Here is a 72,089-nt window from a genome sequence, read left to right on the forward strand (position 1 = left end):
TAAACCTCTTGGATGATTAAATACAAAGAAAAAAGAAGAATCATGTCTGGCCTAAGAACTCTTTCTTAACAAAACGGAAGGACAGAATCAGATTCAGAGCAAAAATTAAAATCCATTTATACCATCAACCCACCCAATCTTTTGTACACTGTCCTCATGTAATCTGCCAGATGGCGCCCTGGAGAAGGTCTTTACTCGTGCTCATTTTCAGAGCTCGGCCAAGAGGGAGGTTGGTCCCCAGGGCCTGAGAGGGGCTATTTGTGAAATCTTCTCTGCTGAGACCCACCGGACTAAAGAGAACTGTGTGCTCTGAGGGAGAGAGAGCACACCGAGCCTCTGTGGAGGCGTCTCTGAGATGATCCCAAAGGCACACATCTCTAACTCTGGACACGGGAATTTTTGATTGGCATCTGAGTTGGAAATCTCCTCCTGGATAGAAAGAAGCAGATTCAAGATGTTGCAATTGGATGGGCAGGTCGGCCTCTCGAATTTATTGATGAGGAGGACACGCAATTCTCTGCAGAAGTAGGAACACCCATCCCTGCTCTGCTGACTTCATCTACAGAGAAAGAGAGACGCGGCTGTATGGGGAATTCAACACCCGCCAACCGTTCTTACCGACGTCAACGTCCCCACTTTATTCTCCTGTCAGGTCTCTGCACAAAAACTGTGGCTCAGCACAAAATATCACACACCGATCACCCTGAACCACTCTGTGTCTGTGTCCAACTCGAGCATTAAGGCCTGTGACCGTTACTGTCAAATTGTGTCCCCCTTTCAGCCCGTCTCCCGCCATCATCCCAGCCCAACCTCGGTGTCTCTCTCCAGGTCAGCAGCACTCTTCCCACTGGCTTCCCATCAGCTTACCTTGCCCTGCTTCCATTGCTTATTCCCCATACGTTACCCACAACGGTCTTATTAAAGTATGAATCGGATCAATTTGTTCCGCTTTGCAAAATACTCTCGTGATTTTCCATTGTATTCAGAAGGATATCCAGAGCCCCTACCAAGGTCCTGTGTGATCCGGACCCTCACCCGTCTCTGCAGCCTCAGTTCTCACCGTTCTGCTCCAGCCCACCTTCACCGCCCCGATGGTCCCCACCAGGACAGCTGTGTTTGTAACTCCAAGTCTCATACTTACACTTCTCCCGGTCTGGGAGGCTTTTTTTGTCTGTTACCTACGTGGCTTATTCTTTTGCTTCATTCAGGACTTTATTCAAATTATTTTACCCTCAGAGAGGACTTATCTGACCACATTATTTAAAATGACACGCACATATTTCCTATTCAATAATTTTCTCTCCTAATATGTTTTATGTTTCTTTGTGGCAACTATTATTACCTGGCAGTACGTCATATATTTATTTGCTTATTGGTTTATTGTCTGTCTTTCTTACTAATCCTATATTAATGGAACCACAAATAACTGTTTTAACCAGTAACATTCAAACCGCCTTTAAATGAATTCTTTTATAAGATGAGAATTTCAGAGGCTTCCACGGGTTGCTTAGGGGAAAAAAGAGAAAGGATTCAGGTTGAACAAGTTATTGAGGACCTGGGAGTTGGTTATTTATTTTATATATAGTAGTGTGTACCTGTTAATCCCAAACTCCTAATCTAGCAAAAGACCAAGCTGACTACTATTTTTAAAAGACTTTATTTTCTTTTTAAACTTGGGTTGTTTGAGATCTCTTTTCTTCTTTGTTCTTTTCCTTGTTTATTTTAAAGAAATTTTATTATTTTTCTTTTACATTGAGTTACAGCGAATTGAACCCAGCACGTACTCTACCCCTTGAACTATACCATCCCCTCCAAAGGCAATTATTTTTATACTTAGCAATACCGTATTGAATTAAGATTTTTTGTTCCATTTTCCCTTCATAGAGTTTATAACTGAGGGAGAGAGAGAGAGGAAGCCCTGGGCCATCCCTTCCTTCTCAGCGGGTTACTGCACAGCAGAGGAGCTTGGTTGTCACCAGGCCCAGCTCACCTTTCTGCTCTGAGGGCCGACTCAGGCCACTTCTCTTAAAAGCGGCGTGTTAGAAGCAGCAGAAAGCCAACTAGCGAGCAACAATGACAAAACTGACCCCCCTGCAGTTGGACATCATCTGCTCTGAAACGAACCTCTTAAAGCTCTTCTTCGTATTAGTGGATGGTTTTCAAAAATATTTCCAAGGAGATGAATCTCATTCCATTTTTCTGGATTTCTTGGGCCTTCTATGACTTTAACTGAGGCTTGATTTTCTGCAGAACGTCTGCAGGGAAGCCAGGCAGAACACGTGAACAGACACTGCAGGCCACGGCTGAGGCCTCCGGTCAAAGCATCGTTGTTTTTCAGAGCCTACGTTCATGGGGCCATTTTCATGACTGTTGTAATTAGTTCTCATCCAAGTGTTCCACCGAAAATGTTTCTAGATGGAAGGTGTCCTGACGCAGACGAGCAGTGGGGATGTGGGATACAATGGCGGACATACTGGAAGGAGAGACGGGAAATGTTTCTTCAGGCTTCAGTTTGGAAGATTTCTGATTTTTATATGGACATTAAACTTGGTCAGGCTGAAGCGCCGTTTGCTCTAAGACGGGGTGATGAACACGTATCCCTACAACTTCTAAAAAATTTTTTGAAGCTGGACGTGAAAGACTAGGGGACAGACAGCTTAGAGTGACACCTCCGTTCCAGGATGCCTATGATCTTGGACTCACAAAGAGGAAAAGAATACACATACTTTGCCTGTGTAGCTCTATGTGAAATTATTTTGACCCTTGCCGGATGGTGTAAGATGAGAGATCATGTATTCTTTCTTACATCGCTAAGATGACAATTCTTGATGAGTCAGCAGAATGTTTCCGATGGCCTGGGGTCTGTGCCAGACATTAGCTGTCTAGACAAATACCGCACAGCCCCCATCCCTCAAGGAGATCACAGTGTGTCGTGAAAGAGACAAATTTAAATAGGTTTTCAAAACAATGAGTTGAGTCACATGGCATCATATATACTATATGTTCAGAGGGCCTCTTGCACTGCCTGGGGCTGGGTTCTAGAAGGTAGGGAAGGTGTCAGAGAGGAAATGCTTTCTACCCTGACATCTGAAGGATTCCATCAAATCTGTAGACCAGGAGAGTGCGTGGTGGGGACGGGATTCTCAGCAGCTTGCGTGACTCGTGCAGATGCCTGGTCGTGTCTAACAGCACTTTGCAACTAGGGAAGGAAGGTCAGTGAGGCTAGAGTTTGTGAGGAACTAACGGAAGCTGAGGCTGAAAAAAAGCAGCAACTAGGTGATGAGAAGCTGTGACGTTAAGTCAGGGAGCGTGGACTTCCTCACATAGGCAACAGGGATTTCTTTGGGGTTTTAAGGAGGAGAGTAACACAGATTAGTCATTAAAAGTGAGAAAAGTGGATTGTTCACTCTAAAGAACAGCACTGGGGAGACTAGCAAGGGGTGGGAATTAATGCAGTGGGGAGCGAGGAGCAGGGACTTAGTTGGGGGACATTAAGGAATAGAATTGTAGTACTGATGGGGGTGAGGGAGTGGAAAAGTAAAGGAAATCTCCCAGATGTATGTCACGGAATACAGATGGGATAGTGATGCCATTGTTTGAAAAAGAAAACCTAGTTCTGAGTGAGAGTAAATCCAAACATGCAGAGCTTGAGATTTTTATGGGCTAATCAAGTGGGAATGTCTACTTGTCAATTAGAAGTATATATCTGGGACTGAACTGAGATGTCCATGCTGAAAAAGATTTGACAGTTAATCAGTGCACAGAGAGCAGTTGAAGCCACGGGAATAAATACCACCCACTGACATTTTAACAAAGAAAAGGGAAGCAGAGCACTTCTGGTTCAGAAAATATGGCAGACCAGAAACTTGAAGACCCCCTCACTGAAGACACATAAAAACGTAGGACACAATGCCGCTAATCTATTCTTGTTTTTTTACAGGCACTTTTATTGTGGTATGATTCCTGTAGAGTAAAATACACATATTTCACATGTAATATTTGATTAATTTGATTAATGTCTACACCCAGAAAACCATCACCATGATCAAGATAGCCAGCATTTCCATCACTCCCCAAGAGGGGCACTTTTCAAATCCCCATATTTATCCCTTCCCATCCCCTTCCCTCCCTGTGAACCGTAGGTTTGTTTCTCTATGTCTGTGGGTCTATTTCTCTTTTGTAGTTAAATTCATTTGTGTCTTTTTTTGATTTCACATATAAGTGATATCATATGGCATTTTTCTTTTTTTCTGGCTTACTTCACTTAGAATGAATATCTCTACGTCCATCTATGTTGCTGCAAATGACATTGTTTTGTTTTTTCATGGCTGAGTAGTATTCCATTGTATAAATATACTACTACTTCTTATCTAGTCAGCCATCGATGGACATTTGGTTTGTTGCCATGTCCTGGCTATTATAAATAGTGCTGCTGTGAGCATTGAGGTGCATGTGACTTTTTGAATTAGAGTTTTCTTCTGATATATGTCCAGGAGTGGGAAGGCTGGATCATGAGTTAAGCCCATTTTCAGTTTTTAAAGGAATCTCCACACTGTCTTCTGTAGTGACAATGCAGCCCATTTTGTGAAAGCAGAGCCATGATCAGAAAGTAACGGGTATTTCTAGGGGCCAGACATGAAGGGCAGTGAGTGTGGCCTGTTCAAGAATCAGAGGGCAGTCTGCCAGGGCTGGAGGAGAGTGAAAAGGGAAGTGTGGTACAGGTAGGATTCAGACCACGTGGGGACCTGACAGGCTGGGATAAGGAGCCTGGACTTCCAGTCATCCCTTGGTAACCATGGGGCACTGGTTCCAGGACTCACCCTGAAGTCAACATCCATGGATGCTGACGCCTCTTGTATAAAATGAGATAGGACTTGCATGGGACTCATGTACATCCTCCCATCTACTTTTTTATATATATACAAACTTTTTTTATTGAGTTATAGTCATTTTGCAAAGTTGTATCAAATTCCAGCATACAGCACAAGTTTTCAGTTATACATGAATATACACATATTTGTTGTCACTTTCTCTTTCACTGTGTGCTCCTGTGTACTTTAAATTATCTCTAGATTACTCATGGTATCTAATACAACGTGAATGCTATGTAAGTAGTTGCCAGTGTATGGCAAATTCAAGTGTTGCTTTTTGAAACTTTCTGTATTTTCCCGAATATTTTCAATCCACTGTTAGTTGAATCTGCTGGATATGGAGCCCCTAGATACGGAGAATCCCCAAGCTCCTCCTTCCCACATCCTATATTTTCACTGCAAGCACTGAAGGGGTCCAAACTTAGAAGAGACCTATCTACCTGCTGGAAACCCTGAGGAATTCCGTCAGCGTATGTAGCGCAGGAGAGAAGGCTTAAGGCCAACTAGTGGGAAAGGAGGGCCTGCCTGGAGAGGATGGAGGAAGGACAGTAGTGGAAGCCATCACGTACTCTTACTGGAACTAGCTGATAGCAGTGAGGGACGCCAAGGAACTGGGTACACGTCACGTGTGGGGCGATCCTGGCCACCAGGTGCAGGGTTCACATAGCTGGGACCCAGTTTGCAAGATCAAAATAACAAGGAGGGAAAGGGGCTGCCTCAGTCCCAGGATCCTGACAACGGCCACAGCGCCGTGACCCCAGCTAATGCGGTTCCCCTAGTAAGCCAGAAAAAGGAAACTCTGAGCCAAGATATTGCAGATTCCACCGCAGCCACACGGATAACTAGATCTCTAACCTGACAAAATGTAACCACCAGAAACAGGAATCTTTCCTTTTCTCTTCCTTTGGACCTTTGGGCGGGGAGTCACACATCTTTGACGGGAACCACCTTTAAACTGAAAGAGAGCTCACTTTTTCAGGAATAAGCATGGAGAAAAAGAGTGGAGTGATGGTTTAAAGCGGAAGTCAAAGTGGAAGCCCATCTGAGAAATGGTAAAAACATGCTTCTCAATGAATTCGAGTTATGGCAAAAAGAAGGAGGAAGGTTAAGGAAATCTCTATTAATATCCACTCAGCATACAAGACTAGCCAGCCATAAAAAGACAGCACCTTAAATTAAGAATTTTTTTTTTTTTTTGGTGATGAAAAACAATGTCTTAATTTAAAAAAAGGTTTGGGCTATCAACAACACACTGAGAGCTGTTGATGAGGAGAACATAAATCTGCATATAGATATGTAAGTGTTCCAAGTCCACCGCTCGAAAAAAATTAGTCAATCACGTGTCCAGTTGATTGGGAAATCACGATAAGTAAATAACTCAAAAGTGGGAAAGACATGGGATTAAATAGTGGTAGTGAGCAATGAAATCCAAGGTGTTTATACCTATATTTTCTTTGTTAATGTAACAAACTTTAAGCAACTGTCTAAAAAGTAGTAACTGGAGCACACAAACACACACGCACACACACACACAATTTGGAATAGCAGAGAGCTAAAATATGCTAAATTTTTCATTATTGAGGAACAGGATCTAATAGATTATTTCATTTCTGAGATTCTTATAGGTATACTGGTCCAATTGCATATAAAGTTATGAACTTAGAGATAATTTATAAAAATTTAGAGAGACTTTTCATTAAGAGGCAATATAGCTTCCAAATCACTGAAGAGAAAATTAACAATAAAAAATTATTTAATCCAGGTAATATGGAGTAACACTGACCATATTTACCACCCTACAATAAACCACAAAATGGATACAATATACGAATCAATGATTTTTAAGACACATGAAAACGATCATATCCACTAGGACCTTGTCCTGCCACCTCTATACCAAGGCTGCTAGCCCTCCTACTGCCATCACCAAGGATGTCCAACAGGAGGCGACATTCCCTTCCTCTGCTCCTACTGCAGAGCCAGTCCTGAGCAGTCCTTTTCCAGGTGTTGACAGGCAGCTCCCAGAAGTGCTTTCGTGGGTCTTGGTCCCTTTTAGCCACCAGCAAGGATCAAGGATGAGCAGTGAGACTCCTTCCTCATCCAAGACCTAGGAACCTATCTGACTTCTGAGCAGCCCTTCACTCTTGTCTGCTGTCTGGTACTCTTCGCCCGGCTTCCCGAGTCTCCGTCTTGGGCAGCCTGCACGCTGGCCACAGCCCATCAGAATCTGTTCCCCCGCTAAGAGGCCACGCGTGATCTTGAGCAGGGCTCTAGGCCTCTGGAGCAGCGCGGCTTGGACTGCGTCCTGGTCCTGGGCTCGCAAGCTCCATGCCCTTGGTTGAGTCAGTTAACATCTCTAAGCTACAGTTTCCTCATCAGTAAAATGAAGACATAATCAATTTGGAAAAAAAATCAGAATCTGAGGGGGACTAAATTTCTTGTGATTGAAGATTATTTTAATTTTGAATTATACAGCAAAGGACATCATACAATATTTAATACTTCATAATTCTAATGGACAGCTTCTACTATTAAAACTAATGCATGCACGTACACACAAACACACATGCAGACACACTGGCTCTGCTCCACATACATCCCCACGGGCACACACACACACACGGAGTCATGTAACACACACACACCCATAACATACACAGAACCACACACGTCCTCAGGCACACACACACACATAACATACAGAACCACATACATCCCAAGGCGTGTGCATGCGCACACACACACACGCACACAGAATCATGTACCACACACGTCCTCAGGTGCGTGCATGCGCACACACACGTCTAACACGCTTTGGCGTTATTCTAAATCAATTTACAATTGAGGGTCACAGTGTCCATTGTTTTATCCACTCACAAGATCCTGACTTTGGAGCGTGAAACAGGAACCCCTCCTCTCTGGAGATGGTCTTTGCCACTTACAGTCTCAGTAGAGACAACATAACTGCTCTGGACTTTTGGAAGTGCAGGGCCAGAGCATACCTGGGAGCTCACATCCTATACATGTAAACATGTTAAGTGCAGTAGGTTCTAAAGTCCTGCCTTTACAAATATACATTCATTATAAGGGGGAAGACCAGGTTCAAATTTAGAATTCCCAGACACAGGGGAGTTCGGCAAAGAAAGTGAGTGTGTGGTGAGAGCTGATTCCCAGGCTCTGATCACTAGCCTGACCCTTTTCTTCCCAATGCTGGGTCCATCCCCTGCCACAAGGGGCCTTGGATGTGCACAGGGGGAAACTCAGTCCTCACGACCGGGCTCTGCTCATACCCTCCATGCAAACAGCTGCCCTTTGGCCTCTCTGTGAGTCCTGGGAATCTGAACTCTGGGGATAGCCAGTGCAGGCACTAGAAATGGGACAGGGGCTGTTGAGGCAGGGCATTTGTGGTCCTGGGTTTCTAGAGCATGGGATGGAGCCAATGACCATGTCCCCTTGGCCCTGCTGACTCCACCTTGTGGAGGGTGTGGCCAGAGGAAGTGTCAGGGCCAGAGGGACCCTCTGTAGTGCAGGACTCAGGGCAGCGAGCCCCCTTGCCGAGGTCTAAGGGCAGAAGGCCTAAGAAAAGGCCTGAGAAGGCTGTACGGTGTCTTCATCCCCATTAATTAAAAAAAAAGTAAAAGCTTACCACAGGCTTGGGTAGAAAGGGTTTTGTTAGAACAAGGGAAGGCACTTGCCAAGGTCTGGCCATAGAGGGCTGGTGGGTTTGCCAGGTTGATGAGGAACCAACAGGCCATTAGTCTCCACTGGGTCTAAACACCTCCTGAATTCCTCCGGGTGACACTGAAATGCAGTGAGACATGGAAACCTCTTAAGTTATTAAAATCTTCATGGTGAGCCGTTCAACTCTCTCCTCATTCTTGATACGAAAGCACGATAAACACAGGCCAGAAAGTCATCAGCTTGTTGGTTGGTTCACTATCCGTCTGACGCCCCCTCTTGTAGGAGTCTTCATCACATCACCCAGGGCTGACCCGGCTCAGGATCATAGCTGATTTTCCGCAGGTGGCATCACTTGCTGGTGACAAGAAGCAGGCATGTTAGCCACCTCCCAAACACTGAGGTTCCTCCTGGGAGGAACCTGCAGGCCCCCAGTCCATCCTCTGCACCACGATGCTCCTTAATGCCACTCCCGGCTTGCTGCCCTGGCCTCTAGCTCTGACCAGAACCTCACTGGATTGTCGATAAATGTCACCCATATACCACGTGTAAGCTTGGGGTCCAGATGTGACCATGTTTCTTATTTTCTTCCCATCGATAGATTGTTTGATTTTTGTGTAATCATGTCGGCAGGAAGGCCAGTACCGCCGTCTTGAGGCCTCCCCGAGCCGCCTCTGTCTATAACTGTCCTAGCACCCCAGGGGATCGGGTCTGAAGCCTGGCACTCTGACACGGTGGCACCTGGAGAGACAGGAATCCACTCCTGCTGTGGCTTATGCTGAGGCTCGATGTGGCCATACAAACAAATCCCACAGGCCCTGACGTCACTTGACTCGCCGCAGGGATGCTCCCTCACTGCCCCGTTCCCCCCAGAGACCGAGGGCTTTCAGCTTGTTCCCGAAGGCCCCACCCCCGAAGGGGCACTGGATCCAGTGGAGCGTCCAGCCTGCTTCCCCGCCAACCCTTAGGGCTTTCGTGGGGCCTGGAAAATCAACTACCCTCCCCTTAGGGGCCCGTTTGTCCTTTCCAGCCAACAGACCTAGGTCATAAGCACTTTAACTCACCTGAGGGTGTTTTCCTCACTTGAGGGGCAGTGAGGACTGGGCTTCTTCACACTCCAAGTGCCCCCGGTCTGGACGCAGACAGCCTGGCTCATCCCTCAGTCCTGCAGGTCCCGGCCACACCTGCTGCTGCTCACTGAGTCTGGGCTGTGTCCTCTTCCAGGACAAGAGGTGCACTCTGCCCCCCGCCCCGCCCCCACCAGCGGTGGCAGAGGCGGCGAACAGGCAGGTGAGCTGGGGCCTGAGACACTGCCCTGAAATCAGTGCCCCAGAGGCCGCTGGTGACTAGCGGGACCCAGAGACAGAAGCCAGCATGGGATGGGAAGAGGAGGAAGGTTCAGGATAAGGAGATGAAAGGGGGAACAGATAGCACCGTGAGGACCTCGAAAATGAAAGGGAAGAAAAAAGACAGTGACAGCTGGAGCGGTGTTGGCGTTAAAGCTGCGGACTTTTTCATTTAATTTCATTAATTACCATTACATATAGTGGCATGTTTTTATCTGATTAAAGATTAGGTGCCATGTCATATAACAGGATATATTATGTTATTATTTATTAAATAATACATAATAGTAGATATACAAACATATTATTTTCTGTTTATTTATTATCAGATAGTATATAATACATATGTATGTATTTATATACAGAATATATAATTCATGCATCTATATAATATATAACATAACAATGTAGGATTATTATTAATATATTTTATAACAAGATTACATAAAAATAATGATGTAATATTATCCATTGTATGTCTTGGTTCATGACACATTCACACCTTAGGTGCCTGTCAGAGGTATTTATGTATTAAAATTAATATTATAAGAAACTGTTGTGAACCTATCACCCAGCATCAGAACAGGACTATTGACAGTGACATACTGTGTCCTCTTTCTCTATCCTGCTCCTGGACTCTTCTCACAGGAAGTAACCAGCATCCTGAATCCTGGCTTACCCTTGCCTTGTGTTACTTTCACACACACAACATTTAAGATCAGTTAAAACAAATGAACTGCAGGTACATGCAACGAAGTGGATGAATCATACACTCTATGTTAAATTGAAAAAGTAAGCCCTAGAAGGTAGCCTATAGTGTGCTATGCTTTTAACTGTGTATATATATGTCAATTACACTCACTAAATTAGAACAACTACAGCTAGAGTCCAGGTGGGAGAGGGACAGATAAAAGGTGAGGTGAGCAGATTTGCTGCAGGTGAGCGAGTTCCTTTCCAGTAACATGTCATTCTCTCTGAAGCAGGAGGCAAGGCCATCTGCTGGGAGTCAGGGAAGAGACACAGGGAAGCTTAGAGGTGTGCAGAGAGCAGAGAATGTTGACACGACTGAGTGATAAGTGGGGAAATGTGCTCACAAGAGAAATCCTGGAGTATTGCCTGGCAGTGGCAGCATGGTAGGCTTTGATTTGTAGTCTTAGAAATCTGTGCTGGGAGAGCCTGCTGCCTGCAGCCTCAGAACAAATAGAGCTGGGTGAACCGAGATGGAAGTCGTCCTGGTGAGGAACTGAAAAGATCAAGGGTCAAGGGGGTTTTGTTTGTCATAAAGAGATGGCTGACTATGGATGCAGAGCTGGAAGGTGGGGAAGTGGAAGTAAGAGGAATGTGGACAGGCAGGAAAGCAGAGGATTCAGCACTTGATGCCCCAGTGAGGATGAAGGAGGGCCAGGGAGGCTGGTGGACATGCACCTGGACGGCTAGAGGTGGTCACTTAAAGGCGAGAGGCTGGAACTGGGGTGGAGACATGCCCGGGTATGTGACCGGGGGTAGGGTGAATGGGCGGTGGCTGGCTCAGGCTGAAGGAGAAGAAGACCCTAAAATGACCATACTGGGTGGTGGATGGAGAGTCAACTTTGACGTCTTGATGGTAGGAGGTGAGGCAATGCAGAGCTGGTGGTCCAGGTGCTCCTGAATGAGGCAGATGAGCAGGGAGGCCAGGGTGGAAGGCACTGCTAGGAAAGGATTTGGGTTTTCCAGGTGCTCCCAAGAGAGGAGGAGCAATGATCTGAATGTGGAAAGTGAGCACAAGGAGGTCAACCCAGGCTCCTTATCAAACGGAGGGTTGTGAGGGGGCAAAGTGTCAACTCCAGAGATGGTTACCCAGGAAGCAGGGGCCACGGGTGAAGTGAGGGGACACTCAGAGAAGAGAGGGAGAAAAGTCTTCTGGGTGTAGGGGGAAGAGAAGACCCAGGACAAAGGTGCACAGAGGAACAGTGATGAGGATGGACTGGCTCTATGGTGACACTGCAGGGATGGCTGGATCTTTGTCCTGAGGTCTTAGGTTGGGGGGACTACTGGCCTCATCAGGACCCCCCTCTCAGCAGCCTGGACAGAGGCTCTCGCTCCTGAGAGCTGTGTGGCCACCACTGTTCCCGGATGGGCTCTGCCTCCATCTTCTCTTATCAGACTTTCCTGCCCAGCCCCCGACAGCCAGCGAGGGAGCCTGGGCCTCGAAGCTGCTTCCCATGGAGGGACACAGGCTCCTCGGAGCAGCAGGCTGATCTTACTTTTCTCCGTAGCCAAGGGCCTAGCAAAGCGCCAGCCTATGGGTGGGCCATTCAGAGGCTCAGATACTTACCAAACTAACTCAAAGCAGTAGAATAGCAGAGCTGGAGTGACTGACCACTGAGTTCACAGAGTTCACTGCCCACACCCCCATTCTACAGATGAGGAAACAGAGACCAAGCGGTGAAGCAGCCTTGGCCAAGGTCAAACTGCTCTTAAATGCTGGCCCGTGTCGAGCATGCCAAATGATGAGCTGCAGTGAAGGGCATGAGAGGGGGCTCTGGGGCCAGACAGCTTGGGTTCAAGTCCCAGCTCTGCCATTTTTTAGCTGTGTGATTAATGAATGTCCTTACCTTTAAAGTGCAACTCATAGTGGTACCTATTCATTGGATGGTCGTGAACACAGCGTTCCTGGAACAGCAGGACAGAGCTCTGTAAGGGTTTGCTGTTGCTTTGGTTACTATTATTATCACCAAGTGAACCCTGAAATGAAGAACAAAGACAGCAAGAATTTTTATTTTAAAGGATTTTAAAATCCTCTGATGAATGTTTCATTTTATCTAATCAAGTTTGCATCTGACCCTTATTAACAACTACACAATGGATGACTTTTGAGGCAATCTTGCTTCATGACTTTTATTCTCACTTTCGACACAGGCTACTTAACAGGCAGCAGTTCATTTTCCAGGAAGAGGGACAAAAAGTTAAAAATGACTCAGTGCCTCTCGGTCCCCAGTGAGTTGGTTGTGACCTGTCAACCCAGCTTTAGGGAAGTGCCCACTTCCCCTGGGCTCGCTGTGCTGCCCTGCAGCCTCCAAGGGGCGCCATACCCCCACACGAATCCAGTCTCTTGGTTCCTATCTTTGCTTCAGATCCCTAAAGTGCTGCCCATGCCCCAGGACCCCATCTGCCCCACCAGCCTTGGCTGCTGGACTCCAGGACACTATCCTGGGTCTCAACCATCCTCTGTTCCTATGACCTCCCCACTACTCTACATTTTGTCCTTCAAGTGTGGGCTCCTGTGGCTCACCACACAGCAGGGGTCTCCCCGTCCTCCGTCCTCCACCTCGGTTAACTGCATTGTCCTGCACGGTGCCTAGCGAACCCATGTGGAGGCAAGAAGAATACACAACAACAGGTGCTCAGAGGGGCTGCCTTTCCCACTGCAGAGGCCCTAGAAAGCTTTCTTCCGGTTGGTTATTCACAGGCGCTGAAGCTGTGGAATCTCGATCTCACCAATTTAAAGGGCATCATCACTAATTACAAAAGCAATCATTTCTTCAGTAGCAAAAGGAGAAAAGGCTTTGTGTTCTCCACTACCACCTTTTTTCCTCCATCTTCAGATGTTTCTCATCTCTGGGCAAAGTTAGAAAGCAACTCACAGAATATTATTTTTCAATGTCTTTTCCCACTCTGAGGATTGATTTCCCAGAACCGATGAAGGCTAGAATGGATTAGCTTTCCTGGACTGAGTATTAAGAGGCCTGGGGGGAGGGGGAAGGGGAGGTGAGATAATTCAGCAATATTGAACCTAACAGAGACATTAAAAGGTTCTATTTTAAACAGGAAGGAAGCAGGATGCTATAGAAACAGGAAAACCATAGTTGGAAATGCAAAAACGAGTTACAAGAGAATAAACATAAAGATGTAAAAATGAAAAAGGACATCAAAGTAAAACAAGGAGGGAATGGGAGAGGTGAGCAAGAAAATACAGATTTTTTTCTTTCTTTTATTTCTTCGTTATTCTTAGGATGTGTTGGAGCCTACGTGATTATCAGTCTAAAGGAAATAGATATAGTAATATGTTGATATATTTGAAGAATAAAATAACCACACAGCAAAAGCATACATAGTCACAAAAAAACCAAAAAGAAACAAACTCAAAATGGCTTAAAGACTTAAATATTAGACAAGACACTATAAACTTCTCACAAGGAAATATAGTCAAAACATTATTTGACACACATCTCAGCAATGTTTTCCTAGGGCAATCTAAGCAACCCAAGCAACAGATATAAAAGCCAATATAAATAAATGAGACCTAATTAAACTTATAAACTTTTGCAAAGCAATAGAAACCATAAGTAAAACAAAAAGACAACCTATTGAATGAGAGAAAATATTTGCAAAAGATGAGACTGACCATTGCTTAATTTCTAGACTATATAAATAGTTCATCCAACTTAATAAGAAAACAATAAACAACCAAATACAAAAATGGACAGAACAACTAAACATGGAATTCTCCATTGAAGATACACAAATGGCCAATAGGCATATAAAAAATGCTCAATATCGCTCAATTATCAGAGAAATGCAGCTCAAAACTACACTACATTTTTATCATCTCACACCAGTCAGAATGGCCATCATTCAAAAGTCCACAAACCATAAATGCTGGAGAGGCTGTGGAGAAAAGGAAACCCTCCTACACGGTTGGTGGGAATGTAGTTTGGTGCAGCCTCTGTGGAAAACAGTATGGAGATTCCTCAAAAGACAAGAAAAAAAAGAAAAAATACTTATCACCTAATCCAACAATCCCACTCCTGGTCATATATCCAGAGGGAACCTTCATTCCAAAAGATACCTGCACTCCAATTTTCACAGGAGCACTGTTTACAATGGCCAAGACATAGAAGCAACCTAAACGTCCACTGACAGATGACTCGATAAAGATGTGGTATTTAGATATAACAGAATATTACTCAGTCATAACAAGAAGGAAATAAGGCCATTTACAGCAACATGGATGGAACTGGAGATGATCTCACTAAGTGAAATAAATCAGACAAAGACAAGTATCATATGATATCATTTATATGTGGAATTTAAAAAAAATTGATACAAATGAACTTATTTATAAAACAAAAACAGACTCACAGACTTATAAAACAAACTTAGGTGTTTGGGATTAACAGATACAAGTTACTATATGTAAAATAGACAAACGACAAGGATTCACTGTAGAACACAGGGAACAATATTCAGTATCTTGCAACCTATAATGGAAAAGAACCTGAAAAAGAATAGACTACATCTATGTACAACTGAATCACTATGCTGTATACCTGAAACTAACAAAACAGCTGTATAACTGAAACTAACAAAACATTGTAAATCAACCACATTTCAATTAAAAAAAAATGATAAGCTCTAAATACCTTTATTCAAGAAAAATCTTGAACTATTCCCTGTTACAAAACTTAAAATGGAAAGCTTGAGCAGGACCAAATTATACTGGATTGGCAGTTACATACCTTCTCCAGCACGTGGCCCATTCTACACACACATCGTGTTTTCCTACAGGTAAGAACAGCCCTGAGTGCAAAGGGAGCGAGTCCTTCTGGGACAAGGCCTCTGTGGCAGTGGCCTCCTTGTCACCGCTCCATCTCACCAGGAGGCCAGGGTTTTTAGAGGTGAGGGGACATAGAGCTCATACACTTCAAATTGATTTCCCGAAAAAACTATGGAGAAGCCAAATTCACCTGCAGTGTGGGAAACATGAGCATGGTCCCGAAGCAGACCGACAAGCCCAAAGTAAGACAGCCCAATGTTCAGATCGGAACCAGAACAACGACCACCTGGCCCCAGTTAAATGACCACCACCTCACATGCAATGAACTGCTCATACTCAATGTCAGGGATGTTTCTGTTGAGACTTGGGAGGTCAAAGGAGTCGGACCAGGGAATCCAGATCTGGTTGATGTCGGGGCTCTGCCATTGGTAGAGGTGGTCCCAAGGGGATAGCACCAGTACCGGCTCCTCCATCTTCAGCAGGGTCTTCAGGAGGAAGGCAATGTGGATGCAGATGTTCCTACGGAGTCTGAAGCCCTCTGGAGTGTTGACGTAACACAGAAAGTATCTGGCAGGGAGCAAAGGAGAGCGGGTCTTCAGGGCCAGGGCTCTGCACAGGAATCCCGGCTTAGATAGAACAGATAGATAGATAGATAGAACGGGAACCCCTGCACAGCCCATGGCCTAGACCCCAGACACATTCAGCAGCTTCTGGTTTGTAAAGTGAAGGCACTGCCCACCCATCTCCATGTGGCCAATTACTTTAAGTAGGGGAGCAGTTGTGGAAGACATCTTGGCATCCGTCTAACACCACTAAGCACCTGACTAGCACCTGAGCACCCGTTCTACAGGGGCTCTTAAACTTCTTGTTCTACAGAACCCTATACACTCTTAACAATTACTGAGAACTCCAAAACTCTGCTATTTATGTGAGTTAAATCTATCAACATTTCCTGTGTTAGAAGTTAAATAACAAGTTAGAAAAAGTGTATGAATTCACTTAAAAATATTAACAATCTACTGTATGTTACCATTAATACACTTAAACAAAATATAATTTTATTTTTCAAAACAAAAATCATTAGTGAGAAGAATAGCAGTGATTTTAATTTCTGCAAATCTCTTTTGGACTGGTGAGAGCTGAATTCTATCTGCCTCTGCATTCCCTCTTTTGTGATATCACAGACCAGGTTTTCCCTGGAAATCCCCACAGGAATCTCGGGAGTGCAAGAGTGTGCAAAAGGCAGGTGACTTCCCGGCGTTTCTGCGAAAATAGTCTTGCATCCCAGGGGCCTCGGACACACTTTGATAGCTTCTGCCCTACCCTAGGCGAGACTCTCCTACACAAGAGCCAGGCAAGTGTCCTGACTTCTTTAATGAGTTACCGCAGGAACACCCCTCCCTTCTCTGTGTTAATGTTTCCCACAACCTCCATTACTGCAGATGAGGATGTAATCCTCAAGTGGGGCCTTTAATCCCAGAAGTCTGCCAACCTTGAGAGGGAGGGCCCATCTACCATCCCTACAGCCCGCAGTCCATTTTGAGTCAAGCCCTAGATAACTACTAATCGGCACTGACCCTTGTCTTATTCCTGAGGTTTACCGAAGGAGCCAACATCTGGATAGAACTGAAATTTCCCTGCAGAAAAGCAATGCTGATAAACCACCCCATTTCAACATCTGATTCTCGGACTCTTCAAAACCCGGATAAGGCCCCGCTTCATAAAAGATGGGTCCTCCGCCTGCCCTTCCCGGGGGTTCTGGGAGGCCGCAGCCACCCAGGGCTACCCGGACTCGCGGCCCCAGCCCCAGCGCTCGAGGGGGAGGAAAGCCCGAGGCTATGCCCCAGCACTTTCCCCCCCGCCCCAACCCGCTCCCCGGCACCACAGCAACTCCTCGGCCGCCACACCAACCCGGATCCCACCCCGGACCATGTCCACTGGCCCCGCCAACAGCGCGGCCGTACTTTTACCATCTGTGGGACGACGCCCCAGACAGGATGTCGGCCGCCGACTGACCAAGCCAGAACTAGTCGCCAGACCGAGAAAGCCGCCATCCCCAGCAGGAAGCACAGCCATTGTCCCTAGTAGCTACACATTTCCGGAGCCCGCTCCCCGCCCCAGAAGTGCACGCTGGCCTTGCGGGGCGCGGCGCCTGTAGCCATGGCAACGCCGCGGGGCCCTCCCCTAGCGCTTGCGTCGTGCCTCCTTCCGAGGCTAGACGTGCGAGGGCAGAACTTGCGGAGCCAATGGGAGCCAGGGCGCGGCCAGGACGGGGGTGGGGGGAGGCTTATGGGGCAGCTGGGCGGGGCCGGGGAGGGCGGGGCCTCGCGGACGTCCTGACCTGCAGGTGGCGCCGGCCGGAGGCTGGGGCGGTGCTGCCACCAGTGGGCGGGGCAGCGGGGCAGCGGGGCAGCGGGGCAGCGGGGCAGCGGGGCAGCGGGGCAGCGGGGCAGCGGGGCAGCGGGGCAGCGGGGCGGGGGCACCCTCACCTGTCTGTGTGTGGGGCTCAGCCTGGGCTCCGCGGCCTCCGCTTGCACCGGACGTGGACCCAGGCTAACGGTGGGCAAGATAGAGGACTGAGCCCAGGCACGCACGGCTGGCCAGGTAGGGCACCTGAAGAGCAGAACCGCCAGGCCCGCTGCCGGCCTTGAATACGCGCTGCTAGGCAGTTTCCAAGAAGTCGGGATCTGTCATAAGAGGGGAGGTAGGGCTGTGGTACCAGATGCCGGGTTGGGTGCAGTCTCACAGGAGAGCCATGGTGAGAGGGCGCAGAGTGGCCCCTGTGTTGGCGGGGCTAAGAGTTTGGGGTACAGGGTGGGGGTGGTTTGTGCCTTGCTCTGTGGTCTCCCCAAGAATCCTCACTCCAGAGCAAGGGGCTCTGCTCCTCCCACCCCTAACTGCACTCCCTGCCTTCCCCAGCACCACCTGGTGTGTGGTCATGTCGGGGCAGGGAAGGCCCAGGGAAGGGGCACATTCAGGGACAGGGGCCACTCTGCAGCGATGCTGGACCTGATAGCGATGCGGTGTTTCAGAACTCCCCTGGGCTGGGTTTCTAACCAGTGGGATGGAAGGGCCTCTCCTTCCAGGGGTGCAGTTGGGGGAACTAGATTCTTCATGAATGTCAGCCCTGAAAATGGAGGCTGCGCTACATCCTTTCTTGGAAAGAAATATCAGGCCCCTCCAGCGCAGGTGACTCAGAAAGTCATTCAGCAATTTTCGGGGTCCCCAGTTTAGGCTTTCAATTAAAGCTGAGCGGCTCAGGAGGCCAAATCCCTGTCCGTGGCTCCAGGAGTAGGCTTTCTGCTGGGGGAAAGGATCCTCACAAACACCTGTGTCTTTGTGGGTCACTCCCCTCTGACAAGCTGGGAGGCAGGGTGCAGTTTTGGGAAATCGTGTTTCCATAAGCAGAGGGCCACCAAGTGATGGGGGCACAGGAGACAGTGAGAAAGAGTCCCGCAGCCTTTCTGGAATCAAAAAACTGGCAAATGTGAAAAAGTGCATAATTTATTTTATTGAACAGGCTGCTTATGTACGTTTGGAGGGCCAGGTTTAAGGACTCTGCATCCCTCTAGGACAATAGCCTCAAGAGAAGAAAAGACAGAGCAGGAGGAGATCTGGGGTTTCTCCCAGGAATGAGGCGGGACAGGGATTTCTGCAGATTTGCAAGGAGACCCCGACCACTGAGCATGGAGTTACAACCCCACGTGACCCCTGTCGTGTTTGGCTTGGGCTCTGGGTCTGGCCTGATCATGTATTCTTCCAGCTGAGTTCCAGAAACTCAGAGGGTAGAATTAGAGAGGCTGCGTTTGGAACCCGGTGTGGAAACGGAGGGTCCTTTATCCTGAGTCCCCTCAGCCTAATCACTGTAGCTGAGTTCCAACACTACCCAGGATTCCAGGGTGGACTTGGAGGGAGAGAAAGCCTGGCAGGTGACCCAGGGGACCCACAGCTGTGCCCCTCCCTTATCTTTGTTCCCTTTCACCCCGGAAGGTGTGATTGTCTCATGTCATGGTGACAAGCCAACTCTCTTCTTTGTCAGGTGGGGTCCCCACCCCCACTCAGCCTTCTCTCTGCATGGATGCTGAAGGACAAGGCTCACTTGAAGTTCTGAGCTTGAGCAGTAAGGTGGAAACAAAGAAACCAATGGAAACAAAGAAACAAGTCATTGTGGCAAAGCTCTCCACCGCAGAGAATCTGCCCTGAGTGGAAGGGAGGGTGTAGGCATGCCCATTTATTTCCTGTCACCCAGTGCTCTTAGCTTTCTTATTGCAGACCTGCATGGTTATAACAAAATTATCTGCAAAACTGAAAATATTTACTCTCTGGCTTTTACAGAAAAGGCTGACCAGCCTCTGGTTCCCGTACCGGTCAAGTGATTGGAGTACCTCTCCAGTTTGGAAACATCTGGGTAGGCCCAGGTTTGCAAAATTCTTTAAGAGTAGTTACGGAGTTTTGCTTCTAAACATTTTTACGGCTGTATACTTCTGAGCTGAGGTTGTGCTGTGTAATTCTGATCTGGGATTTTCTCAAACTGTTTCTCATTTTTTATACCTGACTCCCCTATATTCCAAGGGGAATGGGATGTAAGGAAGCCATGGAGTTTAGGAAAAAGATACAGATTTCATTTCCATTTAAGCATCGATGTATCTCCTTCCTAGGCAGTATCGGTTCTGTGGTATTGATAGAGGAACTAAATAGCAACCAAATTTATAGAAAATAGTGGGTCATTGGGTACACAAGTTCTTCTTTTCAACATTTCTGTAGTGTTTGCAGTTTAAGATGACCAATCCTGAGAAACAGGCAGCCTCTTAGAATGAAATAGCATTTTTCTTGAACCATATTCAATTTTTATTTCGTAGACAGCAGGAAGGACAATCACACATCCAACACTTGGGGACCTCAAAGATAAAATGTAACTTTCTGAGAGCACACTCCCCGCGTCTCCCTCTGTTCTTTTCACTATCCAATTGTCCCTGAAGGCTCTTTCGTATCTTCTGCTTATGACTCCAGTAACTCTTCCTCCTCGTTCCTCAGCTGGTAAGTTTACTTTTCTACTTTGACAAAGCAAACGGAAGCCAACAGAAGAGAACTTTCACCAGCAACTTCCAGCACATCTGCTCGCCTTCTGATGTCTGTGACCTCACTCTCGCTGCCCCACCTCTTATTACAGGTGACATAGAAAGCCAGTTCATCCAAAAGTCGCCAGGGGGCCCATCCATCCAATCTTCTCCGGGCTGTCACCCCCACATCCATACTCTCTGTCACTACCTCATCTACTTTCTTCTCCTGCTAGTTGGCTCCTATCAGTATATAAAAGTCCATCCTCTTAAAAGAAACGAACAACACTCCTTGACCCAAATTCGCCCCCACCAATTGCCACCCCATGTCTTTGCAGCAAACCTGTAATGGGTATTTTAAACTCACTGTCTGCATATTCTCTTGAGCCATCCCCTTTTGCACCCACTCTGGCTTTCCCCCTGATCCCTTGCTCTATGGAAACTGCTCTGTCAAGGCCATCAGTGACCCCATGTTGCTAAATATAGTGGTCAGTTTTCAGTCTTCATCATGGGTGGCCCTTTGGCAGCATTTGACCCAGCTCTTCCATCCCTCCTCCCCCGTGTTCCTGCTTTACTTGGCCTCCAGCCCATCGCTGTGCTTTCGATCCACTGGCTGGTCTTTTGCCAACGTCTCCTCTTTTTTCCAAACATTTACTGCGAATGTGCCCCAGAGTTGGGTCCTGGGTCTCTCCTATATCTCTCTGCTATACTTTTGGTGGAAGCAACCAGACTTGGAAATTGACATGCTATCAATTTCTCGATTTGTCCAAAACTCCCTGATTTGCCCTTTCCATTTGGAACTCTCTCCCTGATATTCATATTCTTTTTCTTTCATTCATCTTGCTTTCACATTCATGCATATGTTCTACTGTGTAAATTACTTTTCCAAATTTTGAATCAGTCCATACATGTCATGTAAAATGCTCAGATCTCTATTATTTCCACTAAGATGCTTATTCTCCCTTAGAACCTTTCTGTATTTCTGTATTTATGTCAGTAAAGGGAATAGTATTTCTACAAGCCTCATAGTTAAACAGTGTGTTTGTTTGGGGCTATTATGTAACATGAAATAATGATACATCAACATACTCCTTTTTCATTTAATTTTATGTAACACAAAGATGAGTTTTTTGCACTGAAGACCGGTTTTATTGAAATTTTACCTACTTTATGGACAGTCAGTTTATGTGAAAGCCCTCATTTCTCCCCTTTTCTGATATATTTTCCATTTGGCTATTATAACATATACCTTGGCATGAAATAAAATTCAAAATTCATTCACATAATAAATTTAATACATTTAAATTATATTTTTAATGTTAAAAAGAAAGAAAAAAACCCAGACTCCTCTACCTGTTAGGCATTTCTGTGGCAATATCTAATAGACTCCTTAACCATGACATTTAAGAACTGAGCTGATTCCAGCCCCTTTCCACCTGCTCAGCCCCATCTTGTCCCATCCCCTGTGGATGGAGAGGACATCCATCACATTTTCCGGGTCCAGATGTTGGAACCATGTTGTTTCTCTCTCTTTCTCTTACACACACACACACAGCAAATCCAGCTTGTTAGAAAATTCTGACTACACTGAATTCATTAACCACCTACTCCCTGTTCCCCACCCTCCTAGGAGCCACCTTCAGCCCCTTCTAGGACACAAATAGCCTCCTTCTTCCATCTTTGCTTTTCTACAATCTCATCCACACAGAGTCAGAGGGAGTGTATAAAAGCATACATTGAGGGGGTGAGTGTAGCTCAGTGATTGAGCATATGCTTAGCATGCATGAGATCCTGGGTTCAAACCACAGCACCTTCACTAAAATAAATAAATTACCCTCCCCCCCAAAACAAAACAAAAGCATAAATTGGACATCACCCACCCCATCAAAACTCACTAAAAGGGTCAAAATTTCATTAGGAGCCAAAGTCGTCCCAAAGTCTTCCAGGACCCGGCGTGCTCTGCCTCTCCGCACATACTCTCCCCATCACTCCGGGGGCTTCTGGCCCTGGCTCTTCCTTCTTCCTCCGGATCTATGCTGCTTCAAGTTCATTACTCCGTGAGATCTGCCAGGATTGCCTTATTCCCTCCTGCCTGCCTCCCACCCCACCGCCATCACCTGAGTTTGCTCATATCACTCTTATTTTTCCCCAAGCTCTTGCTACCCCCAACATGCAGCCTGTTTCCTCTGCTAAAACTCTGAGCCCCCAGTGATGGGGAGTCGTGTCTATTTTGTTGACTAATAAAGCCCAAGAGCCTTGGGAACGGGTCTACTTACTAGATTCCCATATGTAGTAGGAGCTTATACAGATTTACTGAATGAATGCAGAGGCCCTGGTCCAATCCGATGGAGCACTTCTGTGTCCTGCTCAAAGAAAAACTCTCCTTTCCTCCTGAGAGGGGGTGATCACTTCCTTGGTGATCAAAGGCAAGATCTATTTTCTTTATGCTGTTAACCTCAGGCGGGGAGACTGGGGGATCTTCATTTATATTTTAAAATTTGATTCACTCTGCAGTTTGTCTTCTGTCTATGTATCCTTTTGAGAAGCCGTTTATGAGTGATCATTCTTCCATCAGATTCAACAGGATCCAGGGGGAAGGACCAAGCTGTCCCTTCGGCCATCCTGTGTGTCATGTCCTGTGACCCAGTGCATGCTCAGCATGTAAGTGAACCGACAGGAGTGAGTGAACAGATGGGAGAATCTCATTATTGTGGTGGCTGCACTCTGTCCAATGTCTTGAGATTTGGGGAACGGTTAACAAGTGTGGAGGTGTGAGGGCAGGGCCTCTGTGTTCTTCCTGAGTGCCCTGGCCTTACCCATTCCCCCAGCCTCCTCTGGGCAGCCAAGCCCAGGAGCTGGGCCACCGGAGATTGTGCTGATCAATAATCCACCTCACCCAAAGTCTGGGGGTAGGATCGGCCAGCAAAACTGGTTGTAGACTCTGGAGTCAGGTCCTTGGAAGAATTCCTCACTGAACGATGTTTTGGACCTTTTATTTTTCTCTATAGCCTCCAGCTAAAGAAGAAGATTGCCTTAGATACATGAAAGATGAGGACATCTACTATCCCCATGGAGCCCAGTTGGGGCTGGGAGTGTGCTGTTTGTACAGCCGGTGGGCTCGTGTTCCTTTGGGCATCCCTGTGCCTGAACTCCAGCAGTACACTCGGTGGTAAGGATGGGGGCGCCTGGCAGGGAGGGAAGAGTGTCGGGAGACTGTGCAGCTGGGGAGACGTTAATCTGGGGTGAGCGGGAGACAACTGAAGCATGGAATCTCGGTGCAGGGAACTCTCCACACTCAGAGAGGTCCCCACTCCCACAGGGTCCCTTTAATCAGGATGCTGGGCTGTCAGCACAGCAGGGTCCCCGTGAGGATCATGGTGCCTTCAGGCAGTGGGAAGTGAGGGGTCCAGTGGCACTTAAATTAACAGTGCACCTGAAGCCAACCCCCGTCTCTTTCAGCCTGTTTCCTAATCTGCAAAACTGGAATGATATTAACCATCCCACAGGTTCGTTGATGGGCTGGGACAAACTAGACAGCCAGGAACTGGAATTCCTCTGTCCCCTTATTGTTTTCCTTCCTTCCCACTATTTGCTCTCACAAGCTCAGTCTCTTTGTCTCTCTCTCTTTCACTTGTAACTTTCTCTCCTGCTCTGGTTTCATTTGATTCCCACCCTCCTCCCAATCCCCAGATGAGTGAAATTAATTTCTGTGTGTCAGTTCCAAATTCCCGGGAAAGATGCTCTGTCCCCTCTGGATTGGTTGTCCAACCTATCAGTTGCAGACAGAGGAGTGAGTCCCTCTGGATCCAGTGGAGGGGCTCTGCCCAGGCCCCCAGCCACCACTGTGGGAGCACATAGCTCTCCGAGGAGGAGGTACTGGCTGTGACTTGGTGTCACTAAGTGTGAATTTACGTCTCTTCTTGACCCACCTTCATCCTCCTAAACAAAGATGAAAATTAAACATTCCCGAGATTTGTGTAATGGAACCCTCAAGGTGGGAGCTAAGAGGGATGGATTCCCTGCTGAGTGTAAGGGGCTACAGTGACTCCCTTATGAGGGCCTGTAAAGGGAACAGCACCAGCCCCACCGGACACTTAGGGCGCTGAGTCTGCGTGACATTGAGCCAGGCTTCTTACCACAGCACAGGGGTCTGGTCCGACCGGTTAGTCTTTGAAACCAACCAGCTTTGGATTCCTCAATCCCTCCCTGAGGTTTTACCTGAACCACCAGCTTCTGTATCTCTGAAGACATATGATGAGGACCCTTCACGTAAGACATTTGCACAGCCCTGTGCGGGAATTTGTGCTGAACGGTCTGCCCGGCGATCTGACCGAAGTTGGTATTTTACTGATGTTAGAAATAGTCTGGTTTCCTGATGCACTGTTTCACTGAACAAGCAACAGAAGCCACCTCTGGCTGATAAAAGCAAAAAAGGGACTTAATGAAAAGATACTGGGAGGATGCCTGGAGTGGCCCGGACCAGAGCCGACCCGGGGGCCATAGGAGATGTTGGGGAGCCCCAGGCACCAGGCTGGGCAGGGTGTCACCGGGCCCCCTGCTGCCCCAGCAGGGACCCCCCTCCTCCTGACCCTCCACCTCACTGCAGGTTCATGGCCCGCCAGGGCCAGATCACACTGAAGCCACCGGCACACACCTCAATGGGGGATTTGGCCCCGTCTCAGCTGAGGGCGTGCCTGGTGTGGGGAGAGGCCCAGTTAGAGGAAGGCGGTTCCCCTACTCTTCCGAGTTAAAGTGCAAGTCAGTGCCCGTCACTCAGGAGAGCCAGGCTGTTCTGACCTCATTGTGGTGACTAGGCCGTCTGTTACTTTATAGGTTGGAAGGCCCAAGAGGGAGAAAAAGTGGAGGTTCTAGTATTATTTTATATTTCCCATGTACCAGATACAGTAAGCAAGTCACTTCAGACAAGGCCCAGAACAACCACATAAATAGGCCACAAAGCAAGTCGTGCAGTCAGGCCTCTGCAGCCCCGAAACCCATGTCCCCATCGGCTCAGTAGTTACCAGTGGAGGTTGTAGGGATTTATGGGACTGTGTGCTCCTTTGGGGGCTGGGATGTGTGTGTTTAAATCCACATCGTCAGAAACTCGCCTAGAACCACAGCCACTGATTGCATGAAGGCAGAGGAGGGGAGGATTCCAGCCTCTGGTCCAGCTTGTGAGGAGCTCAGAAGTTGCCCCTTCTGTCCTGAAAACAACACCAGAGCCAAGGGAGCTGAAAACCCACTGCTCTTCTTAGATCCACAAGAAAACTGAGGGGGAAAGCTGCTCCCAACCCTGAGAGGCAGTCGGGCAGGGTTCGAGAGTCACAGCTCCCAGGGAAGGACCCGCTTTTGTAAGAACCCCGGGGGCAAGCAGATTTAACAGGTCCCTGAGGCCAGCGGGAGGCTCAGCGTAAGGAAATCTGAGTGTGACAACTCCAGGGGGACAGTCAGAGGGGCCCCCTGCTCTTTTTCATGCATTTTACCTCCAGGACCGTACCCTGTTCTCAGAATGAAGATCATAGGAAAACTCCTCATGTTTCCTGCCAGGAAAGGAAAAAATACCTCTATTGAAATACACCCAGAATATTCTCTTCCATTGTGGGGGGTTGTGTTTTGTTTTGGTTTTTTTTTTTAATGAGAAATTATTTTACCAGAGCTTAACCTACCTGGGGGAAGGGAAATACCTTCTGTCTCACCCAAATTGGGGTGGGGGGAAAGAGGAACATTTGTGGAGGTCACAGTTCAGGGCACAGTCTCAATGATAACTAATCACAGGACTACAGATGCCCTGCTCTGTCCCGCTCCCCCAACACCTTATCTCCATGTCAGTAGGGTCCCTGTGTAATAACAGGAATAAAATTAGAAGAAGTAAATCTCTCAGGAGTGTCTAGGGAAAACACAAAGACAGCGGGGAGATGAAAACAAGGACACACAGGTGGCTTTAGCCTCTCGCACGAATAGCTGTAGCAAACTACACACAGCCCAGCCCCAGTAGATAAACAGAAAACCTCACAGAAGAAACTGTTTATTTTGGTTCTCTTACCCAGTGCATTCCATGGTGCATCCTCGCCTAGAATTGAGAGGAAACAAGTCCATCTCAGAAGGGACATTACTGAAGGGGAATGGCTTTCCAGACTCTGAAGGGCAGAGAGAGCACCAGCCTGGGTGAGAGCACGGTGAGGGGTGGGGTAGGGGGTAGGCTGCCTTCTTCCCCAAATAAGGAAACTTCCTGAGGCCAGCACAGTGGAAGGGAGGGCCATGGGGTGGAAGCAGACAGACTTCTTCCTGAGAAGTGATAGGATGCCTCCAAGGGACCATTCAGGTGCCCAAACTGGGCCCTGAGGGTGGGAGCCAGTCGGTCTGCCTCAGAGCCCAGGACTGAGGTGGGAGCACAGCAGGCCGGTCTTACTTGGCCGGATGCATTTCATTTCCCCGAAGCCCTGTGTAAAACATGAAGCCTGGACGGCCTGGTGAGCCCAGCTCTGCCCTCAAGATCGGTTTCAACTCCTCCCTTCCCAGAGAACAGCATCTCTGAGCCCGTCCTGGGTGACCTCACAGAGATCACCCTAGTGGCCCAGGCTAGTGAACAGGAACATGTACCTTCCTGCAGCCAACCCCAGACGTTCACTGATGCATCATATACTGGCAAAGATTTGAGTCCCTGTGCATTGGTCTAACAGCAGAGACTCTGCCACAGGCCCAAGATGTGGAGTGTGGGACATGCAGCGGTGCAGGAGTTTAGGCAGTGCAAAAGTGTAAGTAGTGGCAGGGATGCAGGGGCTGTGGAAGGTGCAGGCAGTTCAGGGGATGCGGGGGTGCAGACAGTGCATAAGTGCAGATAGTGGCAGGGGTGCAGAGGTGCAGGGAATGTAGGGTTGCAGGGAGGTGCTCAGGCACGTAGCCAGGGTTAGAAGGCAAGTGCACATCCTCGCAGTCAGCCTGACCCTGGGAGGCTGGTGTAATGGTTTGGGGCGGCGGAGGCGGCGGCGACGGGTGGGAGGCTGCCCGGGCAAGCCGGTCGATTTCTTCTTTCCCCTGCAGCCTGGCCTCGGGGGGCCTTGGCCGCCGGAGATTCGCCAGATGTTGGACTCCAGGTAAGATTGCTCCTGGGAGGTGGGGCCGTTAGGTCCGGAAGCGGCGGCAGCGGCAGGGGGGCGGAGCGGGGCTGCCCCTGGCGAACTGGTGGAATAGCTGCCTTGTCCCGGCTGCCGGGCCTGGGAGCGGCGTCTGCTGCCCCAGGTCGCCGGACACAGCTGTCCCACTCAGCTTGCTGAGTGGGGAGTGGAGGCGGTGTCGTTAAGGTGCGGCTCCCACGGCGGGAGGGGGGCTGCCGCTGGGGAGCCGGTCAATTCGCCCCGCTCTCCCCCGCGGCGGAGCCTGGGAGTGGCCTCCTCTGCCCTAGAGGCGGGACGCCGGTCTCCAGGTGAGCTTGCTCCTGGGAGGAGGCGGCGGCGGCGGCAGGGGGAGGGGGTCCGTTCCAGGGAGCTGCTCCATTTCTTCTCTCCCTCGCGGCCTGGCCTGGGGGCGACCTCTGCCGCCAGAGATTTGCCTGAGGTCCGACTCCAGGTGAGCTTGCTCCTGGGAGATGGGTGCGGTGCGGTCAGGGATCTGGTAAATTGGTGGCTGCGGGGATAGGGAGGCTGCCCCGGGGTAGCTTGTGGATTAGCTCCATGTCTGCACCACGTGGCCTGCAGGCGGCTTCTGCTGCCCCAGGTCCCGGGACACCCCTGTCCCACTTTGCCTGCTGGGGGCGGGAGGCAGGGTAGTCAGGGTGCAAGGGTGGCGGGGGTCGGGGGCCTGCAGCGGGGGAGCGGGCCCATTTACTCCCATCTTCCCCGCGGCTCGTCCTGGGGGCGGTCTCTGTTGCCCTGGGTTACGGGACACGTGTATCCTAGTCAGCCTGACCCCGGGAGGCGGGCGTGATACGTTTGGGGTGGTGGAAGCAGAGGCGCGTTTTCCCATGAAGCCAGTCCATTTGCTCCCATTTCTCCTCATGGTTTGCCCTGGGGGCGGTCCCTGTTGCTCCAAGTTCGCCGGACGTCCATCTCCAGGTCAGCCTGCTCCCTAGAGGAGGCCACTGTGAGGTCAGGGGGCAGGAGCGGAGGCTGATGCGGGCGGATGGGGATGTATTGGGGAGCTGGTAGATTGGCTCCCGTCTCCGCGATGGCCTGGTGTGGGAGTGGCCTCTCCTGACCCAGATCAGCAGACACACCTGTCCCATTCAGCCTGCTGGGGAGGGGCGCCCTGGGCGGTGCCTTTAAGGTGCGAGGGTGGCGACGTCGAGGGTAGAGGGCCTGCAGGGCGGAGCTTGTCAATTTGCTCTTCTCTTCCCCACGGCCAATCCTGGGGGCGTCCTCTGCTGCCCAAGAAGCCGGATGCCCATCTCCAGGTCAGCTTTCTCCTGGGAGGCGGGCACGATGAAGTCGAGGGGAAGGGGCAGCCAGCCGTCGCAGCTGCCTAATGGGGCCACTTCTCCTTTCCCCTGACCTGGCCTGGGGACGGCCTCTCCTGCCCAAGATTCGCCTGACACACCACACCAGGTCAGGTTGCTCCTGGGAGGTGGGTGCGGTGAGATCAGGGGGTGGAGAGGAGAGGGGTGCTGCCTATTGCGAGCTGGAGGATAACCTCCCATCTCTCTGGAGGCTTGACGTGGGGGCGGCCTCTGCTGCCCCTCATTTCCAGGTCACAAATCTCAGGGTCATATTGTCACGGGGGTGCGTTAAGGTGCGGGGGCGGCGGGGTGATGGTGAGAGTATGGGGCCTGCCACTTGGGAGCTAGTGGTTTAGCTCCCATCTCCCCAGCAGCTTGGCCTGGGGGCAGCCTCTGTTGCCCCAGGTTGCAAAGCACAGTTTCTCTGACAGCTTAGCCACCGGAGGTGGGCAGGATGTGCTGAGGGGACTGAGGCAGCCACCAATGCAGCAACGGAGGGGCCTGTCCCTGGCAAGCTGTTCAATTTGTTCCCATCTCTACCTTTGCTGCCCTAGTTTCACAGGATGTCCTTCTCCAGTTTATCCTTCTCCTGGGAGATGGGCTCAGTTCATGCAGCCCAAGGTCTGGGCTCTCCCCTTGGGAGGGGAAGAACTCTCTTGTTCTCCTTTGTCTTTATTCTTCAGTGAAGGGATTACTTGGCCCAATTCTTAATCCTGAGAAAGTGTAGCCTGTGTTATGGAAGAGCTGCTGGACAGTGTGCTTTCTAGGTGGGTTTTCACATCAGCTGATGCCCCAGGCAGACAGGAAAGCTATTACTCAGAGCTTCTTAGTGTGGAGTTGGGGGATGGCCCTGCTGTCCTCACCATACTTTTTAAAAATATGTTACTTCCCTCTTTTTCCTAGGTGACATTTTAGGTTATTGGATCACAGATTGCTGGCACACCCATCCCTGTTCTCAGACATCTTTTAAACTTGGGTGAAGTGATAAGTAGGGGAAGAAGATGATTTACTGAAAGGTAAGAATACGTAAATTTGCATTAAAGCTACATTCTGTCAATCTTTCTCAAATGATTTTTGTCGGATTCAAAATCAACGACCTAGTGAATGTTGTACTCTTGTGTAAATCATTGATCTTTAAATCACATTTGTTGAGTGGTCAACGAGATTTGTTTAGTAGATTATTCCTGAAAGGAAAAGCTCAGGCTTTTGATAATTCCTTGTCTGATGTTACCCAGGCAGTCACAGTAGAAGACACCTGCCTGAACTGCAAAGCTTCTGGGATTACCGATTCCTGAAATGCAGGTGACTCTTGATGATAATCTGGGGGATGGTTTATATGATCAGATTCTTCCAGTCCTGTAAATGGGTTCCGTGGCCCCAGCCCCGGGAGAACTGGTCATAAGGGCCATATCGTGAGGGGTGGGATGGGAAGGCAAGGTGTAAGAGCTGGAATCACTGAGATTCAACACTCGCTAAACACAGACTCCAGAGCCTAATTGTTGTCAGGTTCTGTTCTGGATTTGAGAGTTTGTTCAGACATGATTCTTGCCCTTCAGGAGTCACTGCCTGGGTGGAAGTAACCTTTACATAAATCTGAGGAGGATGGAAATTAAGTAGATGGGCTGTTATGGTTCTCAGTGTGCCTAGGCTCGCTCTTCCAGGCACTCATTGGACTAACGAGAGTCATGTTATTCACTCATTCACTGATTTATTACCCTTGAACTGATCATTTGTCCCACAGTAAGTGAAACAAGGGATCAGGAACCTGAGCTTTGTCCCCTCTCCTATCACTGATTGTATCTGTCAGTCGGGCGCCCTGCGTATGCATTGTGAAATGGTGGTATTTCTTGCCCAATGGGGCTGCACTGTCAGTTCTGAGAATCAGGGGAGACACGTGGGTAGGACAGCACCCTGACACACATGGCCCCCCCACCCTGTGAGACAGCATTGTCGATGCTCAGGTGACCCGATATAGACCGCGCTGATAAACCTGAACATGGTTAGTGATCTTGGTGGCTATGAAAATACAGACTACCGGTCCCTACCTCTGGAGGCTCTGAGGGTGTGTACTCCAGAATTCTGCATTTTAAAAAGGACTTTAACTAATGCTGGTGAAGATGATCTGAGTGTCCCACTGAGAAACACTGGTGTTCGAGGCACCAATATTGAGGATTCTCAATGAGCGATGCCTTTTCAGGATGGTCCTAGGGCCCTCACTTGAGACTTTTGCCTTGGTTTAATTGTATGTGTTCAGAAGTGATGCCTCTCACTTCCAGTGCTTGTAAGCATGCTCTGTGCAGGGTTTTGCACTCAGTAGATGGCAAAAACTATAATTCTTCAGGTCACCGAGCTAGAGTGTGAGCGATCTTTTATTTTGGTGTTCTTTATAGCAATGCAGAGTCTCCAGAGAAGAGATTCAGACTGAAAAGCTTTGTGTCAGACTTTGGAAGACCGCTGGTGCCCAAGGTGTTCTCTGGCAGGGCAATGACGAATCTAGGTCCCTCTTTCACTGCTACATCAATGAAGTGGACCACTTGGACAAGGCCAAAGCTGGTATCTCAACCATTGCCCTTGACAGTGATATTCGGCTCCAGGAAGCCTTCAGATGCAGCAGGTGGCCAGAGGAGGAGCTGAACAGGCTCATGAAATGTGACATCCCCAACTTCATCAATACGGACCAGAACTCTTCCTTTAGGGAAGATGATCTCCTGATTTTGGAACCACCGATTGTTCTAGAAAATAAGCCATTTGCTCAGACCTCACACAAAGACTTGAATTGAGAATCGTGCTTTGTCAAGTGTCTTTCTGAAGATGTGAAGTCTGTCTTTGTATGGCAGGAATTGCCCTTTCACAAAATTGTATGTGTTTGTGTCTGAGAGAGGGAAATGGAGACAGACAGAAAGACGGAGACAGAAGAGAGCCCCCTCAGAAGAGAGCTAGTTACGGTGAGATTTTGTGCCTTTAAAAAAAAATTTGTGGTTTTTGGGGGAACAAAGTATTTACACTGTCTCATTCTCCTACTTGGAAACCTGGCCCCATCCTCAGTGTCAGTGGCCTTGAATGGGGTTGGCACGGTGCGTTTCATCTGGCGCTGTCACTACCACGCTCTGCTTAGCACGTTGCTTTGCCTGTCAGGGCTGCCACCCTTTTAACCTTAAGGCTAGGAGTGTGGGGTAGATGATCCATCTCAGCTCTGCTGTTTTGAAAATTCCTGATGGCAGCATAAACCAGGCCCTACCTCCTGTCTCTTGCTGGGGCACCCCTCAGGTCTGTGCCTTCTACTCAAACATTTACTGAGCCCAGTTTTATCAGGAGCCCAAGTGCTTACCGGGATGGAAGGAGACTTGTCTCTCGTGGTCACGGTGGACGACATTTCCATTGGTTGTGCTGAAACAGCTCTTCTGAGATCCCCCGGCCACCCTTGCTCAAACCTGAGGACAACACTGTCGTTTCTTTCCTAGGAGGAGGATCAATGCATGGTGCATTTTATGACAATCCTGTCCCCAGGAATGCACGGAAGTTTTTCAGCTGAGTGAGGGGAGGTGCCTCTGTGTCCCTGTGTCCCTGTATATCTGTCTGCTCACACTACCCTGCCACCGGCTACTGAGCAAGAAAAGTGCTATTCACCATGCTGTGTGTTTTGCAGATGTGTAGGTGATGGTCGTCTGGCTCGTGTGTGTGGGCTTGGAGCTGGGATGTTGAAGGGCTTATAAATACCTCATCAACATGTATTCAAGGTGGCCTGGTGCCACACAGACTTGATTCATGAAGGCAGCAAGCCTGAACACTGGTTTGGAAACAACTTGGTTATGATCAGTCATACTGCATGCATGACTCGCTGCTAATCTCTGGGTGGTTTTTTCATTTTAGATTTATTCACCCAGTGTCTTGCTTAAGTTGAAAAATACTTTTATTTCACCAGAATATTCTCTGATTCTTTGTTTTCACACATCCAGTTTTTTAATTCCTTTAAAAATTGTTCTGTGTTTATAATGCCTACTGATTTCTATCATTTCTAGTTTCCCTGTGGCCTGAGCCATGCACCAGATTTTATGTAGGAACTGTTCCACCAAAAGGAATCCCCTCGCTATAATATCTTTTGAGGAAAATATTATTCTTTAAGACCCTAACACTAAATCGTAGAACAAAGCATGGAACATTTCTTGTAGTTAATACATGTTCATGCAAAAAGAAACTTGATATTTTCATTGAAGAATGTTGATTTTAATAACTTTTACTAATGTGAATATTATTATTCATAATTTAAGTAACCAAATAAAACCAGTTATTTATTATTAAAATTAAAAACTATTTACATGGTCTCTCAATTAGAAGACTGAAGTGTATTTAAAAGATGGAAAAATACCCATGATGACACCATCTTTTTTATTAACTAAATATCAAGAACTGTGCAGGGTTAAGATTTGACCACCTGCAAGCTGCCAAGTTAGCATGAGGTAGTTTGTGGATGCTGCCAGAAGACAGGACACTCCCACAGGATCAGAGAGAAAGGACTTCCTGCCGGCACAGCAGGCAGCCTGTGGTTCATGTTCATGTTGGTTCCTGAATTCCTTTCCTATTGCTGTTGTAACAAAGGACCACAGACTCAGTGGTTTAAAGCAATACACATTCATCTTCTCACTGTTCTAGGGTGCAGAAGTGCAAAGTCAATGTCAGTGGGCTAAAACCAACGTGTGGCCAAGGCTGCGTTCCACACCGAGGCTCTTGGGAGGGATTCATCTTCCTACCTTTCCCAGCTTGCATAGGTGCTCATACTCCTTGGCCCAGGGCCCTGTGTCACTGTGACTTCTGCTGCCACTACACATCTCTGTCTCTGACCAATCTGCCTCTCTCCTCTAAGGACCTCCGTGATGACGTTTGCTTTCCCACAGTGATCTGCCATCCCAAGGTCCTTGACAGTCACACCTGCAGAGTCCCTTTTGCCATGCACAGTGACATATTCCCAGGTTCTAGGGATCAGACCGTGGACATATTGGGGGCCATTATTCTACAAAGTTCTTCCCTTTGGCTCCACTGGTTCTTGTCCATCCCACATGCAAAATGCATCCACCTCATCCCAACACCCTCCAGAGTCTCATTTACTACACCATCAAGTCAAAGTCCAACATGTAGTCTAAGTATTATCAGCTCGAAAGCCTAAATATTTTCATCCTCATCGCCTAAGTCAGGCATGAGTGAGACCCTGGGTGTGATCTTCTCTGCTCAAAATCCTGCAATGGCTTCTCATTTCACACAGTGAAGAAGCGAGAGTCCTTATGGTGACCTTACAGGTTTCCTTCCCCTCCCCAAGCTGAGCTCATCTCCAGTTTTCTCCCTGGCTCACTCTGCTCCAGCAACACTGGCCTCCCTGCTGGTCCTTGGGGACATCAGACTTGGCACCCACAGGCCTGTTGCCCTGGCCGGTCTCTGTCAAACTCATATGCTGAAGTCCTAACCGCCAGGACTACAGAACATGACCCCATTTGGTAATAGGTTTGTTGCAGAGGTCATTGGTTAAGAAGAGGTCAATAGGGTGGGCCTTAATCCAGTATGACTTGTGTCCTGATAAAAAGGGGTAATGTGGACACAGAGACACGTGTACATGGGAGATGACGTGATGAAATGTGGAGAGAAGACGGTCGTCTCCAAGCCAAGGAGAGAGGCCTGGACCAACCTCTCCCTCCTAGCCCTCAGGAGGAGCCAGCCCTGCTGACACCCTGCCTGCAGACTCCCCGCCCCCAGGGCTGTGAGACAGTGAGCCCCTGTGGTTCCCGTCACCCAGTGTGCGGTGCTGTGTTAGAGGAAGCTCAGCAACTAGCACTCCCTTCTCAAGGTCCTCAGTGAGGCCAGCTCTGGCCATCTCATTTTAAACTGGAAACTGCCTTCCCCTTGTCTCTGCCCCAGAAACCCCCTCTCCCTGATCATATTATTTCTATCACCTTCTAGAATACCATATATTTCACATGACTGTCACGACTGTAATTTATATTCTGCTCCTCCTCAGTCCTATAGGGACAAGGATCCTTATTTGTTCACTGACGGACCTCAGGTGGCTTGACCAGTACCCGTGGCACAGCAGTCAATACAAATTGGCCGGATGGAAGGAGGGATCGTTCCTTACATTCACAGGTGAGTGAACGAAGATTCCGGGGGATTGAGTGTTTCGCTCAGAGCTGGTAAGTGTCAGGCCAAGGTGGGTTTCAGGTACCTATGAACCTGAGGGAGGCTTGAGTGATTCCCTTTCCATTGATTAGTATTTCTCAGGTGTCTCTTTTTCTAGCTCTAACTTTTGACTTCTTTCTGTTATTCTTCTAAGCTTTCAAGCAGTTTTCAGTTTTAATTCTGCTTTGTCTCAGGTAAACAAATGAAATTTGTAAATCTTTTAACTAATTATTTCATCTAAATACAGTGTGATTAGTGATGATGTTGTATTTCTGGCCTCTTGTTTTGTGATTTCTATTTGCTTTGCTCTGCTTTTCTCCTGCCTGTTATACACCTTGCAGTCATGGTTAAGGGCATGGCGTCTAGAGACAGCCAATCCGGGCTTGGTTCCCTCCCTTGCTAACCATGTAACCAGGATATGTAAACCCTTTGAGACTCACTTTCTTCATATACAAAAAGTGGTACTATCCACCTCAAAGACTGTGAGCAATAAGTGATAAAATGGATGGAGAACTTAGAATAGTGACCGGCCTATTATGCATTCTTCATTTTGACTTCTTTATTTTTATTCTCTTTTTAAACAATTACTTTAGAGATTACTGTTGAATTTTAATGAACACCCTAGATATTGAAGATTAAAATGTTACTTAACCCATACATTGAATTTTATATACCAAATGATATCTGTATTTTGTTTCCATAAGTTCTGTTTAGCTCTATAAAAAAATTGATCTGCTTTCTTTTACATGATGTCCTGATTGTTCATTATGTTACATAAGATTTATTTTATCTTTTAATGATTCAGTCATACTTATTTTATGCTCTCTCTTAGATTGTTTCATAATTTTAGGCTCTGGAATATTAATCATCCTGTGTTTTACGGTGAGCTCTTTCTTCCCTGTGGCACTTATTTCCTTCTGTTTATAGTTGTGTGTCTGTGTGTGTGTAGAGTTGTGGGAGTTTCTCTATAGTGAGTACAATTGTTTTCCTATGATTGTCCCTTACATCCTGGTTTATAAAGTTTCCCTAGAGAACAATTTTGTGTTGCTTATCCTAAGGCTCCAGGTGATATGATCAACCTTGAAGTATATTTTTCAGTTTGGGAATTCCGGAATCTTACTTGGAGTATCAATTTGGATTCCACATTCATATAAAGCAGGGGCGTGGAGATTAGATTTTTTTAAGGGAGATTTTGTTTTTCCCTAGAGAACCGGCTGTTTCACCCCTTTCCTGCGTGCACAGGTGGAGAACTTTGAGTCTTCCTTTCAGTGAAGAGGCAAGTCGTCCAATACGTATTATGCAGAGGTTTCTATAAAGGAAGACTCTTCTACATCTGGTATGGACCCTTTTTCCTAAATGGACATTGTATCCCTATTTATGTGCAGATGAAAACCCCTTCCCTCCAGGGTGCTGTGGCATCAGCTCACAAGATTACCATTTTGGCGTTAAGTGTCCTCTTTTTATTGTCACCTGGGAACTTCTCTCTCCATAGTTATCTCTGTGTTACTTTTGTTGTTGTATTTTATCCGGCATTACTGAAAGTTTTACTTAAAAGGGATCCTAATTAGCTCTGTTTACCTGTTTCCAGAGCTGAAAGCTTCAGTTCTAGAGTATCTGTTTGATTTTTCTTAAAAATACATTCCAGTATATTTCTCTGGTGAAAGTCTTGACCCTGTTATCTGTTGTCCCATCATTTCCTTATTTTCTTGAATATATTAAAAGTGTTTTATAGCCTTTATTGGTAACTCTGATGCCTACATCACCTGGGGGTTTGCATCCTTTGTCTAATATTTCTTATTCTCATTTTATCCATCATATAGTCTTGACATGTTGCATGTCTAGAAATTCTTTATTACATGGCAGATATTGCAAATGAAAAATCCATATCTTATCTTCCGTAAGAGGTTTTCTACCTTCCCGTTAGGCAGACAGGGTGAGAGACTGATCATCTCACTCCAATAAGGCCCTGAGTTGCGTCGACAAAAGTGCCTTTTTTCTTAAGACAGCTTTGAGGTATACTTGGCAAAATAATTTTCACATATTTAAAGTGTACAACTTAATGCTTTTTGACATAAGTATATCCCCAAGAAACCATGACCACATTCAAGACAGTGAAAATACCCATCACCCACAAAACTCTTCTCCTGCATTTTGTTTTCCCTCCCTCCCTCCCCGTCTATTCCCCTGGAAACCATTGATCTGCTTTCTATCACAGCATACTGGTTTGCATTTTCAAGATTGTTGTATGAATGGATTCATGCAGTATCTACTCTATGTTGTCTAACTTCTTTCATTCAGTGTAATTATTTTGAGAATCATCTGTGTTGCTGTATTAATAGCTTATTTTTCTCATAGCAGAGTATTGCTTAATGCTGAGTTTTTCTGAATAGTTTATTGTGAACAGTGTTTGGTTAGACCATCCTTTCTTTCTCCATTTACTTCTTGATGGATGCATGGGTTATTTCCAACTTGAGCTATTATAAATAATATTGCAGTGGATATTTGGTTACAATTCTTTTTATGGACATACACTCTTATTTTCTAAAGCATCAGATGAGAAATATCTGGGTTATATGGTAGATGGGTGTTTACCTTTTTAAAAGAAACTGTTAAACAGTTTTCCAAAATGGTTGTGCTATTGTAAATTCCTCGTGGTGTGTATCAGTTCTGGTTGCTCTACTTCCTTGCCAGCACTTTGTAAGGTTGGTCTTTCTAATCGTATACATTCTAGTATATATGTGAACTAGTATCTCACTGTGGTTTTTAAAAGCATTTCTATAATGACTAATGGCATCTTTAATCAGCATCTTTTCATATGCTTATTATCCATCTGTATATCTTTACTGAAGTGTGTTTTCTGGCCTCATTCATTCATTCAGGTGTTTGCATTATTATTGTGTTTTGAAATGTTTTTATTCTGGATCAGACACAAAGAGAGACCTTTACCAGATATATGATCTGCAAATAGCTTCTGTCTATGGCTTGTCTTTTCATTTGCTTAGCAGTGTTTAGAAGAGCTTTGAAGAGTCTTCATTTTTGTAAAGTTCACTCTATCAGTTACTTTTTAAAATAGATGATACTTTTGGTGTCATAGCAAAGAAATATTTGCCAAACCCAAGGCCATAAAGCTTAAGCCTATGCTTTTTCTCCTAGCTGTTTTATAGTTTTAGATTTCCTATTAAGATCTATGATCCACTTTGAGTTAATTTTTGTATATTTTGTGAGGTGTGGATCAAAGTTCATTTTTTATTTTTGCGTATCACTGTCTAACAATTCCAGCACTACTTGTTGAAAAGATCCTTTTCTCCACTGCATCCTTTTTGAGAATCAATTGTGTATATAAGTATTGGTTTAGTTCTGAACTTTCTATTCTGTTCCATTATTCTATTTTCCTGTTTTACACCAACAGCATACTTTCTGATTACTGTAGCTTTATAAAAAAAATCTGAAAATTAGATAGTGTAAGTCTTCCAACTTTGTTTTTCTTGTTCAAAGTTGTTTTGGATATTTGGGATCCTTTGCATTTTTATATGAATTTTACAATCAGTTTCTAAATTCCTTACATCCTGTTCTACCAAAATTCCACCCATGTCTTTGGCCATCTCCAAAGCCGCATTTTCAGAAGAAGTCTCTCTAGATCCCAGGTGAAAGGAATTTCTTTCTTCTGTGCTCCATTCACATTTCATATTATTTGATTACATTTATTCATATTTGGCTGTATGTACTTGTCTGATCTTTCCAGCCGTATGGTAAACCTCTCAAAATTAGGAATCTTGACTTGGTTCCCTCTGTGTGCTGAGAAAACTAGTTCTATGCTTTGCAGCAGTGAGCCCTGCAGTAAGAGGTATCTGCAGCACACATCTAGCTCATTGCTTGCATATTGTCAAGAAATCCTGCAGATTTAGAATTGTTTATTGATTGTTGTCTCCAAGACGTCTCAGTCTTTTTTATTTCTATTGCTACTGCTGCAGTTTCAAAGAACAATGGCTAATTATTTTCCAAATATCAAAACATACTGTAATTGAGTTGTGATGTAAATTATGTGCTGCTGTGTCTTAAAAACCTGCTTAGTGTTCACAGGTTCCTTCACTCATGGAAATTTTGGGAGAATGACATATCCTTAGAGATAGCACTGCTGACTTTGGCGACCTGAGCAGCAGTATCTGAACTCACTCCTGCTGTTTTTCTAGTGTCCCATCTAGCCCTCCTCCAGCCCTCCATGGGGGGACATGCAGTTCTGCCCTTGAAAAGCCTGTTGCTTCTCAAGAAGACTTCCCTATGAAACATAATCATGTCCTTCTTGTGGGGACATTCAGTCCAGTGACCTGACAGCAGGGGAAAATGTTTAGTCTGCTCTTGGTAGAGCCTAAACTCTTCCATACGTATTAGAAGCAAATCCAATGAGGAAATTGTGTTGGCATCTAACAAATCAGCATAAATGTCTGATGAGGAAGATCAGCTTCCCCATCCCACTCAGGCGTCATGTTGATGTGACACTCACCTTGGCTAACATTTTCTCCTGTGTGCAACGTAAGTTTCAAGACATTATGAATGGCTTTTTGTTTTTCTTCCCTGGTCTTTCCACATTTACTATGTCTGGTGAGATTATATGAATCCTGCTTGTTTTCAGCCCAGCAATTACCCTTTTTAAAGGATCACGTGTTTAAAAGGCTAGTGGACAATTTGTTAGAAGATAGAATTCCTTAGATTTTGGTCCTGGAGTTGAATCTTGGTTAGGGGTGAATGAAAATTCCCATTAAAATTTTAAATTCAGTGTTACAAAGTTTTAAAAATAGTTAAATATTAGTCAATTTCATTAAACACTTTAGCAGTTATTTACTTTTAAGCCTGTTTCTGGGGCAATTTTTTAATGATTCCCTCTCTTTATTGATTCCCTCTTTATCAGAATCTTTGAGAGGCCCTTGTCATCACTGTCAGTATCATCATCATCATCATCATGGAACTGATTCCTCTGGACGATTCTAGGAAAATAAAGAGATCAGTGGAGTTATGTGTAGGTCAGTGTGTGCATATACAATAAGAACAGTTATCAGACATTAGATGCAAGATATCCACTTTATTTAGAGAAGAATGTGGTCATGAAATCCTGATGTGGTGAATGAAGGTAGCAGTGGGAACAGAATAGTCAGTGGAAAGGAGGAGGAAGTGAGTGAAGCGGGGAGCATAGATCCTTGGTTAGCCGATCATCAAATTGGTGAGAATGAGGGGAGTGTGTTGGCAGAATCATGTCCCTCCCCCGCCACAGGTTAGCCAACTGTGACATGTTTCTGTACATGGTAAAAGGGATGACAGATTATATTAGGAGAAAAATCTTAGAGGATTTCTGTCTTCTAAATTGTCTCTTAGCCTTTTAAACCCATGATACATTATTAAAGATTAGTGGAGGGCCACAAATTAAAAGGATTCATATAATCTCACCACACATACTGAATGTAGAAAGACTAAGGAAGAAAAACAAAAAGTCATTCATAAGTGCCTTGAACCTTAAATTGCTCATGAGAGGAAATGTCACACAAGGTGAATGTCACAGCCACATACATAATGCCTGAATGGGAGGGGAGAAGGGGATCCTGAGATGAGACAATAGGATGAGTAGCCTGGATTGTCCAGGTGGGCCCAATGTAATCACAGGGGTCCTTAAAATGGAGGACATAGCCCAGAAGGCTGCTGGCCATGAAAATGGAGGAAATCGTGGGGCACAAGCTAAGGAAGTTGGGTGACCTCTGGAAGCTAGAAAAAAAACCAAAAACAAGGAAACATTCTCTTCTAGATCCTCTAGAAGGAAGGAACCCTGCTGTTAAGTTGAATTTAGCTCAATGAGAACTGTGTTGGATCTCTGACCTCCACAGCCATAAGGTGATAAATCTGTGCTGGTTTAAGTTGTTAAGCTTATGGAAATTTGTTACAGTGGTAATAGAAAAATAACATAGTGGGCGCTAGTGTAAGGGATTAAAGGTCTAGGCTGGGGTGTGGAGAGGATTCTGACATTTATACTGAAAAACAACCAGGTGCAGTGGGAAGGTGTCTTAAGGAAGACCTACCTGGCAGGGCTGTTAAGACGACTGTTTGGAGTGAGGAGAGCATTGGATTAGAGGAATCAATTAAATCTCTACCAGAAAAATAAGGAATAAAATAACAGGGCTTCAGTGTTAGTGGATGCAGGAATGGAAATGTGCAGAGGGATATAAACATTTCTTTGATATTAGCTACAGGTTTGATGACTGCATGTTGGGGAGAATTAGCCGATGTGAGGGCTGAATGTTTGCATCCCCTCAAAATCCATATGTCGAAACCCCATCTCCCAGGGTGATGGTATGGGAGGCGGGGCCTTTGGGAGGTTATTACTAGGATAAAGTGAAGTCATGAGAGTAGAGCCCTCATGAATGGGATTAGTGCTGTTATAAAGGGTCCCGGATTGCTTGCTTCTCTCTGCTCTCTGGCCCATGAAGATAGAGGGAAGACAGCCATCTTCGAGCCATGAAGGCTATTCTCTCCCAGATACATTGACCTCAGCCTCCAAAACTTAAGGAACATGCTGGTTGTTTAAGCCACCCAACCCACGGTAATTTGTTACAGCATCCCAGACTGACGAAGACAGAGGAGAATGCCTCTGAGATTGACTCTGATTGCCTGTAGAATGCTGAAACCCAGGGAAGTGGGCAGCACAGACGTTTACTCATTTAATCCTGGCAACGCGGTAAGAGATAGAGTCTACATATTTCTCGCTATTTAAAAGGGAAGGAAAAAGAGGCACAAATAACAACAACAACAACAACAACAATAATTTTTCCAAGATTCACACAGAACCCCCTGGAGGCAGAGTGAGAATTTATGCTCAGGCAGGCTGACCCCAGAGCCCCTGCTCATAACTACTAAGTCAGATCACCTTGCTTATGTGGATCAATTTTTTTCAAGTGTGATATGAGGGTACTGTGTCCAGTAACTTATAATTTCAAAATAACTCACTGTAAGGGAATCATTAGTCACAGGCTTTGCAAACCACAGAAAGCTAGACATACAAAAATAACTTGTTAGGGCAAGATAACCAATAATGTTTTTAAATATTATACTTACTGAACTTTTGCAATAAAATGTGTATTTATAATTCTGTCTGGCTACAGAATAACTTCATAATCCTGAATGTGGCTGGTGGCTCCCATGGTGGGCAGCACGGGCCTAGAGAATTTAAGTGACTTGTACAGCCTCGCTCAGGAAGCTCATGGTGGGATCAGAGCTATAGGCTGGGACTTTTCCTTCCTATCCAACAAGTCCCTCTTGGAGGCTTAGAAGCTTCTCCTTTGGTGCCCAGCTGTCTGTCCGTACATATGACATCTTGTCAGGTGTCCCAGCCTACTCCTGAACATCAGCCAGAACCCACTTCTGCTCTTTTCTGGCCAGGTAATACATTCTAGCAACTTCCATTGACTTCTTGGCATCAGTTCTTACCTGGAAGGGTAGTGGCTAGAGATGTAAATGTGTCCACATGACAGGGTTTTCATACACATAGCAGGAGTTGTCAAGAGAAGAAAACGTCAGGAAGACGAGTGGAAGCAGGTCATTTAAAATACCAAATGGGTACTTTCAATGTATGTTTGTCTTTCCAAGTCCAGACTTGTTCTGCTTGTGCATTACAGGCTAGTAAATCGGGAGAGCAGGTTTTGGGGCAAGAAATAGCAACTTTAATTTGGAAAGCCAGCTGAAAAGATGGAAGTCAAATGTCCTGGAAAACCATCTCCCAAAGTCAGAATTCAGGATCTTTTTATATTAAAAAGGGGAAGCAGGAATGCTTGGTTGTTACAAACTTCGTTTATGAATTCTTTGTTGTTAGAATCTTTTGTTCTTGCAGCTCTTCACCTGGGTCAGATCCGTGTAAACCTCCAACAAACAAATGTTATTTTCTATTTTGTAACTTGTTATCTTTATATGAATGGAAAAGTGTTAATTTCCTTTAAGGTCAGAGCCTTGAGAATAGGGTCTCCTGTATATTTCAGGCTTTAGGCAACACTGTTTTACAAAAGGTGCAGAACCAACAAGACTAAACCTAGGAAAAAGGGCACAGGGTTAAAGTCAAACGAACAGATCTAATATGGAGTAAGATTTGTTCTTTCCTATTTCAGTAGTGCCATGGAGAAGGCACTTTGGGCAGCTTTTTGTAGGGTCCTGGAGGCTTTCTCTCTCAGCCTCTGGGCTCCTCTATGGTAAACCCTTCACAGCTGTCTGGCCTGCTGGAAAACCACTCCGACTGTTTTGCCCAGAAGATGTGTTCGGTTTATAACTCATCTCTACTCCTTGGAAAACAACTCAAGAAAAACTCAGTTGGTTTTTCACCAGCCATTGGCAAGGTTGAGGGATAGCATGTTATTATTTTATAAAATAAATTAAAAATAAAAATAAAAATAATAATAATAAAAGAAGTCTTATAAAAGCACTGGGCACATAGGAGAGAGTCAATAAATGTTTCCTGGCTTAAATTAACAGTGATGGCTCAGTGATTCCATGGCTGCTGTATTTGCTGTGCTAGTTACTCCTTTGCTCCATTACAATTTTTTTTAACTGAAGAAGAAATACATGCACATGGTTAAAAAAAATTCAAACAGAGCACACAAATACACAAGTGAAAGAAATTTTCCCTCATCCTCTGTTCTTTCAGGTTTCCCTGGAGATGCCACTGTTTACTATCCTTTTCGTGCTTTTCCAGATATGCTTTGCACATTCCTACCTATGTATGTAAATTCCTTTAAACTTTTTTTTTTTTAACTTAAAGGGATTTAAATCCTCAAGTGGCTTCTGCCTGGGTAATAGAACAGAACAAATCTGACTCCATATTAGATCTGTTCCTTTGACTTTAACCCTGTGCTCTGTCTCCTAGGCTTCATCTTGCTTGTGAAACAATGTTGCTTAGAGCCTGAAATATACAGGAGAGCCTTTTCTGAAGGCTCTGACCTTTAAGGATATTTAACATTTTTTCATTCATAAAAAGATAACAAGTTGCAGAATAGAAAATAACGTTTGTTTTCTGGAGGTTTACAGAGATTTGAATCAGGCGGATAGCTGCAAGAACAAAGGATTTTAACAAAAAAGAATTCCTACACCAAGAATTTGCTACAACCAAGCACGTAGGAAAGAAGCCTGAATTCTGACTTGGGGAGATGGTTTTCCAGGACATTACTTTGCCATCAAGTCTACAGAAACTTGCTATTCCATGCCCCAACACCTGGTCTCCCAACTTACTGGCCTGTCCTGCACTGAGGAGAATGAATTTGGACTCAGTAACACTCCTATCTACACAGCAAGCTGGGCACTGTAAATGAGGACAGCTCTCCCACACCCAGGGACCTACTGTGAGCCCTTGATGGTTCCCCTAGGGTGGGGTGTGGTTTAATCAGGCGGGATGGGAATATACACCAACACTCAGGCAGTATGCTCCCTCTGGGGCTCTGATTTTATACCTCCCGCTCCCCGCCAGCTCAACACCTGGGATAGTGGAGCTAAGGGCAGAGATCTTGCCTGCCTGTTTCCCAGCGTGTAAAAGGGGAATATGTACTCTTCCCAAGGTAGTTCTGAGCGACAACACCCTCCGGTGCTTGGTTCCCAGAGCAACAGGAAACACATCTCCGCGTGGGGGCAACGGACGTGATCCCATAGGGGTACTGCAGAGGCCTCGACTGAAGGGCTGGACAGGGAGATAAAATTTGAGCTGCGGGCCTTGAAGTGTTAGAGAAGGGTGCAGAGGCAGGACTGCCGCCTGTTTCGGGGTGCCTCCAGAAGTAAAGCTTATTCTCTCCATCTCTGCTACTCCACTCCCCTCTCCAGATCCCTTCGTTCTCTCTGCAACTCCTGTCCATCTGTCTCCCTCCACTTTTCCCCTCCTCCCTTCTTCCTCCCATTTTCTCCCTCCCTCAATTCCCCAGCTTCTCTCGCAGGAATCAGAGGGTGGCTGGCACAACTGCGCATGCGTAGTCGGTGCCAGCTGGACCGCGGGTTGGAAGCTCCAGCTCAGAGCCCGGGATCGGCCCCAAAGGCTTCTCAGCTCTGTCGCCCGTTAGGCCTTTGGCTTCTGCCCGGGGCCGGGGCCTCCGGCTGTGGAAGTGCAAGGTATGGGCTCCCGGGAAATGTTCAGGCTGCTGGGGGAGGGCGATCCGCGTGTCACAGCCCGCGAGGGCGCGAGTCAGCGTATGTTCAGCTGAATTGCTCGGGCTAGGCCCCTCTGCCCCGGCGCCTCGGCCACACCTGTCCAGGGCGAGGTGTGAACCTGCCGCCTCTCGCCCCAGCCGGGATCCCCTCAGTCCGAGGCTGGCGTCCCCTTCCCCTCTCCCGCCTGCGAGAACTCTCCTCCCAGGCTTCCTCTCCTCGGCCGCCAACCGGTCCCCACACCTGGGCGGGCTGTGTCCCGCGCGGGCGGGGTCTGCGGACCCGGACGGGGGCGGGCGGCTGGGGCTGGCCTCCGAGCGGGGCTGCCGCACGCGTCCCCCACCCAGCTCTCCCTGCCCCACGACCCCGGGGCTGCCCTCCTCTCCCTTTCCCGCTCCCTGCGGACCAGCTCAGTGGCGTGGGCGCTGCTCCCTGGGCTGAGAGCCTCAGGTTGTAAATACCAGCTTCTCCTGGTGGAGTCGGGAAAAGGTAGCGGCAGTGCTGAGGGAGCTTCTGTCTCCTTGCTCAGTATTTCGGACCCAGGTAAGTACCTTGAACACTTTCAGGTGTTATGATGGCGGTGCTTGATGATGTCACGTGTTTTTATAGTGAGAGGGATTTTAGTGGTGAAAGCAGGGCTTGGTTCACCTAAAAATGAGCTTAAGGTATGAGGCTGTGACATCCTCCAGGTTTCCCTCTCCGAGGGTGAAACGTGTGACCGTAGATTTTAGAAAGATAGTTACAGTCCCTAACTAGTCCAGCCCAGCTAGTGTGTGTTAACAGGAACAGCACCACCAGAGGCCTTGGAGACCCAGGGACATTGCAATCCTAAAGAGCTCCTGGCACAGTTTAGTTTGTTCTGGCTTTTTGGTTTTCTTAAATTGTGCGGCAGACTAGTTGTATAGAGGGGAAAATAATTGTCAAGAAATATTTTTTTCATATAACAGCTTTATTGTGATTTTGTTCACACACCATGAAGTCCATCCATTTAAATGGTACAATTCAGCAGCTTTTAGCATATTCACAGTGCTGCAACCATTATTATTCCAGAACGTTTTTCATCACTTCAGAAAGAACAGTGGAAATCAATGACCTATCCACCCTTCCCCAGTGATGTTTCTAAAGAAGTTTCTTGGCTATTCCTGACCATAAATTAACTTGTTACATCATGAAAAATCTGGTAGGAATTCTAAACAGAATTACATTGAATCTGTCTATCAAAACAGGAATAATTAATGTCTTTATGGCATAAACTTCTTCTACCGATGAATATATCTGAGACCCTAAATTTTCATCTGTCCAGAGCCTGGCCCATGGGAAGTCCTCACAAATTGTTGGGCTTGTGAATGATGAGATTCTATACATTCTTAGTTGCAACTGTAGTTTTCACAGAAGAGAAAAGTAACCTCAGTGAAGCCAAGTGACACTCTGATGGTCAGAAAGGGTGACAGTCAGTTCTGGAGTGATCCAGTGGACTTGGTGCTTGCAACCAGAATTCTCCACCACCTACAGCTAAGGGGATTACAGTGTTCTTTTATTTTTTTAATGACTTGCTTTTATTTTTCTAATTATTTTTTATTGAAGTGTAGTTAACTTACAATGTTAGTTTCAGGTGTACAGGAGAGATTCAGTTATAAACAGATGCATATGTATATACATAAGTTTTAGATTGTTTTTAGTACAACTCATTACAAGAACTTGAATATAGTTCCCTGTGCTATATAGCAGGTCCTTGTCATTTATTTTATATTTATTAATGTGTATCTGTTAATCCCCCCTTTCCTGCCTGCTAAACACAGTTTGTTTCTATGTCCATGAGTCCATTTCTAGCAGCACCGTTTTTCCTAGTTAATATATGCTGCTTGGTGGCTTTCAGTTTCAGTAATTCCATCTTATCTGTGGGCGTATTTCTTCTGGTGGGCCTGTATGTGGTTTTCACACGTGGTAACAGAAATCTGTATTTGGGAGAACTCCAGGCCTCATGTAGTCCCTGGTACAGAGCGCCCACTGAGCTGATGCTTGAACTGGGAAAAAAGCACAGTAAATGTTAGAATTTCCACTATGATTGAGACTTCAAAGTTTCTATAATCTCTCTAGCCCACCTTAATTTTGGCTGCACCCATACTGGGTAAATTGGTGGAACTCCATGTTATGGTGATGTAGAGACAGGGCCTTGTATGCTTCTTCTCTTTCCTTTTTCTAACACTCATTCTCCTGGGCCTCCCAGATCTTCCCACAGTGGTGCCCAGGGCTGGCTTGGTGCTGCACTCAGGCAATATTTGTTAATAAGGCCCTTTCCTCATCTCTTCTCAGCGTCCGTTTCCTTCTCTGCACAATGAGACCGTAGACTAGATAAGTGCTTTTCAGTTTCTTTTAAAGCCATGTTTCCTTTGAGAAACAGAAAATGCAAATCTCTCCTCCCATCCCAACCGTTTAGATTTTGATACGTCCTCCAAGGAGTGACAAAGTTCTTTGTGGAAAACTGATGTGATTGTGATTCCAGGTGGCACAGAAAAGACTCTTCAGAGATTTATTGCAGGGAAAGGGCAGGAAAGGGGCTGTATGTCACACTTTCTAGTGTGAGCAGTGGAGAAGGGGATTGTGTTTAAATACGGTGTCTGATGTGGCCTCTCTCTAATCTTGCACAATGCGATAAACTCCTCTCCCTCAGTTTCTTCATGTGTCAAGTTGGGGTGATAGTATTTTAGGGCTTTTGTGAAACATTATACACATAATCCATTTGTGTCTCGTTAGAAACAAGAGCTGCTAGGGCGTCAGTGATTTCTTTAAAAAAAAAATCTTGTCCATAGCACTCAGTCTGTGTGTATTTTGAAGTTCCTGGAGGGTGAGTGTTGAAACTAAAGTCCATCGTCGGACAGGTGGCCCATGGTTCTCTGTGCCCCAGATTGCCCCCTCCCTCCCAGTCCTCTTCCTCTCAGTCCAGGATGAAGTTCCCTTGTAGATTTACACAGAAGTCTTGTGGAAATGGCATTTCATTTTATTGTTTCACAAAGAGGGGCTGCCATCATGATCTCTGTGGTCAGGTTTTGGTGAACTGAAGGCTATGCAATTGGGGGTTTCTATTTAATAAAAAGAAAAATAAATTATAAATACAAACTTATACCTAGGTTGGTGACAAGGGCTCTTGGAAGTGGGGACCACTAGATTTGTTGGCTTCAGGTGCAGTGGCCTCTGGCCACGTAGACCCATCCTCGTGTTCTGAATTTGGAGGGACCAGTGGGTTCAGTGGGAAATTTAACTGAATGTATCTCATGGTCTAGGGATTGTTCTATTTGTGCTGTGTGTTCCTTATTTGAGACAGTGAGCTCATTTAACCTCAATATCCTCTTTAAAAAATTAGACTTTTAATTTTGTGATGTAATGTAGATTCCCATGTAGTTGTAAGAGATAATATGGAGAGGGCCTATGAACTTTTTGCCCAGTTTTCCTTAATGGTTTGCTCTTGCAAAATTCGGGTACAATTCATTACTGACTCACTAACCCTTTGAAGTTTGTGTTATTGCCTTCATTTCTACTCATGATTAAACTGGGGCATAGAGAAGCACACAGGCCTGCCCAGGTCACCCACATGGTTAGTGCAGAGTCTGGTGAACTTGGGCTTGGGATTTCTAGGCAGTACCACTATGATGCTCTATGGCAGGTAGCAGCATTCACTTTGCTTGTTTATTCATTCATTCAACAAACATTTATTGAGTAACCTCTGTGGGTCAGATGCTTTCATAAGGTTATCAGATTCTTCAGCAGTACTGAGAATAAGGTAAAGTTTTCTTTTTTTTAATCTGAGAAAATTAGATGTGAGAAGTTATAACCCCCACCAAAGGTAATATAGCTCATAAAGGAGCGATAGTAAATTTCTACAGTCCCCCCTTTTTATGCAGGTGGTACCCTAGGCATTTTACATTTACAAACTTGCATAATCCAGATATATTCTTGTAAGGCAAGGTTTTTTTTTAATTGAAGTATAGTCAAGTTTACAATGTTGTGTCAATTGCAAGATGTTTTTTGAAATTTGAATTAAAAAATATTTTTTGAGGAGGGTAAGTATGTTTGTTTATTTGTTTCATTTATTAAAATGAGGTACTGGGGTTTGAACCCAGGACCTCGTACATGGTAAGCACGTGCTCTACCACTGAACTGTACCCTCCTCCCCAAGGCAAGTTTTCTTATCCATTATTCTGCAGCTTAGGAGTTCAAACAAATTGGAATTGAAATCCTGATGTTTAGATCCCACTGTGGTTCTTTTCTCTATATTCTGCTTAAAGGGATTTGGAAAGCCGTTCCTTTGTTCATTTCTTTATTCAGCAGTTTTGAGCACTGACTTTGCATCAGGGTCTGGCTAGGTACTTGGAAACAGAAAACAAGAAATGACTGCTGTGCAGGCGCAGCAAGCCTAGACCAAAAGCTGGGTAATGTGATCCGAGCTACACTAGCCATGTGCAGACGCTGAGGACAAACTGTACCCCCGGCTTTGCTTGGGCTTCCCTTGCCTTCTGGCTGGTACACACGAGGTCACCGCAACCCAGAAGGGCGCACAGCCCACAGCAGAGTATGTATCTCGATCTCCTATCCCCTCTCTGCAGGGGCTGCAACATGAGCATCCCTCACTACGTGCAGTGCGCTGAGAACGACCAGAATCTCCCCGTGATGTTAAAAGCCGTTGGAATTATCTCAGAGGAGAATTTTTTTTGCATCTATAAGCGAATCTCCTTGGTGAGCCAGATCAACCCGTGCGGCTCCCAGTGGGCACTCTGTATCCACTATAGGCACCACTATGCGCCCGAGAATGAGTGGAGAAACTTCCAGACCCATTGCAAGGTCGTGGGCCTTGTCACCATTACCGACTGCCCCTTGGCCAAGGCCTTCGAGAAGCTCCACGTGCAGAGGAGCTGTATGGCACCTCGTTAATGACTCTCAGCTCTTTGTCTTTGTGCTGTATGGGGAGGTGGCCGAGCAGACGCGCACCTACGTGGCTTTCAATCTACGAGGCCTGCAGGCTGGTGGAGAAGAGGATCGAGGACTTCACTGGGTCACTCTTCATCATTCTGAAGTCCAAGTGGCTGAATAGGGCCCCCAACAAGTCTGGAGACAAGATCCCCCTCCTCTGCACCTTGTTTGAGAAGGAGGACTTCATGGGACTGGACACAGAGAGCAGGTAAGTATACCTATAGGACCGGCCACCCTGGCTGTGTGCTGGATTGCTTCCCTACACCCAGGAAGGGATCAGCAAGGAAGAACGCTGTCTTGTAGACAAGGGTGGAGGAAGGTGCAGCCCGCCAGTTTACAGACATTTCAAAGTGAATCCCCCTTTGTTTCAGAGAGGTCCTTTTAGGGTTAGTGTGGACACTTCCTCCCGCTTTTCAGCCAGGACCACTGGTGGGACCCCTGGAGTTTCTGTCCAATAGAGTAGCCACAGCCACTGATGCTAGGAGCGCTGAGGAGGAGGCTGGTCTGAGCTGACATGTACTGTAGGTCAAATGCACATCAGACGCTGAGGCTTGTCTAGAAAAAGGAATGTATTCTATCTTGTTACTTTCTATATTGATTACATGTCAAAATGATAGTATTTTACATACAGTAGAATAAGTAAGATCGGTTCTTAAAATCATTTTCTAATATTTGTTTTTTTGTTTGTTTGTTTAATTTTTAAATGTGGCAACTGGGAAACTTTCTTTACATGGATCTCATCTCATTTCTGTTGGGCAGCCTGTCCTGGGACAGTCTCATCCCTTTGCTTATAGATGAGATGCTGAATCCCGAGACGCAGAACGAGGCGCTGGTTGAGCTGCAGCTGGAGCCGGTGTCTGCTGCCTCCCAGGCCCAGCACCTGCACGGCTCAGGCCCTCTCTCCCTGCCCGACGGCCACCATGCCAGGTTAGGACATCAGAAACACCGCCAGGGAATTCCGAATGAACTCCTTATGCAGGGAATGTTGTGTCACGGAGTATGGGACAGAGCAGGGAAAGGTTCCTCCTCACTTTGCCCCTGTGATTAGGTCAAAGGCCTCACTTTGCCTCGGAAGTGCAGACGAGCTCTTCTGGGCAGCCTACCCCCTCACCCTCTGCTCTGTTTCCCCATGTGTCTATCTTGCTGTCCCTCGGGCAGTAAAGGTTGAGATGCCTTTGCCGAGAGGTGGTTCCACTTTGCTGGGGAGAGTGAGGCAAGTTGTGTACCCCCGGCCTACGGCCTCGGGCTTTGAGTCTGGAGAGCGCTCATGGCGGTCCCAAAGGTGACGGTTGGAGGACCTGGCACGTGCTGCCGGGCCCGCTGTGGAGGCGGTGCTCTGTGATTCTTGAACATACCTAAGATCAGATCCTACTTTCTGGTTGTTGGTCAGTTGGAGGAGAAGATGCCAGAGAATTGATAAAAAGAATGTCCAGTCCAGCCCTGTGAGTGAGAGGCACAGGGGACCCGAGTCCCACCAGCGTGTGGTGCCTGGCGAACTCTGGATGAATTTTCAGTTCCTCCCCGGACATGCCTCTGTGGCTTAAGGAAGGGGCAAGGCATGTCGTGTCCATGATCTGTACTTGTCCTCACAGGGCCCTGTGATCTACATGTCCGCACTCCCCTTCTGCTCCTTGGAGATTAGGTGGCAGGTTTAGGAGCCTGGGCACTGCTGAAGGCACAGCTGCCAGCACCGGGCTTCTCCCAGACTGACTCCGTTCACTTCACCTGTCACCTCCTGCTGATCCCCCAGGCGTTAGTCAAGGTAGGTACATCGGTGCAACATAAGCAGGGTCCACCTTATCCCCCTGCACATACTGGTGGGTGAGCAGTGGAAGCCTGGAGCCCTGCCCCAGCCCCCTGGACAGTGCTTCCTCTTTTGTCATAAGAGGCACTGGTGACATTTTTGCTCAGCAACTGCTTGGCTCTGAGTCTGTAGACCCACCAGAGAATGCCAGTTGTTTTTGCATTTTGAAGTCTGCCCTTGGGATTTGGCGGAGTAGCTGGATGTGTGCTTAGCACATAGTGGTTGACACTGTCCCCATTGTTTACTCAGAACCTCGTGTACCAGACATGGCTCTCGGCATCAAAATACAGCAGCGCATTAAACCTCCCTCCAGGTGGGTCTGTCTGTTTTGGTACAATAAGCGCCCAGCCAGCATCTGAACGTCAGTGAGTTAACGCGGCCAGTGAGCTCGGGTCAAGCACGTTCTTCTCCAGTCACTATTACTCCATTGTTGCTTTTACTATTCCACAGTCATTAATTTATAAAGCAATGCTTTGGTGCAGGATCAGAGCCTAATTCTCTCCTGCTACTCTTGGTGGCAGTGAGTAAAACTGTCCAGCCTCAATTGCGACAAAATTTTGTAGCTCAAAAGCTATCTAGATGCATGTAGGTGGAGTTTAGGTTAGGGGAGCTGATCACGTTGGTGTCCCCGGCAGCGCCGCTCCCCACAGTCTCCTGCCTTCCTGGAGCAGGAGGTTAGTGTGGGTCTCACCGTCCCGCGTCCCTGGCCTCACACACTCAACTAAGCTCTTGTACTGTCAAAGTCATTTTTGTTCTTCTGTGTTTCCAATTTTCGCTTGTTCCTCTTTTCCTTTTTCTTTTTTTCCTTTTTCTCTTGTACTGCCTAGTGAGGATGTTGTTGCGTCTGAAAAGGTGAGATGTGCACACCCTGCATTGGAAATAGCCAGATCGCCCTCCGTACTGTCTCCATTGCTTTAAAAAGCAAAAACATAACAGCTCACTTGATTCATGTATTATCCTAGTCATCTATTTATTTTGTAATTTTTTGGAATATTTGCTTTCTTAGCACATTACCCACTGGTGTTTGATACCTGTTAAAATCCTTGCTTTGAGGAACCTGTTTGGTCCTCCTTATATTTGGTGACAAATGCACCCTTATTAAATTTGTTTTCAAGAAGTGAGATGCGAATTGATTTAGGCTGCTGCTGAGGGATTCTTTTCATGGAGTATTTAAATTGGAAAGTCAAAGTCTGCAGCATCTTGCTTGATTCGGGCTTTTACACAAACGTGCTCGGCATGTAGTTCCTGGCTGTCGCTGTGTGACGTGCGTGACGGCGTTTCCAGGCCGGCGGTCACTGGTGAGGAAGTGGCCGGCTCGAGGGTGAGCAGCTGCAGGGGACGCTGTTTGAGGAAGCAGTCACTTTTTTTTTTTGCATTCAACTTCCCCGTGCCATTTAGTTTACTTTGCCTTCATAAAGGAGCAGTATCGTGTCTAAAATCCATGCCACTCTTTTGTTCCCTTTACGAGGCTGGTTTCTCTGAGTATCAGGAATACATGGCCTTCTCTGAAGAGGCTTGCTCACCTGTATCTGGTGGACAAATGGACCGCTAAAGGTTTCAGCCAGTGGGCATTCATAGCCGGGTCTGTGGTTTGCCTCAGCAGCCGTGCTGGCCTCCCTGCACCGGCGTTTATTTTAACCCATGTTGGCAGTAAATAGCTGACTCCGTGTCTGTTGCAGCTGATGTCCACCACTGACGGCCGTGTCGTTAGTTTGTGGTAGTGAGACACCAACACCCCAGTCAGCCATGAAGGAAGATGCTTTGGCCGACCTAGGACGTTGCATTCTCACCCCCACCATGATTCATCTCACCTAGGGGAAGGGTTTGGCCACCACCATCATGCTGACCATGAGGCCTTGTTTCTTCTTTCATGCTCTGGTCCAAATGTCGACTCTGCGTTTTTCCCTGACTTGGTCTCGTTTGAGACAGACCAGAATTTCTGAATGAGTCCATCACATTCTGGGTGGGGAACAGAACAGAAGTAAGTGTCGCAAGTTGAATGAGTTTAGGCTGTCTGGGTTGGCAAATGCAGGGTGGGATCTGTGATGACTGGGCTGTGCCCTGGACACAGGCCTTTCCTGTGGCTCCTGAGAGCCCAGGGGTCGGAGTGAGAACATCCTTGCTTGGGCTCCTACATCCTCTTTTGCTCACTGGCAGGTGTGTCTGCTCACTAGGAGCTCCCCAAGACCTCAGGCCCTTCAAAGCTCAGACCACGGACAAACCTTGAGTCCCTTCTCCTGGGCCTCCTTTGTGAGAATCCAGTGCCTTCTGAGGTGACCCGTGCCAGGAGATGCCTCCCCCTCCAGGGAGCACCCTTCAGAGGACTGTGACTCACTGCATACTGCTGTGAGCTTGTGGGGTTCTGGCTGTGGTCCCTGCAGAACCAGACTTGAGATGGGCTTAGCGACGGAAATAACAAGACTGATTCCAGGGCAGGGCCGGGGGGAGGGAACAGGGGAAATTTAATGTGACCTCAAACACCTAGATGTGTGCTGGGGCTGTTACTAAAATGGGAAGCCTGGGAGATACCTGCCAGGAATCGAATTCCAGAGTAAATGGTGGACATGAGGCATTTTTTAGATGCAATTTTTCATCCAAGTTAGGACTTCAAAGAGGCACTTGGTTATGTGACCCTGGGGATAAGGTGAAGGTGCCGGAATAGAGATACACGTTGGGATTCGTCCTTCTTAGCTGGTGTTCACAGCCTTACATGTGGGTTAGCACTTCTCCAGAGGTGCAGATTGAGGGTGAGGGAGGGCAGGGCTGTGCTTTGGTTGGAGGAAAGCCCAGACCATGCAGCTTTGGTGTGTCAGTCAGTGGCGTTTGCCATTTTCAGAGCAATGCCATTTATCCTTAAGGGGCCGGGTTGTGGGCAGGGCCAGCCAGGAAGAAATCTGAAGGGAGGTTCGTGGCCACGTGTGTGTCTTGGGGCGTTGCAGAGTCTGCAGGGTCCGGGAGGGTAGACTACTCAGAAGCTGGACTTGGAGTGGGGAGTGGGGAGAAGGTAGTCACACTTACTTTTGAGGGAGGGAGGGAGGCCTAGGGAGTCCCCACCCTACCGGACTCGATTTCGCATGAGCAGAAGGCAATCATACAGGATCTGAGATGAAAAGGGATGGGTGCTGGGAGGGGAGCCAACATGGAGAATGGTGCTTGGACTGTTCTAGAATAGTCTCCCTGTATAATAGAGTTAAAACAACCCAGACTCTAAAGAATATTGATGGTAACTGGGGAGGAGGCAGTTTTTCTGGCCTCCTAAGGGTATGTCATGTATCCGGGGATACACAGAAGAATAGGGAAGTCTCTTGCGGGGGCTTGATCCTTACCAGAGGCAACAGTGCAAGTTTAAAGGGAGATAAGGGCAGCGGAGGGAAACTAGCCAGGCCCCGTGTCAGGTACCAGGCGGCCGCCCTACTTTCGTGTTGCATTCACATCTATGCCTCCCAGGTGTGTGGTGGCAGCCCCGTTTTGCAGATTGGGAAGCCTTCTCAGAGGGTTTAAGGAATTGGTCCATTTAGCGGCTAGTAAATGCTGTAGCAGGATTCAAGCAGGGCCTTGTCAGACTTCAAGGGCATGTTCTCTCTACTAAGTCCTGTTGTACCTGGAATGGTGAAGTGAGTCAGTTTCAGAGCCTTTCAGAAAAACTACGATTTAAGTGCCTCAGGAGTGTTTCACAAAGCTCAGCTTTCTTTGATGGTTTGGAAGCACCGCAGTGCTTTACACCCTACAGATGTAAGGTTTTACTCTTTTGACGATGACGTGGTTGCAAATGACGTACAGGTGCAAAACCAGACTTAGCAGCTTCTGAAGGGAAACTCTCCAGTTCTCCCTTGATAGGCTGTCTTCCGCGTGATGTAACTCTGCTGCAGCTTAGGCCTGAGGTTTTCGTATGGAGTGAGGGTTTGATAACAAATGTTAACATAAAACGATCAGATGGAGAAAATCGACGTTGGCAATTTATTTTTGGGTTTCATTAGAAAAGATGCATTGTTGGTTAATAGCCCATATAACGTATGAAATTGAGTACAGAACATTGCATTTCTTACTTTCTATTTAGAAATGTGTTCTATTGTAAGGTTGTCTGCTTTGAAAATTCAGCTCAGACACTAGGGCCCCTGTCAGTGTGTTGGTGTGATTACATTTACACAGTGCATGTAATCTGGGCTTCCTCAGCCCCAAACACTGCAGTGCAGAATCATGGGCTGTAGCAATCACTTAGTTACACAAATACTTCTGAAACTATATGATTCCAAAAAAAAAAAAAAAAACGGAGAGAGAGAGATTGCCTTTATCAAAGTTCTTTGGAATTTAACAGCATACTGTTGTTGAGCAGCTCTGGCTTGCTTTATATAAGAATATATACATTTTTATGCATATAACTTGGTTCTTGGACTAAAACACCAAGCTCTTGCTTTCCATGAGCCACAAAAATCGTAGCCAAATGACACATGTATGAAACATTTTATTCTTTTTTTCTGAGAAAGGATCCTTAAATTTGGGACTTGGGCTCAGATTTTGCTTTTTGCTCTTCCCACCCCTCTTGTCATCTCACTCCTTTTTCCCACGTGGCCTCCAAGATGTCATGGTCTAAAGGAGTGGGTGGACAAACACCAGTTGGTTGCCATGCAGTGCTGCTGTAGAAGAAGCCCAGCCAAGAGCTAAAGGGTATTATCAGAGAGGACTTCCTGGAAGAAATGGGCTCTACATTCAGTTCTGAGGACAGACTAAGAGTCATCCAGGAGAAGGAGTCAAGAAGGTGGCTCATGTGGCAAGTGCAGCCCGGGCAGAGGCCTGGAGGCTTGTGGTTGGGGACTCGTGGAGACTGCCCTCTGTGGTCCAGGGTGGAGGGTGCCCTGCTGGGGAGGACACTGGAAAGGGTCTGGGAGGAGGGCTTTGGAGGAGCTTGGGTTTTACTAAAACTGACACAGGAGGCAGTGAAGGCTGTCAGCAGGAAGTGACCCTCAGGAAAGGTACTTCTGGTTTTGCTTCTGATATTCTACAGAAAGAAGGGCCGGGACGGGCGAAAGCAGGTATGTCTCTCCCTTTGAGACCCACCCCGTCATTCATTTATTTATAACACGTGCACTTCTGAGTGTCTAGTGTAGAGAGGGTGGACCCACATTAGTAAGCAAAATGCATTAGCTTCTTGGGAGCTTAGCAGTGTCAGAATTTGACTTAGCCTAGAATGTTCTAGGAACAGAGGAACAAAGTGGGGAGGTTGGAGGGAGGGAAGGCATCCTTGGGAAACAGTCAAAATGAGCCTGGAGGCAAGTGGGAAGTAGGAGCAGGTCAGGGGGCCCCTGAGGTCACTGGGGACCTGGGTACTGAGGTGAGGCTGGGCAAGCAGGGTCAGGGGTGGGGCTAGAACTCTACCAGGGAGCCTCTGAAGGGTGTGAAGTGGGTTGATGTAATCAATTTTGTGCTTTGGGAAGGCTGCCCTGACTCTGTGTGTGTGTATGTGTATGTGTGTGTGTTTGTAGCGGGGAAGAGGAGGAGGGTGCCACCAACTGGCGGGGTCATTAGAAGACCATTCTCAGGCTGGGAGGCGACCAGTGGGAGAGGTGTGTCTGGGCTGCTTGGGGACGGCAGGGGCAGTGTGTATGCCGAATTTCCTTATGGGGCGGGCTTGTCAGCGGGGCCGCTCTAGCTATACTTTGTGGCTGGAAGAAAACAGATGGAGGCCGCCAGGTGGACTTTCTTCTCTCCTTCCCTGCCTTGTGTGATGATCTTAGCTCAGCCAACATATGGAACAGAAGAGCTAAGTTCCAGGGTAGCCCAGGATTTTGTTGCACTCGTTCGAGTGAGATCAGATAGGACATAAGTTTGTGTTCAGATCTGCATGTTCACTTAGCTAGAAACGTCCCGTGTTTTGGATTTCCATAGGGGTTTTTATTCTTGATAAAAATTGCTTTCTTGGTGAGAGGAAATTTAATACAGCTGTGGTTTTTCTCAAAAAGAAATCATATCTTTTAAGAAATATAATATTCAAAAGAATCGGAATATTTAAAAATGATAAAGTAAGATTTTGGTGTAGTTTCTTTGGTTTCTGAGTTAATGTGGAGTTAGAGCCTTTGCATTACTTAATAGCACATACTTGTCAGTATTCAAAGAGCTGTTAGTGGGCGCACCAGGCCCCACCTCTCAAAGAATCGCTAAAGTTTTCTCTGAAATAGTGAAGTCATAAAGCTATTATTTGCAGAAGCGAAACAGTTGGTTTATAATCTGCAGCATAGCTCCCTTTATAAAATAATAATAGGATCAACATTAAGAAAGTGGAAGATAATTGATTTTCTTTTAAAGCTGAAACATAAACTTTCTTGTGCTAATGTTGCAACTGGAAATTTTGAAAAGAAAAATCCTACTCTAATAACATCTACGTGGAATACATATATGCCTTTCACGTTTGTAAAGTAACTGCCCAGTGGTTTTTGAAGTCAGGACCATTACACCACAGATACTGGCAGTGACGGTTGCTGGTTTTCAATGGAAGAACCTAAATTTGTCTTCTTCGCTTTTTTTATTTTTTGTAGTGAGTGGGTTGAGTAGTGCTTTGTCAGTATGATTTTGGGGCAATTTGGGGGCAGAAATCATGCACCAGCAGTGAGATATTTCCATGCATTTTACTTTCTGAACATCAACAGGGCACATCTGGGGTTTGTACCTGCAGGCTGGGATGCTGCAGGACTCCCTGATCCATCACCGTTATGTCCTGGAGCTGCTGCAGTCAGTGAATTGTTTTCTGTGTCTTGGAGGTAAGGTGGTCTGATGCAGATGATCAGATGTGTACTTAAAGTACTATTAATTGAAATAAGAGAAACCTAGAAAAATGGCTCTAACAATACAGGATAAGGGAGAATTGTCTGAACTGCTTGAAGTGGGGAGTCTTCTCAGGTGACACCCTCACAGTGATCCCTTCCAATATCCGCCCCATCCCTGCGCGGTAGACCTGCTGAAGCAAGCAAGCACTTTGCTCAGAAACGCAGTGAATTTCCTTGTGCCTCTATTGGTTGGCTTTTTTTTTTAAAGCACATCTTTCACTTTGTTTAAGTGCCATCCCTGCCAGTCACCTCTTACACTCATTCTTCTGGACCTGGAACATACATAGCTGCTGAATGGATGAAGAGAATGTAGTATCTCCATGTAGTGGAACATTATTCAGACGTAAGAGTGAATTAAAATAAATAATAAAAGCGAAGATGAAAAAGGCCTCCTGCTCTGGGAAGTCCACCCTGACTTTTCAACCCACCCTTTTCCCTTTGAAACCCAATCCCTTATACTCCACTCTACTCTTTTTGATAGTACTTACCACCTTCAAATAAACTTTAACATTTTCAAAAAAAAAAAGACAGAGATGCTGATACCACTTCAACATGGACGAGTCTTGATAACAGCATGTTAAGTGAAAGGAACCAGACACAAACGGCCACATATTGTTGATTTCAGTGATCTGAAATGCCCAGAAAAGGCACGTGCAGAGGCAGAGAGCAGGTGATGGTTGCAAGGGGCTGGGTGGAGTGGTGTTAGGGAGTGACTGTTAGTGACAGGTAGTTTCTTCTGGGGTGATGAAGTGTTCTGGAAATAGATGGTGGAGAGGGCTGCACAACCGTGAGTGCACAGAAGGCAGCTGAGCGCTGTCTCTGGGAGTGCCTGTTGTTGGGGCGGCTTTATTTTGTTCTCATCCTGCAATGTGAAGGGTCATCTTCTGCTGTGGCCGTTCTACTCCTGTGAGTGGTGAGGCTCAGAGACTTTGCAGAGTCATGTTTCTTTTTTCCCCCTTGCTGAGTGTAGGCAAAAAAAGTTTAAGCCTGAGAAAGTGCTACATCTGCAGATATGTCTTTCGGGCTTGTATGGTGTAAAAATCTTGAGAGCTTTTTAGTCTTTGAGGACAGTCTGTGGGGGGAAACAGCCCGTGAAGCCTGGGTGAGACCTTGAAAATCTGTGCTTCCCTCCCTGACACGGGTGGGGATTTCACCCCCGTTCATGCATAAGGTCCCAGACTGGTGAGCGGAGTTAACAGTCGTGAATATTTACGTGTATCCGCTGCTTCATTTTGGATATTAATTTCAAGCTGAGTCAGTTTGTGGCGGCAGCCTCATCCTACATCAGGAATTTATAGTATCTGCTCTTTGAGGTGAAGACCAGACAGACTTGATTATTTAACAGTCTCGAATTGATATCTCAGATACCTTTGTCAAAAGCAAAACAGCAGAAATACAGACATCCTTTAATAACAATGTGACGTGGAACGTGTTTAGTCTATATGCCTCAGTGGCCTTATCTGTGGGTGGAGAAGATGATAAAAGTGCTTCCCTCAGATGGTGAGGGGGGAGTGAGAAGCACAATGGAGGCCTAACACGAGATGCCCATGAATGACCGAATTTAGTGCTCTCAGCCTGGTGAGGCCTCAGGGGCAGAGATGTCAGAACAGAGCAGTCCTACCCGGAGATCGATCCACGTTGGCAGCTGTTATGATCAGTATCACCACTGTGGATTATCAGGTAGTTTTAAGACTTGGTAATATGAATTCATGAATAATGTTAGAAGACTAGACATCTCAGATCCAGTTTACATAGTTTCTAAGATTTCCTCTGAGAAATGGATGGTTTCTTCCTCATCTTAAATCTGAGATGAGTCTCTAAAAAAATTCTGTATTCCTCCATCTTTTTGCTTTAATTCTCCATTTCTTAAAAACAAAGTTTTTAAATGGAGTTAATGGGGACTGAACTGAGGGCCTCATTCTTGCTAAGCACATACTCTCCCAAATGAGGTATAATCTCCAACCTGATTTTATTTTAAATTTACTTTCTTCGTATTCAGAGGTCAGAGGCCTCTAATTCTTTATCTGGAGACTTGTCCATGAACCAGTAAATCTATAATTAATGGACAAAACTTAGTTTATTAAAAAAATCCATAGAATATTCTGCAATCCACCCAAAAGGAAATGCTAACTGACTTAAAATGTTTCTCCTTTATGCGGATTTCTACTTTTTGGTCTAGCTTAATTTATTAACAGCCATCCTCATCATCATAATGACCAAACTCACTCTGAGTAGACACCTACCTAAAGCTAAAATGATTTCCTCATGTTTTCCTTCATAGCAGGTGTTTGAGGGTTGGTATCAGTGTCTCCTTTTTTGCAGCTGAGGGATTGTGAGATGGAGCAGCTTGTCCCAAATCACACGCAGCTGGCGGTGGCTAGCTCGGTGCTGGAATCCAGGCTGCACAGGATGCATTCTCAATTTCTCCTCTAATCAGCCTCCCGTTGAGTGGTTACCCGAACACCTGTGAGTCCATAAATGACCGATTTTAGCGATCTCAGCTTGATGAGGCCTTCAAAGGAGAGACACCAGTGAGAATGTGAGATAGAGTGGCATAAATTAAAATTGTGCATTTCACAAATGTTTTATTCTCAGGTAATGACTTAAAAAGGTATTTTTTTTATTTTAGTGCTTTGTAAGCACTAGAAACAAAACCTTTAAAATAATTATTGTGCAAAGGAGAAGTTGGCTTTGAAAGTCGAACCTTTGCTAATGATGTTACTTGTCTTTCTCTAGTGGTGCTTATTGACTGAAAAATTTACAAAGACTGAAATGGTTTTATGTAGTCTTAATATGGAAGGAAAGATTGTCAGTGAGTATTGTAAATAAAATCCTTACTCTTTTCTTTCCTGATGATGAATATGTTAGTTGTTTTCATGGCTTAAGTACATTTCGTCTTTTGTGAAATTTGAGTAATATCATTTACTTTGTCTGACTGTGAGAGTTAGACGCCTTGAATACAAAGCACCGTAAAGGTGCTTAATAAAAATGTGCTGTCACAATGACCGATACTTTAGAAGGATCAACTCTGAATACTAAAAAGATTGGCTTGTTTCTGATGCATATTCAATATGTATATATATGATATATGTGAATATGGCTTAAAGTATCAAGGATACAGTTTTTTTTAGTGCAGTATGAAGTTTTAATGAAATCTGTATCATTCTAGTGAGACAGGGACTAGTTAAATTGCCTTAAGCAGACGACCTTGAAGATTATTTACACAGAATGTGTATTGTTACAACTCAGAATTCATGTTGCCGTGTAACCATCCACTCAGACTTTTAAATTCGTGGGATTCTGACCAGAACCATTAAGTTTAGAAAAATCCACATTGATCATTTTCAGGGAATATGCTTCTCTATTTAGTGATTAAAGAAAATTTTGATTTTTTTTCTGCACTCTTAACAGGTTTTAAAATATAAAATTTTTATTTGACATGTCACTTTTTTAATAGAGAGAATAAAGCTCATGCTCTTTTAATATGTAAATAAATGTTTTTGTATTTCAACAAACGTGTTATTTCCTGGCTCTTTGAGAAATATTTTGCAAGATACTTAGATTACCTACTGTTGGAAAAATACAGACGTGACTTTTATGAATATAGGTGTAGTACAGATCTGTTGGTTTTTTCTACAGTGCAAGACATGAGGCCTAGGAGAGATTTGCTGCTGATTAACAGGAGGAAAGATCCAAGATCTCAGTCTCCCCTCCTGCTAAATTAAGTAGCTGGACTGAATTCTTTTCTCTTCTAAGATGAGTTTCCATGAGCCTATGTCTTTTGTTTATACTCAGGAGTATTAGCAATATCATATTAAATACTGAATACCCCTCCCTTCCCCCGAAGCAAAGTCTATTGTGTGCTAAATAAGCTTTTAGTTACCTGATTCTCGTTTCTCACCCTACAGGCAATTTTTGTGTTGCACCTTTACAGGCAACCTGGAAGGTCTTTTTAGCGATAGGTGGCGCTATTGCACCTTCTTACAGTCTTAATTTTCCTGTTTGTAAAAGAAGGCTTAAACAACGTTATTTTATTTTGATTTCTTTCCTTAATGCTTCAGAATAGCCCAATGTCCATTATGTCTGTCTACCTGGAAAAATTATTCTGCTTATATCTTAGTTTTATTCTGTCATCTCGCTGTGAACATTTTAGACTTGCTGTGCAAAGAATGGCAAAATCGGACTTTTCTTCCAGTGTTAGAAACTAGTGAGCCGGGATTTTATAAAACAGCTAGAAGCGGCCTCTGGAGCAACGTAAAGGTAAAAAGTGTGTTGAGTTCACTGAGTATTGACCCTGCCGCTGTGTGTTAATTGGTGGTAGGGGATTTGGTACATATACGAAGGGGTGAAGTGCTTTGACTTGGGTTTGCGTGCACGCGCTGCCACTGAGCCACGTGAGCCTGAGTCAGTTTCTTCTGAGTTTTTCCCTCGCCTGTGATTTGGGGATGCTCGTATCTGCTTTGTAGAATTGTGAGAATTAGTAATTATGTAAAGTGTTTACCACAGTGGGTTTGTCAAGAGGTCTCTTAAACTTTAGCTGCTGTTTTGTGTGAATCCATCATTTGAGAGTCTTTGGCAACTACTAAGAAACAGGAAAATAAGAAAAGCTGGTTTTATGATGACAGATATTTGAGGAGGTTCCATAATTCCTATACCTATAATTTAGCATCACCAGAGTCAGAACTGTTACACAGTCGCCATGAACCAACAGAATTTTTTGTTGCTTTATATATGTTGGGGCCTCAGGGGATCCAAAATTTATACACATGTTGTCTCCAGCAGCCAACTGAGAGATGACACAAAAGACAAGGCAGGAGATAAATGTCTTCTTTGTTACTGATGAAGCCACATTCTCCATGAACTTCAGGGCTGTGGGATAATGCGTGTCATGATACTGTGTAGCAGAATTAGAGACTCACCCTGTCCCAGCTATCTCTAGGCCACAGCAAGCCTTCCCTTGAGAGGACCTGCCCCTTCATACACAGGGCTGTCCTGCCATGGAGCTGAGCATCCCGGGTGCTTCCAAAAGGTGGTCAACACTGGAGGGAAAGGAAGGTTTTCACATGCCCTGCTTGTCTCCCCGGACTCACACATCACTCTGTTAGTGTGACGAGGTCTAGCTGTGAGCCAGAGGTCAGGGGTGTGAAGGGAGAAATACTCCATGGCCCAGAGGAGTGGGAAGAGGCATCCCCTCCTTCAGTTTAAACAGGTGGTGGGATGGAACAGAAGGGTGCACCCTAAGTGTTTATAAAAGGAGAAATAAGGATTTCCTTTGGGACTTAGTCTAGCCAGGAAACACAGAAGACGATTAGAAAGGAGACTTGTAAACCACTGTATTTTTAAGTTGACATTTGTTGAGAACCAAAAATGTGCTACATTCTTTGCTGAGGGTTTTACAGAAATGAATCGTTCATTCTTCTCAACAAGCGAGTAAGGAAGGTTTGATTATTATCCCAGGTTTACAGTGTGGGAATTGAGGCACACAGAGGGTAAGTAAGTTGGCCAAGGTCACAGAGTTAGTAAGTGGCAGAGCTGGTATTTAAACCCTGGTTGTCTGGTTTTGAGGCTCCCAGAGATGGGCTTTGGGTTTTTAGATGTATCTGCATCCCTGGATTTCTGTACGTCTGTGCATCAGTTAGCCCAGAAAGGACAGAGAAGGGAGAGTTACACAGGTGCTCAAAGTCTTGTCTCGGCCACTGTCCACGAAGAGTGCACCGTGATTGGCGTTAATTGTTTTCCAGGCAGTAGATCTGTTTGTATAACAGAAATTTAGTCCATTGAGTTAATCTAGAAACCCTTCCTGCTCTGCTTCTGTCCACGCTTGCCATGTGACTGCCCGGGATTTGGCCGTTGAGGAGAAACTGTACTCATGATTGAACTCTGATATCGCAGTCTGGTTCATAGTTTCACGTCTTCTGTTACATTAAGTTTCTGGTTTTCTTGCATCAATGTCTCATGAGTTTGGTTAATGTGAAACCAGTCCATGGGAGCCCAGGAGTAATGACGGTATAATTTCTTAGCACGTTGTGGCACTTCTAGCCGTGCAGACCTGACTGGAGGATGTCCGCCTTCCTCACTGATTTCCCACAAGAACACGGTTGTCTCCCACCCCCGGATATGAGGCTGGGAGCTCTCTGAGTAGGCCAGTCAGAGTCCAAGTCCAGCAATCAGAAAATGATGAAGTACCTGGAAGTGGGTTTAATAGAAGTAAGGGGCTTCCAGGTAGTCCGATGGGTTGTTCGAATAATTTGGTGAAAAGCTGTCCACTGTCTGTGGTTTAGCTGCTTCTTTGCTGTTGATAAGTCTGGATTAGATGAAGGGATTTTAAAAAGCAGAAAGGAGTGATTTCAGGTGGTACATCCACACCGGGCAGATGTGATGGATGACCGCCTGTGTGAGGCATATACAGAATCTTACAAACTTCATAAAACTGCTTTAATAGCTCTGCCATCTGAGTGCACTTCATATGGGGTCCAGTTCATCACTGGTCGTGCTGTGAGGGCAAGCAACTGATGATGGCAGAAAGGACATGGAGGCATCAAAAAGGTCTCAGTCATGTTCCCTCTTTAAAGGATGTGGCACAGTGTAATATATTTGAGCTGGTTTTTCACTGAACACTTTTGAGTGTTTTCTGGGACTCCCCAGTTCCTCAAGGTTCCATGCAGCTGGGTGTCCCCTAAGTGCAGCTCTGTCAGCGCTTGCCCTGGGGTGACGTGGTGTCACGGGGAGCAGGGCGGTCAGCGTCCCCGGCTCCTCCGAGCTCCGTCTCCTCATCCGCAGAGCCGGGTTTCTCATCCGTGTCTACTTAGTAGGGTTGCTGAGAATCACACGTGATGGTTATCAGGTGTGATTTGTGATTGTGTCTGTGATTGGCATATAGTCACTATTTGATAGAAACACTTGTTTTTTTATTGTAATTACGGCTCCTCGATTGCAGTGGTTTTTAGTCTATTTTTTTATAACTATATTCTTATTTTTAAATATGACCTTATTTCTATTTATTTTTTTGGAGGTATTGGGGACTGAAGCCAGGACATTGTGCATGCTAAGCAGGTGGTCTACAAGTGAGTAACACCCACCCTCCTTGTCTGCACTTAAAAATAAATATTGCAATACACAAAATAGCTCTTAAACACCATCATGGGACCTAGTCTCTGTATAGGCAATTGAACACGTATACTATTTCAATAAGAATATATGTTGTTTGGACATATATTTCTGAATCTGTTAATGTGCTTAAAGATGATCATAGCTAGTGATAAACACGAGACTTGGATCCAGTACTTCTTAGGGTCTGTTTTGCCATCAAGGGGAATTACATTCTACAGAGAAGGCTAATTGGGTCTCTTTGATATTTGGATGGTTTAGCAGATGATCAAGGCTTTCAAAAGCTGACAGTTTTGTATTTTAAAAAAACTACAAAATTATCTTCTAGAAGTTGTAAGTCCTAAGCTTGTGAAGTGCCCAGTAATCCAGGGGGAATATGTCTGTGTCTGTGTGAATGACTGTGTGTGTGATTTCAGGAAGGTAGAAATAATTTCCATATAGACTTCTGATATATTTCTCCTCTAGTTTAAGCTGTAGGCTTATATTTACACAAAATACTTGATATTCTTTAGTCATTTGGCATATTGGTGGAAATAAGTCGTTCTCATACTTGTTTCAGAAGGGTTGGGAACCATGAGCTAAGAAAACGGGAGGAGAAAGAGGCAGGGAGGCTCTTCACACTTCATGCATAATATGAGAAACAGTAACTTTTCTCTTTTCTTCTAAAGCAAATTGGCACTGAATTGTAACCTGCTATTACTCAGAATTGCTTTTCTGATCAGATACAAGTGCCTCAGATTTTTCAAGGCAACATGAATGATGAAATGTGTTTTAGCAGTTATCTTTAAAAGTAGTTTTATTTTTCAAGTAAAAGGCTATATAGCCTGTTCTTTCTTCCAGCGGTACACGAAGTTCTCATTGATCCAGGTACATGATTTATGTGCTTAGTCTCTTTGGGTTTATTGTTTTTTTTTTTTCAGTGCTTGTTTCATTGTGGTGTGAATGAATGTTTAAAATTTCTGGATTTTGATCTTTAGAACATGCTGATTTATCAAAACTTTTAAAAACCTGATTGTTCTTTCGTCCTTGTTTGGTGGGGCACCCTATTGGTTACTGTTGTCTGTTAAAGAGGGAAATTCTTCCTCTAGCCTGCAGATCATTAAGTGAATGGTTGGCAGTGTGCCTTTAAATTTCATTGAATGCGTTGAAGATGATTGTCCAGTGAATTTTGAATTGACTCACAGTAATGACTTTGTTTCTGTGGCTTTTGCTCCTCTCCACAAGAGTTTGAATTCTCTGTTGCATTTTGTATATGTGTTCTTCACAGGGGAAGAAATTTTGCATTATTTTACAGAGTTGGGATTTCCTAACCCCTCTGAATGCATTCTGTAATTGATACAACAAAAATCTGTTATTTCAATGCTTAATTATTTCATAAACTAGTGTTTGGCTTAATCAGAAAAAATGACAGAGTGATAATAAAAAATAGGAAAATCTTCCTTCCTTTGAAGAATAGAAATCAGGTGGTCAGGCTCACCCATGCTTTGTGCCAGACACACTTACTCTCATGTCATTGTGTATCATGATTCGGAGATGGAGTTGCTTCAGGTTTATAGATTTTTCTTTAAACATTTGTGTTGAGTTCTTTCTCGAGGCTGATGTATCCTGTTGGGTTTGTTGAAAGTTTAGAAGGGAAACAAATGCGTTTTTTTGGTTTCCGGAGGCCTGAGTTGCTCATGATAAAAAGCTGAGGGTGGGCTGAGAAACAAAGTGACACTCCCTCTCCTCTCAGATGAAATTGATGAACAATGAAATCAATTAAGTGTATCGGTATTTGACCAATAGAAGTTAGCGAGACCAAACTGGCTAGTTATGCCCAAAGAAATTACTGAATTCACCTGCAGAATTAAGTGCTTTACCGAGAAGCAGCAGCTTAGAGCAATCAGAAAAATCAGTAAAATGATTAGATATAAAATGAATATAATATCTTTTATTTCTGAAACATTTCTACGTTAAGTTGTGTAGAGCTAAAATTAAGTTTCAAGCACCAGGATTTAAGAATGTGGGTGGTTCTGTATGATCGTTATTCAGGGATGTGCCTAGACCCTGCTAGACTGGCTGAAGCTGGCAGGAAAAGGCCTAGAGCCAGAATTTGTCATCCTAGCGTGTCCTCCAAAATGGTTCCATGTGGGAGCCCATGATTGGGTTAAGAAATTTTAACAGACACCAGCCTCCTGTCAACTTTAAGAAGAAAAAAATATGCTTAGTAACTGCTTTCAAACAAGCGCCTGTGCATTCTCACTGCTGTCTCCTTGCCTTAAAAAGCAGAGACAATGCTTTGCTTGCGAAGTTGAGGTTTTAGAGAGCACTCAGCTCATTGCAAAGCAATGACCTAGGCCCTCAGCTATAAACGCTGTGCTTGTGTGCAGTTAGATAGTCTATTATCCCCAAAACAAGGACCTAGCTGGTCTGGTGGTCTGCTGTGTAATTGACATATCAAAAGAATATATCTTACTCACCTCACCCCATGACTTCCCTAAAGATACACTAAGCCTTTGTACTCATGTTGGATTCTACAAACTCTGTCTGATCCCTTCTTTCCCCAGGTTCCTGTTTACTATCAACACTGTAGCTGTTAATGACTTTTTACTTTGATTATACACAATAAATATGGGAGCATTTGAGAGGCTTGTGGAGTTGGCTCCCTACTCCCTCTCTATTTCTTGACTATTTCCACAGAGTCTTGAATAATCATTCTGTATCGGTAAGACTTCTGCCAGCCAGAACCCACAGTTCCAGGTGAGAACGATGCAGGCTTTATCTCTCCTACCCGAGGAAGAGAGAGAAGAGAATTGAGATATGCTCCCCTCGTGGTCCCTTCCTGCCCCAGGGCCACTTCAGTTCACCTGCAGCCTTCTGGCCTCTGCTCAGAGGGCCTCTGTCCCAGGACTGACTGCAGCCTTTTCTTCCCTACTCAACATTTCCTGTGCCTTTCGGGAGTTGGTCTCTTCTCTGCAATTCAACCCTGGCAGATGTGATGGTGGTCAGCGTGCTGGTGGGCAGTCACTTGGGGACTTCCAGGAGCCATGCTGTTTCCTCAGTCTCTCATTCGGGGTTACAGAACAGTTGAGCCCCGAAGGAAGCCCATTCACGTGAGGTCAACAGAGTATTTCATCACTTTCATTTAATTTTTAAATTTTCAGTGGAGAAATAATTTGTAGCAAACTGTTCCAGATATTCGGCCGCCTGCTTTCCTCACCACCTTTTCCTTGTTGCCTCTGGTGCTTGTTTTAAGAACAAGGTTTCTTCTCTGATCATTTCTAGCAGCTGGGCTTGCTAAATCCTTGATCTGCATTTGAAGCAGAAGGTTTCTTGGTGATGTCAAACTGATTTTCCTATTTCTGAATATTTCGTGAACACTCAGCAACAGTTTCAAGTGAATTTCTCTTGTCTAATTTCGGTTAACTCACATTTGCTGATCTCCTGCTTTCATGCTGAGGGCAGTTTCTTCTTCCTGTATTAAAAGTTAGCAATTTGCATTTACTATTTGAAGGTACTGGCCCTAGGTTCTTTTTCCTTAACAGTTTTAATACAATTCACCCATTAACATGTGCAGCACTTTTTACTCTATGCCCAGAATTATGCATCTAAGTCAATCTCAGAACATTTTCATCCCCCAACAGGAAGCCCCATATGCACAAGCAGTCATTCCCATTTTCCCCATCCTCCCCCAGCCCCAGGGAGCCACTCTTCTCTCTCTCTGGATTTACCTGTGCTGAACATTTAATGTAAATCGAGTCACTTCATGTAAGTGGAACCGTCTATTGTGAATGACTTCTTTCACACTGAGTAACGTGTTCAAAGTTTGTCCACGTTGTGGCCTGGGTCAGTACTCTATGCTTTGCTATTGCTGAATTATATTCTACTGTATAGCTGGGCCGCACTATTTACCCATTCATCAGGTGATAGTTATTTGTGTTGTTTCTGATTTTTGGCTGTGATGAGTAATGGCGCCGTGAATATTCCTGTAGGAGTTTTTATGTGGACATTTGTTTTCAGTTCTCTTTTAGATACATTATGCTTACATAGCAGAGTAACTTATCAACTAGATTTGACAAGAGGAGTGTATTATTGATTATTTGCTTTAGTTGAAATATTCTAACTTTCATAAAGTAATCAGTGCCCATAAATGAACAAATATGTTTGTATTATTTTGCAACATATGAGCAGACTTCATATGTTTCTATATAATATATATGACTGTGTGTTTTAATCTGTCAGTGTTTTCATAGTTTTTCAGCAATGTTGTAACTTTAGAATTCTTCTGAGAAAATCACCCGCGATTCTAATGCAGTTTGTACAGTGCATCCTGTCTTTTGCATGGGATTCCACTGTCCCCTCAGTGAGGACTTCCCTCTCCTATTGAGTTAGTAGTAGAGTTAAAGGAACTGTGATTTCTAGGCCTTCGCTCTCCATGTGTTTGCCTTTGGCTGTCAATCACGATTTTCCCTTTCTTGAGTTTTCATTGTTCCATTAGAATTTTTGAAAATAACTATTAATATGTTGCATCGATCTCCCTAGAAACTTGATGTGTTTGTGCTTTTCAGTTTTTAATTTATGAAACATGTAAATGCACTCTTGTTTTTAAGTAGTACTTTTTCACAAGATATTTGTTTATCTCTTTATAGTTAAAATATTTTTTCCCAATGAATGAATCGGTGTGCATGTTTTAAAAGATACCTTACTTTTTATTGTTCTTATTGTAAAAGTTATATTCATTGTAGAGAATTTAGAAAATAAGGATAAACACAATAATAACTTAAAAATGGCCTCTAACCTCACCTGGAGATACTGTTGTAAGGTTTGAAATTGAGAATTACAAGTCCTCTCAACTTGTTCTTCTTTTTCAAGTATATTTTGGTTACTGAAACCCTCGAATTACCATATGAATTGTAGCAGAAGCTAGACAGTTTCTGCAGTGGAGCCTGCTGGGATTGTGATCGAAACCACGTTTTATGTATGAATCGCTCTGGGGAGCATTTCCATCCCAAGAGCTCTGTCTTCTGATCCATGAATGTGCGTGGTGTCTCTGTCCAGGTATTTAGGTCTTCTTTAATTTTTTTCAACAATGTTTTGAGTTTACAGAGCATTATTTTACTTTATTTTTCTTTGCCTTTATACTGAGGACAAGTGTGCAAGGTACCGGGATCAGAAGTGTATTTCAGCCCCGTGACTTGCTGCCACGATAAACGCTGCACTCTTGCTTGGCCCTCTGTAAAATCTTGCACAAAATAGGACGTCAGTAACTCTCTCGAATGAAAGATAATATGATTGTTGATTGATGTTTGAGGGTCCTTGTGATGATGTCTTTTTCCCAGCCTTTCCCCTCTTCTTAACTATGCCCTTTCTCTTCCTTTCCTCCAGCCTGGTTTTCAGCCTGCCTGTGGCATTGATTTTCCCTGCCTGTAGATTCTTCCTTTCACTGGTTCAGGATAATGTTACATATGGGCTGTAGAAACATGCTAGATGACAAGAAAGAGCAAGTCCATTGCATGCTAGTATTTTTAGATTGTTATTCTTTTTTCGATTGAAATTAAATCAGGCTAACCCCCTGAGCCCTCCCATGAGCTCTTTCCGCCTTCCTACAAGTGATACTGCTCTTGTTGCTGCATGTTCCCTGCCCCCAGCCTTGGTTTTGGAGTTGAGTAAGTCACCATCAGTGAAGCCCTCTCTTTAAAAGTTGAAGAGAATATTTGCTCCTTCTCTCTCATTGGGGACTTGGATGAAATGAGTTACCAGATAAAGAATGGAGCCCCACCTCATTCTGAACCCCGCTCTTTCCATTCTTTTCTCCAGGGGAAAAGAGTACAATTCAACAATATAAAGATTGATTGTGAGCTAATGAGATAGACAAGACAACCGATCATTTATTAAATATCCTTTCATGCTAGAAACAAATGTATTATACACACAAAAAGCACATAAATTACGGTAGTACTGTGGTTACAAACGTGGGTCCGAGTTCGAGTCCTGCTCTGGAGTGACCAGTCCTGTGAGATGGAGAACTGGTAGGTCGGCTTAGCCTCTCCAGAACTGGTTTTCTGTCCTGCAGAGACTGGGCTCCCTAGGCGTCCCCCCCCCCGTAGAGGTGCTGTGGGGTGTAAATGATGCGTGTGGGCAGCCCGAGCACAGCTTCTCGTTCCTCGTAAGTGCAGGATCGCA

General features: G+C 45.6%; 2 long non-coding RNA genes across 4 annotated transcripts; one reads left to right on the forward strand and one right to left on the reverse strand.

Annotated features, from left to right (window-relative positions):
- Positions 1 to 11,307: 11,307 nt before the first annotated feature.
- On the reverse strand, positions 11,308 to 17,632 carry LOC140694782 (uncharacterized). 3 transcript variants are annotated; one of them, XR_012070418.1, is made up of 4 exons: positions 17,402 to 17,632; positions 15,768 to 15,998; positions 12,490 to 12,619; positions 11,308 to 11,580 (listed from the first exon to the last, which is right to left on the reverse strand). It is a non-coding gene; the product is annotated as an uncharacterized lncRNA (long non-coding RNA). The 3 variants fall into 3 exon arrangements; XR_012070419.1 differs by having other exon boundaries at positions 11,311 to 11,583; XR_012070417.1 differs by having other exon boundaries at positions 11,363 to 11,636.
- Positions 17,633 to 31,602: 13,970 nt separating this feature from the next.
- LOC140694783 (uncharacterized) lies at positions 31,603 to 36,562 on the forward strand. The gene is made up of 3 exons (XR_012070420.1): positions 31,603 to 31,864; positions 34,924 to 35,048; positions 36,288 to 36,562. It is a non-coding gene; the product is annotated as an uncharacterized lncRNA (long non-coding RNA).
- The last annotated feature ends 35,527 nt before the right edge of the window (positions 36,563 to 72,089 follow it).

The sequence above is a fragment of the Vicugna pacos genome, unplaced genomic scaffold (genome assembly GCF_048564905.1).
Source record: "Vicugna pacos unplaced genomic scaffold, VicPac4 scaffold_104, whole genome shotgun sequence".
NCBI lineage: Eukaryota > Metazoa > Chordata > Mammalia > Artiodactyla > Camelidae > Vicugna > Vicugna pacos.